Source organism: Adiantum capillus-veneris, chromosome 30 (genome assembly GCF_014529385.1).
Source record: "Adiantum capillus-veneris isolate H3 chromosome 30, ASM1452938v2, whole genome shotgun sequence".
Classification (NCBI taxonomy): domain Eukaryota; kingdom Viridiplantae; phylum Streptophyta; class Polypodiopsida; order Polypodiales; family Pteridaceae; genus Adiantum; species Adiantum capillus-veneris.
Genome location: NC_140960.1, coordinates 36,771,688 through 36,843,776, shown reverse-complemented (window position 1 = coordinate 36,843,776; position 72,089 = coordinate 36,771,688). Strand labels below are relative to the sequence as shown.

The window sequence follows — 72,089 nt, the reverse complement described above, 5'->3', positions numbered from 1 at the left end:
AGGGCTATGTATTCCACACATTTGGAAGGTCAAAACCAGAGGCTATCTAATGAAGAAGACCTTTCTAGTGTCGTCGAACCCATGGTAGCAAGGGTGACTAGCCAAACTAGAGCCACCCAAGCTCAAATCCAACAAACAAACAAGCAAGTAGTGGATACCATACTCAAAAGAGTGGATGACACTTTTGCCCACATGTTGAATAGTGCTTGATCAACATGGGATGCTTGGGAGAAGATGGAAAGACTCTTTGCCATGCCATCTTGATTGTCTTGTCGTGTTGTCACTCACAAAGAGTTCTATGGGAGGAGCATAAGGGTAAGAACTCTATGCTTGTTCTCCTGTGTACCCTCTCTAGCCATGGCCATGTATGTCTATATAGTCACCCCTTTGCCATTTGGAAGGGACCTACCTAATACCACACTCGTATAGATCATGGAAGTAACTACAAAACCCCGAGCTCATCTCCCTTTGTTCTCTTCAGTTTTAGATAGATGGACAATTCCTCAATCAAAGGAAACCCCAGCTATTCTCTATTGCCGAGAAGAAATTTGGAACACACATTTGGAATACACCTTGAGACGAGACCCATCACGGAGAGCAACACCATAATATCAATACAGTTGCAACAAGAAGAATTGAATTTTTCCTAGGGAAATCACACAACCACCCCCAATGCATGAAGCATGGCCCTCTGCTCATGTTTCATAAGAAAAGGAATGTCCTGGTTACATGACAATCAGGATTCACAACACACCAACGTTGAGCATAATCTCTGACTTCATATGTAGCTCACCTGCATACTCCAAGATCACTTCTTTTCTTTGGTTTCTTGAATGACCCAGGCAACTACCGATACACAAGAACCAAAAATGCTACCTAGAACATGCTCTTTTGCAATTTAAGTTATCCCATAAAAGAACAAGTTCCATAATTTTCGGTTCAAAAAATAGCTGGCACAACATTGGACAGACTATCAAGAATATTTACCCGCGACGCCCGAGTATAATGAGTCCCACAGAAAGTTCTGGAAATTGAACTCTGGCAATGTTTCTCTGCAAGAATCTGTTATGCCCTCCAGCCAGGGTTTGGACATGCAAGTTAGCGTACAGCTTGCAGAACCCGTCACCTTACATTGTTGGAAAGGGACCAAGCCGGAAGAGCTGCTAGGAGTGTTAGTGTCCACAGGCCGAAGCTGATGTTCACTGGGATGAAGGGCAATCCAACCTCCCCCTCATGAACCCTCCGAGCTGCTCTTTCGCAAAGATCTCTTGCCAGGTTATCTCGAAACTTTCCAACCATACGTCTAGCAACCCGTCACCTTACATTGTTGGAAAGGGACCAAGCCGGAAGAGCTGCTAGGAGTGTTAGTGTCCACAGGCCGAAGCTGATGTTCACTGGGATGAAGGGCAATCCAACCTCCCCCTCATGAACCCTCCGAGCTGCTCTTTCGCAAAGATCTCTTGCCAGGTTATCTCGAAACTTTCCAACCATACGTCTAGCATCCTAGCAACAACTGTCATAAATGATCAGAGTTGGCAATGTCAATTCATTATTTGGGCACTATGAGGAACATCAGCAGCATCAATCTAGCCAAGAGGTCATTCCATTTCTAATACCTTTATTTTCCAGTCTTGCAGCTTCAATAACGTCTGCCTGCCTGCTGACAGCTCGGTAAATGCTACTCATAAAGACATAAGACACTGCTGACTTTTCTTCCAAGCGCACTGCATGCTTGAAGGCCAATTCAGCGAGCTGTGCATTTGCCCATTTCTTGCAAGCACCAAGTAAAGAACACCATGCCGGAAAGTAATCAAAAGATGGCATCTTCTCTAGCACCGCCATGGCTTTGTTTATATGCCCTGCACGGCTGAAAAGATCCAGCATACAAGTATAATGTTCCAAACAAGGAACAATACCATACCTTGAGCTCATCATGTTGAAGTAAACTTGACCCGTTTCAGCTGCTCCTATGTTACCACAGGCTTTTAAGATGCTTGTGAATGTCACATCATCTGGATGAATGCCATCATTCTTCATCTGCTCAAAACAAGTAAGCACTTCACTCTCATGCCCCTGTTCACCATATCCTGCAATAAGTGCATTCCATGAAACAACATCTCGAACAGAAAGCTCAGCAAATACTTCTTGAGCCTTGGTCAACACACCACATTTACCATACATATCTACCAATGCATTACCAAGCATAATACTGTTTCTCAATAGCTGCTTTCTGACAATCTCAGCATGTATTTCACCGCCCTTCTCTGCTGCACCTATGCTTCCACATGCTTTTAACATGCATGCAAAGGTTATTATGTCTGGACAGAGACCTTCATGTTTCAAATGTTCATACTGGCTGAGTGCCTCCTCACCAAGGCCATATTGGCAATATGCTGTTATCAGGGCATTCCAAGTGACCAAGTTCCGCACTGGGATCTCGTCAAATACTTCTCGTGCCCTCGCTAGTGCCCCACACTTAGCATACATATCCACCAATGCATTGCCAAGCACAATGCTATCTTCCAGCAAGCCCATCCTCACAATCTCAACATGTAGTTCTTCACCTTTCCTATCCGCTCCTATGCTGCCACAGGCTTTTAAAATGCAAGCCAAAGTCACTTCACTAGGACAAAGGCCCTCACCTTGCATTGACTTAAGACAGTTCAAAGCTCCTTCACCATGCCCATTTTGACAAAAACCCGTGATGAGGGCATTCCACAAAACTATGTTTCGAACTCGAATATCATCAAATACTTGCTGTGCTCTTGCCATTGCAGTACACTTGACATACATGTCAACCAAAGAACTCCCAAGCACAGTGTTGTTTTCTAGCAATCCCTCTTTGATAATCTCTGCATGAATTTTTTTTCCTTCGTCAGCAGCTCCTGTGTTGCTACAGGCTTGCAAGATGCAACCAAATACTGCTGCATCAGGAGGTGGGCCCTCCCTCTTCATTCGCCTGAATAAATTAAGAGCTTCCTCTCCATTCCCATGTTGGCAATACCCTGAGAGTAGAGCACTCCATGATACTACATCACGGGTTGAAAGCTCATTAAAAATTTGCAGTGCTTTCTCAACAGCACCACACTTGGCATACATGTCCACCAAAGCATTCCCCAAATCAGTTCCATTTATGGTCAATTTTTCTTTGACAACCTCAGCATGTACTTCTTCACCCATTTCTGCTGCTCCAATGCTGCCACAGGCTTGCAAGATGCAAGCAAAGGTGACAACATCGGGGGTGATGCCATCCATTTTCATCTGCTCAAAGCAGCTGAGTGCCTTCTGGCCTTGCCCGTATTGATGATATCCTGTGATGAGAGCATTCCATGAGACTACATCACGAAAAGGGAGTTCATCAAACACTTGTTGTGCCTTCCCCATTGCTCCGCATTTCGCATACATATCCACCAATGCATTTCCAAGAACAATGTCATTCTCCAAAAGACCCTTTGAAACAATCTCAGAATGAATAGCTTCCCCTCTCCCTGCTGCTTTAATGCTGCCACAGGCCTTCAAGATGGAAGCCAAAGTAATGGCATCAGGTGAGAGGCCCTCATGTTGCATTTGTTCAAAACAGTTAAATGCTTCTTTGGCGCGTCCATGTTGAGTAAATGCTGAGACCAATGCAGTCCACGAGACAGCATCCCTAACAGGTAGCTGATCAAAAACTTCTTGAGCTTTGCCCAGTGCACCACATTTAGCAAACATATGGATGAGGGTGTTTCCTACAAAAATGTTCTTTTTGAGCAATCCATTTTTACGAATGTCATCATACAATGCAGTGCCTCTGTGGAGGTCCTTCTGCTTTACGCAAGCCTTCAACAAGCTCACAGTGGTAATATCATCTGGTATATGGCTATGGCTGCCAGCTACAATCTGTGAATTTTCATCTTCAATAGGCCATGTATATGGACGAGTACATCGAGCACTGTCCCCCACCAACAAAGAATGCTCTCTACGCTCCATAAGAGTTGATCTCAGCACAAAAATCAAACTCGATCTTTTACCAAACCCCAAAGGTCCTTTTAGAGACATAACACTTCGGACATGGTTTCCTCAGAAACAGGGAATCTGGGGCTGATCTGTGATACAAACTGCAAACGGAAGAATGAAAGAATGAAAGAAAAGCAGCGCAACTTACCTTCATGTCCTTCCTACAAGGATTCCACGTGCAGTTCATGGACGCATACGGGGAACTCGCCATTTTCTGTAATGGTGCTACACCCGGTCATACCTCATGTCGACCAGTTCCGTTGTGAGTTCAAACCTCTGCTGGTAAGGGAAAATTTTAGTGCACTTCATTCCCAAGAAAAAGTAGTGGTCACTCGTGAGACTTTAACACATACCACATACCGTTTTCCTCATCAAATCTTCAGGCAAGTGGCAAGTCTAGGTAGAAAGTACGGTTCTACCATGTGCAAGAGCTCTTGGTATATGAGAAGTGAAGACTTCATATCCTAGTCAGCCTCTCCTTGCAGTCCTTGCATCCAATCACACGTTGTTGAGTTGTCCTTGCAACATCCACATTAGAAGGTCAATATAAACTATTACAATTTAGTTGATATGTGCATCGAATCACGTTCCATATTATCGACACTTACACTGATTGTGATAACAACGCACGTATCCACTCTGCAGATAGCATAAATGCCAACGGTCGACACCTGATGCAAAAAAAATTGGCGATGGCAGAGCCTTCAGAACCACCCAATTAACCACAATGAACAATGAAACGTTTCCTCAACAAGATACATGAACAAATACCTATAGAACTTCAAACAGTAAAGACAACATGAGATTTGAGTAAACTTTGTATTTGATTATTATCAAATTATACAATACAATGAGTGAGCAAATGGTGAAGTACAAAAACCATTTTGTTTTATTAATTAAATGTCCAATTACAAAATGGAATGTGTGTGTTATCCCCAATAAGCAGATATGTGATTAAAGATATGTAAGCGTCCTAATGCTCTACTCCCACAACGATAGCTCTTTTCATTGTAATTGGAGATCTCCAATGGGTAAATTGGTGATGTGAACTCCTTGCATCCAATCATGCTCTCATGGCCTCTTTCTATTGGCTTCATAGGTCAAGGGAGGTGTCGGCCTTCTCTTTGTCGAGCCAAACAGGCTTGCCTAATCCGTGTTTGTGCACTTTGTGAGCATCCAAGTGCTTGTGCTTGCAAAAATCGTGCATCTTTTCCAATGTGTTGGAGAAGTAATGTCTTGTTGTTTTATGGGCATGGTGAGAAAATCAAATATCCAAGAGCGTTTACGTAATTTTGCATAGTTAGTGTGGTTCAGTGCTTGTGGTGTTTGTGCCATATGCTACTAGAAATGATGGCCCCAAAGTAATTTATCCTAAAAAAATGCTAAATGTATGAGGTGTTACAATAGTTGATGCAATAGTTGATGAAAATGCTCAAGCAAGATTGAGGAAGTAGCGGCCTAAAAAGAGTAAAAGGATTTTTCTATTTTGATTAAGGAGAGTGACTTGGGTCCCAAGGAAACAGTAAAAAGAGTAGGTAGCTTTTGTGCATAAGAGGAGAGGGACCTCTCCAACAAAAAAGTATTGACGAATAAACTTTTGAACAAAAGAATTTTTTGAAAAACAACCCCCTAGGAGAAAGGAAAATGATTTTCCACATGGAGTCAATTTTTGCACCGTTTGTGAGATATTAAAGGTTTTTTTTTCTTTTATTTGTTGATCGTCACAGAGAGAAGGAGAAGGAAGAAGAGGAAGAGAAGGAGGGAAGCTCTCATGGAGATCTCTTGAAGAGGAAGACGAAGCGAGGGGTCTCTTTATGCTTGTAGGACTAGGGAGGCTTGGCCAATGACCTCTCTCTCTCTCTCTCTCTCTCTCTCTCTCTCTCTCTCTCTCTCTCTCTCTCTCTCTCGTTTTCTTTCTCACTTGTTGTATCTTTCTAAGAGGTGAAATCGAAGGCTAGGAGGAAGGAAATCAATGTTCCACATGGAGTCAAATTTTGCACCGTTTGTGAGATATTTGAGTCTTTTGTTTCTTCTATTTGTTGATCGTCACAGTGAAAAGGAGAAGGAAGAGGAAGAGAAGGAGGGAAGCACTCATGGAGAGCTCTTGAAGAGGAAGACAAAGCGAGGGGTCTCTTTATGCTTTCAGGACTAGGGAGGCTTCTCTCTCTCTCTCTCTCTTGTTTTCTTTCTCATTCTCAGTTGTTGTATCTGTCTTGTAGATGAAATCGAAGGTATATAACAATTTCTGGAAGCTGATCAGTACAAGGCAAGTTTTGTGATGCTCACGAGAAGAAAATGAAGTTGAGCTCTCTTTCGCGGAACTCAAAAGTGAAGAGGACACGAGAATGCTCTCTCTCTCTCCCCCCCCCCCCCCCCCCCCAAACTCAGAGGTGAAGAAGAAGCGAGTTTTCATTTGATTTTTATTTGGGACGGTTTTTAGCTCTTCTGCACCTATTAAATATTAATGTGTGTCGCCATGTTTGTGCACATATAGAGCCTCTTTTATAGAAACCTTTGCTTATCCACCACAAAATTACATAGGGATTCAAAGGGTTTTTTTGTTTTGGGTGATTATTAAAGATTGATTTGTCCATTTCTTGTAATTATTTTCATTAATTCAATAGATTCATCATTCAAATTGGTGCGAGATGCAGTTTTCTTTTTGTTTCTTCTTCTCCTTGACTTCACAATGAGAGGCATGGTGCCTTCCTGATCTTCCTTGGACAACGGTGCACTCTGATCAGTATCAGAAGAGGACATGCAAAAACTATTGTGAAGGAGCGAAATGACTTGCTTCTTTAATTCTATCGCCATTTCTTCATGATCTAATGGCAAAAGACTTGGGAGCAAAGTTGGTGCACTCAGTGAATGAGAGCTTTCCAATTCTCTTTCATGTGTATGTGATTGATTGCCTAATTTATGCTATAAGAATACCCATATTGATGATCTCACTGAAACACTACAAGAGATCAACTCATTACCGACGCCAAGTTACTGACGTCGTTGGCGGACATCGATATATACATTATTAACACTAGAGGGAGACCCAATTTTTTTAAAAATCAAAACTTAAAATATTGACACATGTTTCAACGCGTATATCGATGCATATTTCGACGTGTATATCGATGTGTATACCAACGCTTATATCGATGCCCACTTGTAAAATAGAACCCAAGGGTTCATTTTTGCATTTTTGCCCCATTTTTTTCTTCTCCTCCTCACTCCTTTCATGTGTTTCTCCTCCAAAGCCGCAGATCTACCGTGTTGGGCCTCACCCGACTTTGGATTTCCACTTACACACCCTCCTCCAACAAAAAGGTATGCTTTTTTTGGGGATTACGTTAGATTGATTGTGTTTTTGTGTGTGTATGTGTGTGTGTGTGTAACATAGTGTGTGTGTGTGTATTTTCTTGCAGGTTTTTCTTCAATCCCCCAAGCTCTTTGTGCTCACATTGGCCAAATGTGAGTGCTCTTTCTCTCTCTTTTTTTAAAAAAAATTGCACACAACACACACACACACACACACACACATAAACACATAAATAAATAGACAAACACATATATTTGCACATAATTATACGCAGTATATGCACACAAAGATATTTTCAAATAAAATGTTAGAATTAATTTAAAAAATAATTTAAATTCATCATTTTTAACAAACTAATATATTGAAAGTTGTTGATAAAAAATATTTAGTCAAAAAAAGAAATTTTGTTGAGTTGTTTTGGTTTAGATTTATTTATAATTAATTGTTTAATATTTATGCAATTTTATTTTAAGTTTACATAGTATTTTTAAATTGTGACCTGTCGTAAGTCAATTTGTTAATTATGTTAGAGACTCATGGTTACCAAATGCAAAGTGGTTGTAAATGTTAGTATTAGGATGCTTTAGATTAGAGATCTAAATAGTTTTAGGTTATAGGATGATAGCATGTTTAGGTGGTACCAAAAAGAAGTACCTTGGACACTCATTTGGGAGGAGATGAAATAGGTGGTGGGTTATTCATTTTCATTTCATATAAAGGAAAGATAAAATCTTTTTGGTTGAGAGGTTAGGCGGGCTGGAAATTCTATTTCACTTTAATACTAATCTTAAAGCAGCAAACTGCATGCGCATTTAAATTCCCTCTCGCCGCCACTCCATTGGGCTCTCTGTAGTGCTGCCTCAATGGGTCCCTCCGCCTCTTGTGCCCATTCTCTCTCTCTCTCTCTCTCTCTCTCTCTCTCTCTCTCTCTCTCTCTCTCTCTCTCTCTCTCTCTCTCCCCGTAGTCTCAGCTGTCGGGCACGTGCAGCAGGCTTGCGGGCTCTCTCTCTCTCTCTCTCTCTCTCTCTCTCTCTCTCTCTCTCTCTCTCTCTCTCTCTCTCTCTCTCTCTCTCTCTCTCTCTCTCTCTGTCTCTCTCTCCGTAGTCTCAGCTGTCGGGCACGTGTAGCAGGCTTGCGGGCTCAGTGCTCTCTCTCTCTCTCTCTCTCTCTCTCTCTCTCTCTCTCTCTCTCTCTCTCTCTCTCTCTCTCTCTCTCTCTCTCAGTCCTCCATAGACGCTGCAGGTGCTTGCGGGCGCAACACAAAGCCATATCAACCAGCTCCTCATTGCCAGCCATATTCGGCTTCAAAAAAACCTCTCTCTCTCTCTCTCTCTATGAGTACTATAGCACTGTTTTGACTATCTTCATTGTCGTGTCAATAGCATCCTTGCATGTTCCACATGGAAATCACATAATACTCATAATGGCAGTACAAACCCCTTTACCTTCCTCCATTATCTGCTACACAGCATATCCAAAGGGGTCTTCTGCCGATTCTACGAAACTACTGGGCAGCAAAGAAGAGGGAACAAAGAAACATGCAAAAAAGGATGGCACGAGCGCGAGAGGATGGTGACATTGATGAGCAGGAGGCAAAGAAAATTTGTAGGGCAATTGCTAAGTGTTGGCGTAATCAAACAAACGGGCTTTCCGAGGGTCGTCAATGGAGCATTCTACAACGACTTCTCAGTCATTCAAAGTTCTCAGTGTGGGTTGAGAATCGGCAGGAGGGAACATGTGGTGCATCCGGTGCATCTCCTCGATTTACCTCAGGTATATCACCCATAACATCTTGAAATTGTGTCACAATGCTTTACTTAGCAATTTTGGGTGCTTGCAAAAGCTTTGAAATGCTTTATAAATGTCTCAAAGTGCATCACTTAGAGCCTGCAAATGCTTGAAAGCGCTAGAAAAGTGCATCTCCGTGTGCATGAAAGCGCCAAAAAGTGCTTCATAATATTTCATAGTGCTTCCAATGTGCACTGAAGTCCTTCATGGTGCTTGAAAGTGCCACAAAGTAGTTTAGAGTGCTTCAGAGTGCTTTCTAAACTCTGAAGTGCTTTGGAGTGCTGCAGAGTGCCATAAAGTGCCTCAGAATGCTCTTACATAGCATTGAAGCGCTTTCAAAGAGCCCTTAAAGTGCACTTCATAGTGCTTTTAAGTGCCCAAAAGTGCTTTAAAGTGTTGCACAGTGCTTCAAAGTGTTTTAAAGTGCTTCAAAGTACTTTAGAGTGCTTGAAAGCGTCAAAAAGCGCTTTACAGTGCTTCAACGTACTTCAAAGTGCCACACAGTTCTATTTCGTGCACTAAAGTGTCCCAAAGTGCTTCATTCCGCTTTAAAAGTGCTTCATAGTGCTTGAAACTGACATAAAGTGTTTCATAGTGCTTGAAAGTGCCATAGAGTGCCTCAGAGTGCTTTGAAGTGCCACAAAGTGCTTGAAAGTGCTTATAAAGTGCCACCAAGTAGTTTAGAGTGCTTCCAAAGTGCACCAATGTAGTTCAAAGTGCACCAAAGTACTGGTAAAGTGATTCAATGTGCTATCAAGTGCCACAAAGTGCCTCAGAGTGCTCTTAAAGTGCACTGAAGTGCTTCAGAGTGCTTTCAAGTGCCCCAAAGTACTTTACAGTGCTGCAGAGTGCTTCAAAGGGCACCAAAGTGCATGACGGGTTGCTTGAAAGTGCCACAAAGTGCTTCATAGTACTTTCAAGTGTCCCAAATTGCTTTAAAGTGCTGCAAAGTGCTTAAAAGTGTCCCAAAGTGCTTTAGAGCGTTCTCCAAGTGCACTGAAGTGCTTCACTAGTGGACACCAACTCCCGCTGCTCAACCAACCCCACCTCATTTTGGTTGAAAAGGTGGAGAAATGACATACATACTTTTTTTGTGGACAAACATGCTTTTGCAGGTGTCTTGTGTGTAGTTCGAGTGGTGGAATAGCGCAATGCATAGCATCGAAAACCAGTTTTTTATCCTTGACAGAACTATGGGAGTCTATATTGTGTCCAAAGCCAACTGATAGTACTTTTCACCGCACCAAATATCTTTTGGGAACATGCACTGATTGCAAGATTGAAAGGCTCTTGTTGTGTCCGTTGAAGAGAGTGATGGTATCTCTAGAATGACTGTCAAGCTTTTTGACAAGGTTCCTACACAAGAAAAGGATGAAGAAGGTCTAGATAGATGTCGAAAAGACCTTGTGGTTCAGCAGCTCAATCCGATGAGTTTCATTTTCGTGCTCCGAGGGATACTAGGAAAGTTCATCAAACACAACTACTTGTACAGGTGGCAAGCTCAACAGTTCAAGGAGTGTTTGGCCAATTTTCCTGACGATGTAGTGGTGTCTATAGTGGATTTTGCAGAGAATTACTCCTTCAAGGTGTAGAACGAGATCCAATCAATGCATTGCTATTCATCTCAGGTCACTATCTTTGTTCACACTTCATACTTATGTGATGCACTTGGTGCTATACAAAAATTCTACATCTCTGATGACTAGACACATGACACTTTGTTTGTGCAACACTGTTTTCTTTGCACAATGAATGACTGAAAAGACACGGCTATAGTGTCAAGCGACATTGGGTGTGGTCGTATAGTGCTGTGTCACAATACAAAGCAAGGCGGCCATTCTATTTTGTTGCACGATTCTTCAACATGACAGGTGTCAAAATGACGCGCAATTTCTTTGCTTCAGGCCATGGAAAGGGTGAACATGACGGGGCTAGTGTAGTGGTCAAAAGAGCCCTCACACAGGAGCAATTGAAATCTGACGGGTGGAAGCTGCATAACGCTTTAAGCGTTGTTGCATTCCTCAATGCAACTCTCAAAAGTCAATGCCCAGAGACATGCAAGAAATTCGATCGTGCTTTTTGAGAGGTCAAGCTCGGTGACGTTGATAGAGTTATAGAGTGGGATTGCAAGCACATGACAGGGTCTCGATCCTGGCACTGTGTCAATGGCTACAGTCAGACGGATATGCACGGACTAAGGTACATATTGCTCTCTTGCTTTTGTGGTGCGTGCATCAAAGGTCAATCGAGGAGATGTGCCAACAAAGATCATGTGCATGGGTGGGTATACTTGCAAATACAACCCACATTTACGGATGAAAGCGATGGAGAAGCGTCGAGTGAGGATGAGGATGAATATGCCCCCATGTATGCTGGCCACCACGATGACGTGAGCGATGCCTTGATGGTTGGCCATAACTTTGCAGTGACTGCAGAGGCAGGTGAAGACTTCTACGTCCTGAAATGCACCAACACAAAGCGCCTGGCCAAAAGAGAGGAAAAGGATCAATGGCACAATATCATTAAGAAAAATTTGTATGTGGTTGGGGGCCTATTCTATGACAAGGTAAATGGATGAGATGATACTTATGTCCTTTTGGATAACAAGCCCACTGCTCTAATCTACTCCCATATGATGCGATGCATCAGGTTTTTCTTGTCCTCGAGGGAAGGTGAGCATAATGTATATGATATGTCAAATGACATATTCGAGCAAATTTATAGCAGCATGCCCTAGAGGAGAACTTGTAAGATTTATCTCTGTAAATTTGACTTTGGCCAGCACTTTTAACAGTAGCTAGCACTTTAATAAAATAAAATAAAATAAAAAGGAGGCAATGAACTAGATTGAAGAGAGTCAGGAAGGATTACATCAAACCTGAGGGGGGGCGATCACCTGACTACTGCCCTCTAAAATTATAGCTAATCATTCTTGCTAAAAAGCTAGCACTTTTCGCAGTAGAGTGATAAAAGACGTCTTTTAAAACACTTGAAAGCACTTTTGAGCACTTGGCTAGGTGACCAGCACTTTACCAGCCCCCTTGGACCACTTTACCAGCCCCCAAAAACACTTAGAAGCACTTCTGAGCACTTTACCAGCCCCCTGTGCCACTTCACCAGCTCTTTGGACCACTTAGGACCACCCGACCAGCACTTTTAAGCACTTTATACTACTTGAAAAGCATTATGAACCACTTGACCACACCCTAAACCACTTGGCCAGCACTTTATACTACTTGACAAGCACTCTGAACCACCTGACCAACACTTTAAACCACTTGACCAACCCCCTGAACCACTTGGACAACACTTTGTTCCACTTAACCACCATTTACCTGACCACCACTTAACCACTTAACCACCATTTACCAGCTCTTTGGACCACTTAGGACCTCCTGACCATCACTTTTAAGCACTTTATACCACTTGACAAGCCCCTTGAACCACTTAACCACCCCTTTGAACCACTTGGCCAGCACTTTATACCACTTGACAAGCACTTTGAACCACCTGACCAGCACTTTGAGCCACTTGACCAAACCCCTGAACCAGTTGGACAACACTTTGTACTACTTGACTACCACTGAACAACCACTTGAACCACTTGACCAGCTCTTTGGACCACCTGACCAGCACTTTATACTACTTGACAAGCATTATGAACCACTTGATCAGCTCTTTGGACCACTTAGGACCACATGACCAGCACTTTAAAGCACTTTATAGTACTTGATAAGCACTATTGACCACTTGACCACTACCCACTTTGAACCACTTAACCAACACTTAACACCCAATCCAGTTGACAGCAGCAGTAACATTTGACTTTCAAAATTCTTCATAGTATATTTAGGTTTAAATACAAGTACAATTTGCTTTACAGGGAGTTAGGTTTTTCAAGGAGTAAAGTCAGTTAGTGAGTTTTGACTGCTTTGGCCATTCTTGCCGACGTGGCCGCTTATAATTGGTTCCTGGACTTGGCATTTTTGATGCAAGACTTTTTTGTTGTGCCTGTACTTTTCCACGTGCCAGATTCCGGTTCAATTGTGCAAGTTCATTCGTCCTGGCATTAAATGGATATTCCCTAACAGTCTTGGCTTTGTCAGGAGTCTCAGCCCACTGTATTATAAATGAGGCAACATCTTCTTTGAGAAAAATTTTCCACTGCCTCTCATTTTGCTTTTCTATCCCAGGCAGAATGACAAAGTTACTGGGATCATTGAAGTACATCTTATAAAGGGAATCATCCAACAATGAAGTGTTAAGACTTATTGAACTTAGGAAAGAGGTGCCAAAAGGTTTCAAGTTTTTTGAAAAATTATTGCTTTGGGGGGTTTCCATATTCCCAACTGCTAACATGGCAGCAGTTCTGTGCCAGCCACCCACTCAGACAATGCTTGGTCTGAGATAGGAACTTGTCCATACCCTTCTCAAGATTGTGGCAGGCGCGGACGACCACAGAAAAGTCTTTGCTATCTAATCGAGTCCAAGCAAAAATAATTCTGCATCGTTCCGTGCATAGTATCATCCCCCTTTAATTTGTCAAAGTACAACGTGTTTAAATCTGGGGGTTCCAGTCCTTTGCACTTATCATGCACACAAGCAAGCACATTGTTGAAGTCTACAATTACTGCCAAATCTCTATGAACTGGGAAGCGAGACATTGGTTCGTAGCAAGGAAGCTAGCAATCAATGTGCTCTACCTCATTAGTGGGCGGTGGGGGTTTTGAGCCAACCACACGAATTTTAACTATAGAGCACAAATGGAGAGAAACTAAGAGAGAATACTTAAATTTATATTGCCGGGAAAAAAGATACAAAGCTGCAATCTAAAAAAGATAGCATGAAAAAAAAATATACAAAGCTTCAAGAAGCTAAAGCTTCTTGCATGCTCTGGTTTTTGGGGGGAGTCTGCCCGTACTCTTTTTAGCGTCCTGGGACAGCTCGTCCTCTATCTGCTTTTTTCTCTTCTTCCGCATCTTTACAACTACAAATTGCAAGGTTGATTCCATTTCAGGATCCTCTGCCTTAGCTACACTGTCCTCCTTATAGGCATCAGTACCTGGGCAGCATATTGTGACCACAATGAACACGGTGACCATGATTCAAACATGGGAGGAGATCGATATACAAAACCGACACATTGGCTTGGTTGCTTGTGGACGGAGTTGTCTCCTTCAGAATGTCTCGATCACGACCCTCAACAATTTTCCCACCTTTAAAGTTCTTGTACTTTAGTAGCATGGTGTCAAGGTCAAAGACCTCGTCCACATCGTGCATGGACGATGTGGAAGCTTCTTTCTCAGCCCACTGGCTCAGCTGAACCAACACACACAATTAGTCTCCACAATAGATTAGCATAAGTTTTGTTGTATAAAATGACCAACCTACTTTCAAGCTTCTCATAAGAATTCCCAAGTGCCCAACATCTTGCTATATGGGTATCTCCCATTTACAGTCTGGTACAACACACTTGGGACAAGTCGTGCTGACCACTAAAAAACAGAACGGATGGTATCCGTGGACAGATGGCAGCTGAAAGACACCGACCGCGTATTTGTCGACAATTCTTGACCACAGGCCACACAATTTTTAGATAATAAAACAGTATCCACACTAAATTTAGACTTGGAAGTTGGAGTGGGCACTAGAAGGGTCCTGCCCTCTCTTTTCATGAACTTGCTGGACCTTCATGAAGGAGGCCTGCCTTCTGAACTCAACAAGCTCCCTGTCCATTTTCTGAACTATTTTTTGTACAAAATAAAAAACAAAGGAAGACTATTGCACAACCAACCATAATGTGGGACATCCAGACCCTAGCAGTAGGCACTTGCAGACCCTCGAAGTAGGCACTTGCAAGCACCTTGGAGCACTTGCTGGAACATTCAAGTACTTGTAGACACTTGCAAGTGCCTACAGGTGCTCTATTTGTCCACTTGCACCACTTTGAAAGACACTTGCTAGCACTTGGAAGCTCTTTTTAGCAATTTGAAGCACTTTCACCCACCTTCAAATGCTTGCAGGGTCTTAAAAGTGGTTAAAAGTGCCTCAAATTGCTCTGAAGTGATTGTAAAATAAACTTTCAAGCACTTTGAAAGCATTTTGATGCAAACTTAAGCACTTTGAAGCACTTTCAAGAACTTGCAAGACTTTGCAAGTGGTTGAAAGTGCTTCAAAGTGCTTTAATATCCCTGCAGGTGGTTCAAAGTGCTTGCAAGTGCATAAAAGTTAGGCAATTTTTAGCACTTACTGGCATTTGTAGGTGTTTAAAAGTGCTTGGAAGTGCTTCCAGTGCTCAATCTGTCCACTTGTAGCAACACTTTGAAAGGCACTTGCTAGCATTTGGAAGCTCTTTTAGCACTTTGAAGCACTTTCAACTACCTACAAACTCCTACAAGTGCTTGCAGGGTGTAAAAATTGCTTCAAAGTGCTTTAAAGTGGTTAAAAGTGCTCTGAAGTGATTACAAAAAGCACTTTTGATCACTTTGAAAGCATTTTGAATCAATTTTAATCACTTTGAATCTTCTTCAAGCACTTGCAAGAGTTTGCGAGTGGTTGAAAGTGCTTCAAAATGCTTTAATGTGCCAAATGGTGGTTCAAAGTGCTTACAATTGCATAAAATTTAGGCACTTTTTAGCACTTGCGTGCATTTTTAGGTGTTTCAGAGTTCTTGGAAGTGCTTGTAGGTGGTTAAGGTGTTTTCAATTGCTAAATAGTCAAGCATTTTTTGCAAGCACTTGCAGGTATTTCCAGATGTTTGCATGTGCTTAAAAGAGCCTGTAGTAGTAGGTGGCTGGAATTACTTGCAAGTGCTTAAAAGGTGAGCACTCTCAACCACTTTTAGCACTTTCTAGCACTTTATACACTTCAAAGATAGAGAAGACTGGAGTACCTGCATGGTTGACACCTCCCCCTTCATCCTTGCAGCATCATTGAATCAAAAGGACTTGGAGAGTACCCTTGTACGGGCTCCGATTTCAACCTCCTTTTTGGCAATCGCAGTTGCGTTTTCTGTTGGAGAGGCTTTCTGTTTCTCCACATCCTCTCTGAGGCTCTCCACCTCTGCAGTGATGGGTGCACAAGCTAAGGAGGTACCTTCGTTGCGCAACCATAAGTCCCGTTTTGCAGCCAGGACTGTCTTTGCAAACTTCACCTTCTCTTTTGCCTTCACTACCTGCTGCTCAAGGTCATCGGCAAGATTATCCACCCATGCCGTGTAGAGGAGATGAAAGGCTGTCCACATGTGATGTAGAGGGTGGCTGGACGCCGCAGGACAGTCCACAACATTCTCTATCAATCCTTCAAATGTGGGGGCTTCCTTCACGTCGTAATAGTACATGAACTTCTGTATTTTTTGATTGAGCCTCCCTTTCTGGCTCTTGACATTCCCTAATACTTTATTCCCAACCAAAGCCCATGAAATTTTATGGCTGTCAGGGTCTGCTTTGGCAGCATCGCAGTATTCATATGCAAACCCCCTGGCAAACCTCGTCATGAGCTGGTTGTTGGAGAGGGCAGCCTGGTAGACCTTCTAATACAGAAGCCTGCATGCATCGTAAAGGTGGTCATGCACCTGGTGGAGGAATATCTTAGTCTTCTTCTGCTCTGGCACCTTGAACACTATTGACCACTGTTCAAGTGGCAGGTCTCCTTGTCTGTTAAATCCTTGGGCAACTTGCCCTCCATGCTCGGTCCATATTCCTCATGCAACTGCAATGCAGAATAGCAAAATGTGGAAAGTAACGGATACTCCACCAATGCAGCAAGCAAAGCCATGGAGAAAAACGATTTACAACTAATGCTGAAAAATAGGATTTTTGGCCATGCATTGCCATGAGACGCATAGACACGACCAAAACGCAATGTAGAACTCACCTTTTCGAGCATATTTTTCAACCAACAACATGCATTTGGAGGGGGAAGTTTTTGGCGATCGTGTTTGTTGCTGGGGTTTGCAACGTCGTGTTGGTTGTAGGGGACTATTGTGTCGTGGTTGTTGAAGGCATCTGCTATGTCGCATGCGTTGGAAGGGTCTGCTGTGTGGTGGGTGGTACAGGGGTTTGCTGTGCTGTGGTGTTTGTTGCAAGGGATGCTTTCTGTACCAACTCGGCGCTCTTAGTCAGGTTTTTGCGCTTCCTGGAGGGAGTGTTCTTCTTGGGAGTCATCTCTGCAGAGGGTGCTACTGCAGCCTTTATGCTTCTGTGCCGAGGGCAATGGGGGCAGAGCTCCACCAGAGCTATGGCAGGGTGAAATGGGTGCAATGGGGGGCAGAGCGTGATGGCTACAACATGCAATGTGGGGAGCATGAGCTATGGGAGCAGAGAAAGCACATAGGTACAGTCGAGATTCCGAGTGACAAGCTAGTTGTGTGAGAGGAAAGTAGAAAGAGGACAAAGGCCATGATGATTGTAAGTTCAAAAAAAGGGGACCCACTTCGCCCCATAATGGATCGCATGCATCTAGATTATAGGTACATAAATTATATTGTATGAAAATTTAGAATTTCTCTCTCCCTCTTTTCCCAAATTTGGAAAACGTTGAATTTCCCTCCAACTAGGTGCTATTGGTGGTACCACCAAAAGGTGCAAAAAGTGGTACCACCTAAACATGCTATCACCCTATAGTGTTACAATTTAATTTGACCATATTTGTTTGTTTAGAACTTGCATTTTAAGTTAGATTATTAGGGTTTGACCATCTTAATCTGTTTAGAACTTTTCATTTATGTTAGATTATTAGGATTTGGAAATCTTAATCTGCTTGGCCATCTTATAGGTTGGTTGTGCAAAGCTGGTTAAAGTTGGCTGCTCTAAATTGGCTTTTAAACACATTGCTTAGTCAATCCATTTTAAGGCCTAGCGGTTTAGGGTTAGCGGCTTTTGATTTGGTCGCTAATAGGGGGACGGTTATGGAGCTCAACGGAGCAAGCTTTTTTTTTTGAGGGCCACCACCACTACCTCCCATTGCCGCCCCTTAGCACCCATCGCCACCACCACTGGTTAGTGGTGCTAGCTTACTGCCACCATGAGCCGCCTCTAATCCTACCACCACCACCCATTGTTGCCCCTCCCCACCATTGGAGTAGCCAAGGACCTCCACTCTCTCTCTCTCTATCTATCTATCTAGTAGAATCTCTCTCTCTCTCTCTCTCTCTCTCTCTCTCTCTCTCTCTCTCACACACACACACACACACACACACACACACACACACACACACACATGATCCCTCCAACCCATCCCCTCTCATGCCCCTCTCTCTCTCTCTCTCTCTCTCTCTCTCTCTCTTTGCCTCCCCCTTGGCTGGCCCCTCCCCCCCTCTCTCTCCCTCTCCCCACCCCCCCCCCCCCCCCCCCCTCTCTCTCTCTCTCTCTCTCTCACACACACACACACACACACACACACACACACACACACACACACACACACATCCCCCCACCTCTCTCTCTATGCTCACACCTCTCTCCAGCCCTTTCCCTTCCCTTCCCCCCCCCCCCCCCCCTCTCTCTCTCTCTCTCTCTCTCTCTCACACACACACACACACACACACACACACACACACACACATGATTGAGCCTATCCCCTTGTCAGTAATACACACTATCGTAGCCATACGGCTCAGCTCCTACTCCCTTCGATGTGAGACAAGACGTTCGGACAATGGAGAAGAATCAATTTGATTGTGCACTTTTTATGCTCACTGCAAGTTTGAGAGTCTGAGTACCACACACTACTAGAGTGCTCAGCTTTTGGTCACATCCAAACTTGCTTCCCTCACATTTTTAGCCATGACTTAGACCTATACACTTTCCTCTCCCATCCACAGTATGGGCTCTCCATTGTGACTCTCATCACCACAATTTTGGAGCATCGAGTATCACTCATCAGCCACACATACTACATCACATGTAACATTGGTCCCATAGGTCATATTTGACCTCCGATGACGATAATAAAATCTCTGTCTCTCTCTCTCTCTCTCTCTCTCTCTCTCACACACACACACACACACACACACACACACACACACACACACACACACACACACACACACACACACATCGGTGACGAGTCTGATGATTGAGTGGAACAATGCCTTGAGCTTGTTAATGCAAGCTTTGAGATTGCGATTCTCTTCCATGACACAACTGAGGGCCGTTTGGAGGTGTTCAATGAGCCAAGCTTGCTTCGAGCTGCCACGACAACCGCAAAGCTCGATCGTGTCCTCACAAGGTTTTGGGGTTGTAGTCTTCTCTTCGGTTGTCATATCGCCCACGATGGGATTGGAACACCGACTAAAGTGTGTGAGTGTGTAGACTAGTGTAAACCTAAAAGATAATGTATGTGGCGGCCGCGTTGGCTAGGGTCAAGTGTGAGGCACATTGAGGTTGAGCAAGGCTGAGCAGCAAGACTGAACTACGATGCTCAATTGTGAGGCTGAGTAAGGTAGAGCAGCGAGGCGCTAGAGGTAGAGTTGTAAGAATGTACTGCAAGGCAGAGCTAGACGAGCAAAGAGTGAATGCATGTGGGCTTGCAACAGACACAACTAAGATCTAACGCCACCCCACAAGGCAGCCCTTCATGCTTGAGGGAGGCCAACAATGGAGAGGAGGGTGCTTGCTAGGGCACAGAGAGAGAGAGAGAGAGGGAGGGAGGGAGGGAAGGGAAGGGAAGGGCCGGTGGAAAGAAAAGAGGGAGAGGGGGGGAGGGATTGTGAGAGGGAGAGAGGGGGAGGGATTGTGTGTGAGAGAGAGGGGGAGAGCATTGCCTTTTTTTTTCATATAAAGAGGAAAAAAGGAATGAAAAGGAGTTTAAGTCCAAATAAAAAAAGGCTCTCCCAAGCAAAGCAATATCGCTATTGCTTTGCGTGGAGAGCCTCTTTTGTTTTGACTTAAACTCCTTTTCATTCCTTTTTTCCTCTTTATATGAAAAAAAAAGCCAATGCTCCCTCCCCCTCTCCCTCTCACAATCCCTCCCCCCCCTCTCTCCCCGCTCGCCCTCTCCAACCTCCCTATCAGAGTTAAAAAAACCCGGGATATAGTGTTTTCAGCCGGCAAAAATTGTAAAATCTAGATTATATGTTGAGAGGTCCTTGAAGAAAACTGAGAAATTCGCAAGTTTAAGTGTAAATACTGGCAAAACCTTCAATTTTTGACCTAAAAATCGAAAGAATTTCAAGTTTGCTCTTATTTTCTTCAGTTAGGAAAAATGTATTTCTCTAGCGCTTTCCCTCTCTCTCTCTCTCTCTCTCTCTCTCTCTCTCTCTCTCTCTCTCGCCCCATCTCCTCTTCTCTCCCCCCCTCCCGCAAATCCTCTTCTCTCTATCTCTCTCTCCCTCCCGATCACCTCCTCTCTCTCTCTCTCTCTCTCTCTCTCTCTCTCTCTCTCTCCCCCCCCCCCCCCCCCACCATTTTCTTCTCTTTTGTCCTACAGTAAGAGAGATAGGAAAGAGAGAGAGAGAGAGAGAGAGAGAGAGAGAGAGAGAGAAGAAGAAGAAGAAGAAGAGAATTTTAACGTCGTAGGAAACTATCCCAAGAGACCTTAAAGATCTATCCAATGAGGAGAGTTGGGGGGGGGAGAGAGAGAGAGAGAGAGGATGGGGAGAGAAAGAGAAGGGGGAAGAAGGAGAAGGAGAGGGGCAGGCGGAGAGGAGAGAGAGAGGGGGGGAAACGGGTTAGAGAGAGAGATAGGGGGACCGAGAGAGGAAAATGGGAGGGGCGAGAGAGAGAGAGAGAGAGAGAGAGAGAGAGAGAGAGAGAGAGAGAGAGGTTATATAGTGATAGGGAAATAGAGAGAAAGAAGAGGAGAATCTTGAGGAAGAAGGGCAATTGCTGGAGGAGGGAGGGCGGCTAGAGGAGTAGATAGAGAGAGGAGGTGGAGGAGGAAGCTGAGGAGGAGGAGCAAGGGAAGAGGAGGAAGAACATGGGCGGAAAGAGGAGGAAGGGGAGGTAGGGAGGGAGGTCCTCCCAAAAAAAAAAAAGCTCGCTCCAAAGCTCGCTTGAAGACCTAACTCTGCTAATAGTTGGCGGTCCATGCATGTTTGATTGATTAGGGTTTTCCATGTAAATCCATTTAAGTTTGGCCGTTTTAAATTGGGTTAAGGTGGCGTTTGGCCATTTCAATCTACTTAGGGCTAGTTGCTTAGGTTTGCGGATTTTGGTTTGGCCGCTAGGAGTGGTCCTTGTAAAGTTGCTTAGGGCTGGCTGTGTAAAGACACTCTAAACCGACCGCTTTAGTTTGGCCATTTCAGTCCGCTTAAATCTAACTACTTGGAGTTTGCAGCTTATGGTTTGGCAATTTCAATTTGCTTAGGGTTGGTCGTGTAAAGGCACTTATGGTTGGCCGATCTTAATCGACTTCGGGTCGTATAGATTTGTCCATTTCAGTCCACATAGGGCTAGCCACTTAGGGATAACAACTTTTAGTTTCCATGCTAATAGTTGGCTATGTTTAATGGCTTAGGGTTGGCCATGTTTGGCCGCTTAGGATTATCTGCTTAGGGTTGGCCGTGTTTTAGTCCGCTTAGGGCTAGTTGCTCAAGGTTAGCGGCGTTTGGTTTGGCTGCTAGGAGTTTTAGACTTTTAGAGGGTTGGCGGATTTTGGTTTGGCCGCTCTAAATTGGCTTAGGGTTTGACCACTTTAAACTAACTTAGTGTTAGAAGCGGCTTTAAATTCACTTAGCTGATCAACGAACCGACCTAGTTAGGTTTTGGTTTGGCTGCTTGGAGTTTTCGGTTAGAGTGTTAGAGCGTTAGGGTTTGTCCTTTACATGCATTGTCATGTACACGTGGGTGTGTACTTATGTCGCACCCATGCGTATAGGCATTGACCTATAAAGATGATCGTATAACCTAGTGATCTTCGTGTACCTCTAGATGAAGGTATGCGAGGATCAGGCATGGTTAGAGAATGTGAGGTAGTTTACATTGTGACAATGTATAAACTATACCGGGGCTAACGGCTTTTGGTTTGGCTGCTTAGGGTCGGCGATGCTTGGTCGCTTAGGAGTAGCTGCTTATGGTTGGCGGATTTTGGTTGGCCACTCTAAAATGGCTTAGGTTTTGAATTCTCTAAACTAACTTTATGTTAGCGACATTAAATCAACTTAGCTGATCCAAAAACCGACGTGTTGCAGTGGGAAATTGATGAAAACCTAGAGGAGAAGCATCCTTTGATTAAAAAACCGACTTTTGATTTGGTCTCTCTAAATCACGATTGGCTTAGTGTTTGGCAGTTTTAGTGCACTTAGAGTTAGCAAACCATTTGTTCAAACTTATGTGTTAAATGTTATACATTGTAATAACAAACCACACTCACTATTACTTATTAGTTTGTTGTGTAATCTTTAGATTAATTATGGATGATAGTATGGCATGCCCTTGTATGCTATGTAAGCATCAAATCTTTTGAAAATGAAAGATCTGCGATCAGCATATACACACCAATGTTTTTTCCCTTGTAGAGAAACTACAAGATTTGTGTTATCAATCTCATGGTTAGGAGAAAATAGGACAACCCCACTCTTAGATATTGCTCCAATTTCATCACGGACTCAACAAAGGAGGTGAATATTAAATGAACCGCCACCGATGGATTTTGCCCCACCAACAGTCGATGCAACATTCCAAGAAGTTGAGATGGAAGAAAAGTTGGATTCCTTATTTGACATGGACCCCATCATTGAAAGCAAAGGTGGAGAAAGCATTCAAGGTAACTTTACATCTCAACCTCAATCATCCCGTCCACATCGATGACATGAGAACGATGAAGAGGAAGGGAAGATGATGAGAAATCTTGCTCGCATGCCGCTTTATAAAATGGCGCCAAAATTTTTGTTCTTCGTACATCTTTGTTGGCAATGCTTAACCTACAATATATTAATGGATGGTTTATGGCGCAAGTGTCGTAAACTTTTTTAGGTAAATATATGACATTCTAAGTTATCTTCAACACAAAGTTCTTGTTTAAATTGTTTAAGTGGTCTTGATAGATTTCTCAATAAGTAGATTTTGCTAGAAAGCAATCACATTCCCCCTACCCGACCTAACGCCAAATAGTTTCTTACAAACTTGGGGATGGATTATAATAGAATTCATGCATGTCCTAATGATTCTATACTCTTTCAAAATGAGTATGAGAATTTGAAATTGTGTCCCAAATGTGGATCAAATAAGTATAGAGAGGACAAACAAGGAAAATTTCCCCTTGCAAAGATTCTACGACACTTTCTAATCATTCCAAGAATAAAAAGCATGTTCAGGTGCAAGTCAATAGCATCTTTGTGACATCAAAATACTAGATCCACAAATGATGTGATGTAGGTGCCTGCTGATTCTCTTCCATGGAAGCACATAAAGGAAAGATTGCTTACATTTAAAGAAGAACCCCGTTGTGCCTGTTTTGGTTTGGAAATGGATGAAGTGAACCCACTTGGATTGTGGAGTTCCTCATGGAGCACATGGCGTGATTGCGTGGTGAACTATAATCTTCCGCCGTGATTAGCTATCAAGAAGGGCCATCTACTATTGTCACTGATTGTTCCAAGGAAGTAAAAGGTAAAGCATGGCCGTTTATTTGCCACCACTTATACTAGAGCTTCAAATCTTGTGGACAAAGATTGATGTGATTGACATGTCCCAACTGATCGATCGACTCTGCTAAACTTTTGCCTCACAAACGGGATTGAATTGGCCCGGTATTACTGTTGTGAATTTCTTATGTGTGTGTGTGTGTGTGTGTGGAGTATCATGCTTGAGTTCCAAACTCTCTTGTTAGGGTTTCTTCCCATGTCATATTGGTTTTAGATTTGTTTCAACGCATTGTGCTTGACCTTAGGTGTTACCATATATGTGGTAGTGATCAACACACTTAGGATCGTCACGAGCTTCTTTTACTCACTAAGAGCTAGTTTTATTGTGCATTATATGTACGTCCATCATTCTAGGGCTAACATATTTTTCTATTGGTGCACTAAGCAATATACTCTTTGTTGTGTGCCTTGAGCTTCTTCATCTTCTCCAAGATGTGTGTGCAACCCTACAACCCTAATTGCAACAATTGGTATTAGAGTAGGCTGCATCCTCCGAGGCATAACTGTCGGTGTTGCCAGTACACCCCTTTTCACTTTCTCTAATTTGGGTGAGCTTTGGTGAACGTCAGCGTCAAAATTTTTATTCGGGCTCATTGTGGCCTCTATTTCACTATAGGCAGTACTGCGAAGGAATCTCAAAGCTCGTGTGATATTTTCCGAGCAATCCATAAAACGAGCGAGACAGAGAAAGACACACTATACAAAACAAAAACCAAACAGGATTTCTTAGGTGACTTCAAGCACAACAACAAAATATTGCACCTGTTTTTAATGGTAAACCGACCACAAATTTTTGAACGATAAAACCCTTGAACAAGGGTTGGGTAGAATGTTGCCTTTGATGGGTTAGAACACTTGGAACCATTACAATGACATGTTGATATTTATCTCCTTGGAAATTGTTGCCCTCAAATATTGGAAGATCAATGCTACGACAACCACCGGATATAAATCTCCTATTTCTACCACCTTACACATAGGACCTCTTAGAGCTTGTTAACAATTTGGGTGTTTATACATTAAGCGGCACATATGACACATTGGTGCAAGTATAACATGGTTGCAATATGTCATAGTTCCATTGATTCCATAAAAAGGGTGATGAAAAAATATTCCCCAATCTCAAATCCTCCCCCTCTCCCCCCCCCCCCCCCCCCCCAATAGAAAGGTTAAACCAAGAGCTTTACACTAAAAAAGTAAGGTTGTTATTAACAATTTTCTTAGGACAACTTTGCCCACGTTCAAGTTCTCTTTCACTCACCCATTTTGATTAAAAAAAAGAAACCTAGGTTTAGTATAGTTCCACCTAGAAATTTTGAAATTTATCTTCAAAATTCAAAGTAGAAGGTGAGAAAACCTACAAATTTTAGAGAAATTTAGTGTAAAAACCTTCTCATAAATTTTGCATGTTTATATGAGCACTGCGCGGAGTTCCTAGACTGCTTAGGATTCTTAGTCCGCTGACTTGTTCGTCATGCCTCGACCCACATTACTAACCCAACATGCGATGCCCTTATGCTGAACACACCTCTTAGAGACATGGTGTATGATTATCATTGTAGTATTTTGTATTGCTTTTCCTAAGGTGGCCTAGGCCTCCATTTTTGTCCGTACTGTATCTGTTGTTTAGGAGTTGTTCGTCCATCAATGCCTCGTAGCAATTCAAATGGATGGTAGTCCAACATTGCATTTGTCTGCCTGTAGAATGATGTGGCCCAGGCCTCAGTCCTTAGCACCCCACATGCTAACCCCCTTCAAGGGGTGACTAGGAGGTTGGCTGTGCTACAACCAACAACATTGTGCCATGTTGAGACAAATGTGTTGCCTAGGAAAGGTAAATATCAAGGTCCCTATTCATTGACAAATTTGGTTTTGAAGGGGCTGGTCAAGGAAACTAACACTAGCTGAGGCAAGAAGGTCATCAAGTTCAATCGTTGCTATAAACAAAACCCTTCAAAAAAATGTGAACTCTTTCACACACAGGAATAGACTCTTTAAGAGAGTTTTCAGCAGATCATCTCTCTCTCTCTCTCTCTCTAAAAACTCTCTGAAAGAGCCCGCATCGATGCGGACGCTAAAAGAGTTTTTTTAAGAGAGATTGAGAGAGAGAGAGAGAGAGAGAGAGAGAGAGAGAGAGAGAGGGAATTATGGAAGGGAAGAGGCTGAGGATTGTGCATGGGTGAAGAGAAAGTGATATCAGCTAGAGATTTCTCAAGCTGAGTCCTTAGGAGTGTTTGAGAAAAATCATTTTCTCAACCATACATCCAAGAGGAAACTTTAAAAAATTGAGCTAATATTTACAATTTTCTATAAATCTAGGCAGGATTTGGTTGCCATAGTAAAAAGAGTGCATAGAGGGGATTTGGTTTCCATGGGGAAAAAAACACCATTGATATGCTGGAATAGGATTTTTTGGCAACTTACATTTTAACTAAACCAAGTGAGAACTATCACACCACTTGCATACAAAAGAGTTTCTAAATCATCTTAGAAAGGGGTCTAGTTGGTGATGACATTCTGTAGAAAGAAGAAGACAAAAGTGGAAACAAATGCTAAAGCTTCACAACATCGCCATTATTGCACAAAGCACTTCGGTGCATGCCATGTTCTACATTATCGAGCCATAACAGTAAGTCCTCATAAGATTAACAATCCTATAGCATTTTCCCACAGTACAACTAATAAACTCTATGGAATGATCTATGGCTTGGATCATGTAGCCCATGCCCAGAGAGAGAGAGAGAGAGAGAGAGAGAGAGAGAGAGAGAGAGAGAGAGAGAGAGAGAGAGAGAGAGAGAGAGAGAGAGAGAGAGCACCTTCCACAGGAAGCTTGTCAAGTTTGTAGATTCAAGATCCACTATATTCACAGATACTACAACAGCGAAACGACGTCAAGTGGAGAGGGAGAAAAATTGGTGTTCTGACGGTGTGGCACAAAAGGCCCTTACTAGCATGAGTACTTGAATTAACAATGCTGGGAGGCATCACATCAGAGAGCAAGTGGAGTAGCAATAGTAGCATCATCATCAATTACCAACAAGATCAGTAGCTAGCAGCCGATCGACGCACATCATTGCGATAACAAATCGAGCGATTGAGGAGGTGGGGCCAGAGGGAGGGCAGCGTGAAGAATCAAGAACAAGGTATTAGTTGTTGGACCAAGCAAGGGAGTCCAGAATCGATGGTGGGGATGGTCAGAGGTAGCGATGGAGACCTTTGGAGAGGCACAGAGGAAGTGAGAATTATTGACGGTGCAACTGCTTTCTCAGTAGACGGCCAGTTGCAAGACCGTGAGTTAATGTTGGTGATGAAGAAACTGCTTGAAACCCTTGGTGATGGCGAACAGAATCCGATTGGAGGTGGGCACTGAGAGTTGCTGAGGGTGGTTCAAAGAGGATAGAAGTTTTGCAAGGGAGTTTTCCATTGCTAGCTGGTCATCGCCTCCGCACCTAAGTGACTAGCTAAGCCTAGCGGCGACTTCACCCTTAGAGTTTGGATCCTCTGCTGCTTTGCACGCTTGCATTCACCACAAGGTGGGCATTGTTTGGTCGTTACTAGGTGGCCAAGTCTGCTAGCCTCAAAACTGACTGTGTGATCATCTAACTTTGTTGCAAAGATGGTAGGTCTTGTACGATGGTAGAGCGGTACCTTTCTACCTCGGGAGGCACATATATTTGACAAAATATAAGTTTGGATTTATGATACTCTAGAACTATAGATTGCAACAATTGACAGGGCATATGATTGCCTTTTTCTCAATATCGGGTTTCAATGTACGAATTTGTCCAACATCAAGGAAGAATGGATCTTATGGCAATCCGCATTGCAAAAACAACAAGGTGAGGGATCACGAGGGCCTGCCAACTTAAGAAAAATGGCCCTCACTCAATTCTCTCCAGCTCCGCTACTGCCACTGTCAATTGATGACGACTTTAATGTAACCATTCTGTGATGAAAATCCGGAGTGCTCACAATTTTGGACCCTTTCTTGTGCTTTACGAGGGGAATCAAAGATTGAACAACATCTGTCATAAGAAGACGATAATCTGCCTCAGGCTGAACGCACATTGCGGCTATGGCAGCTACCTGCACAACATTTTTTGTCATTCAAAATCCTTCTGTTTCTGCTTTACTATTTTCTATCCAAAATCACCCATGTCAACACCTACAAGCGCAAATAGCAAGCAAACCTGAATTAGGTCCTTTACTGCAAATTGTCCCTCCATGACCGGATCCACCATCTCCACAAGCTTGTCCCTATCTGTGAGTCGAGGAAGAGCCTGGAAGCAATGTCACCTTAGAAACGTGTTGCAAGTATAGAATGCTCATTCACCCATTTGAAGCTTACCCAAGATACAAGAACACCCTGCCCGGGTGGCCTTTTCATGTCAACTGGGACGCGTCCTGTGAGAAGTTCCAGTAAAACCACGCCATAGCTATATACATCGGACTTCGTTGTCAAATGCCCCGTTAGTGCATACCTTCAGAGACATTGGAGCACATCAAGAAACTCTGAAAGAGCTCAAAAGACCTACAAAGCCTATACATAATTTCTCTTCATTCTTACTCTGGGGCAACATAGCCGTGGGTTCCCAAAACACGAGTTGAAACCAACCCTCCAACCTTGTCAGATCCAAGCTTAGCTAAATCGAAGTTGGACACTTTGGAATTGAAATGGGAATCCAGAAGTATGTTGCTGCTTTTGAAATCGCGATGTATTATCGGAGGACTCACGCACTCATGGAGGTACTCAAGACCCTTTGCAGAGTCTAGAGCTATTCTAATGCGAGTTTCCTAGTTGAGAATTGGAGGATTGCCAGATGTTCCTGCACCATTTAACGATAAGTTGAGAGCAAAACATGGAAAATTGAAGTATGTTTGTTAAAACATGTCGGGAGCTAACACAGCATGAGCCTCAGATTGGCTCCATTAGTGAACACACTCTCCGCGCTTTTCGTTTCTTGTGAAGGACATAAGTTCAAGAAAACACGAGGGCCCATACCATTTGAATACAAGTGTTCTTGAAGGTTTCCATTCGGCATGTACTCATAGACCAGTAATCGGTGATCTTGATCGGCGCAATAACCAAGCAAACCAACAAGTTATGGAGAATGAAGGCGGCTGAGCATGTCAACCTGTCCCACAATTAGGAAAGGTCACCACTTAGGTAAATTTCACAAAATCACTTTTTGATAAGTGCTAAGACTGCAATTTTGCTCATACAGAATATCTTCCATCTTCCATAAACCTATAGCTAGCTTCACATAGAATGCCAGCATCCAACATATGCCCACTCACACCCACATGAACCATACTCCACATGTAGACAGACATGTTTTACATCGAATACAAGAATATGCACCTCTATGAGAAACTCATGATCGCCTTGCTTGCTTGACCGATCTAGCTGCTTGATGGCAGCTTGTCGCCCGTCTCGAAGCACTCCTCGGAAAACAGATCCAAATCCACCATGACCGACTACATTACCCTGATTGAAATTACAGGTAGCTCCCTGTAATTGTTTGAAGGTAAACACCTGAGACTCTCTGCTCCAAGCTTACAGTTGAGACGGTGGTAGAATCTGGCAATTGCACATTCTTGCTCTTGAACCCTGCTCAGAAGAGAATTACATAATCAGGAAGGCAATCTTGATATAAACCAAATAGGCATCGCATAACAACAAAGAAACTAGTATCAAAGTGCGTTCTCTATCTTTGTTAATGCATGAAATGGAAACACACACACAAAAAGCTTGGTACCATATGGTAACGTACACACACAATTAACCTATTACATAGTTAAGAGCCTACACTAAACACAAGCATATTAGTGTATGCTTGTGAATAAAATTATTGAAAAAACAGAAAAATGGTTTGGATGCTAGAAAGTTTGCCTAAGCGAGTGTTTTCTCAATAATTTTATACACAATTTGCGATTAGCATTGCACTAATGGGTTAAGAGATAGGGCTGTGCATGCAACATCTCAAAAGTGTAGAGTTACGACAGCCAGTGCTTACATTAAAATTGAAAAACCATTTTCAGGTAAAGCACACATACCCTGTGGCGCAATTCACTGTTGAGTCTAATCAATTGCAGCCAGTCACTCTGCGCAGAGAAAGAGCTCGAGAACCTCATGTTCAAACTCTGCAGCCGTACTGACGCGGACAGCCTCGCAAACAGCAGCTCCATCCAGTGCTTCTCCATCGACTGTCGAACCTTGGACGCAGTCGCCAAGTACAGTGGACTGGCTCTAAGCCTTTAAGGCTCTGTAAAATTTCACACGCAATTGGCCTCCACGTGGACGCCATAGGCAGTAGCACGCCCAAACGGACCCAACGCTAAGGCCAATGCTTTAGCAGGCCAAAAAGAGGATGCAAGCTTTTTGATGAAGTGACTTTGACTCTCGCTAGTTGAAAAGGACAAGATTAAAGAAGAATTGTAAGTGAAAGTTGAAAGAGAGACAATGTAACACAAAACTTTTCTCCACTTGAAGCAACTGAAACACTGAAACACACTTATTACAGGATCCAAAGCTAATAAGTGGGAAGAAAACTTGAACATGTAGCTCTAGGCACCCCAAGACAATGTGGCTTTTCATCTTCCAAATGAGAAGGGCTAGTAGCAGAATGTGATGTGCTTGAGATGGAAACAAGAAAAAACTAGGGCATGACCATGAGCGAGTCCAAAACTCAAACAAGACCAAAGAAAACAAAATGAAGCTCCACCCAACTATCTCCTCAAATGGGATCCCGCCGTTCCGCCGCCCGTACGTCGCCCCATATTTAATATACAACACCTTTCCATGTCTGCATCCTTTACACTAGGACTATTCCAAGACTTTATTCACATAGGCTCCTAGCCTCTTGTCTCTTGGCCATAGGACATACTAGTACGGACAGTCGCCTTCGGCGGCGCCTCTCTCCTTTTCTCTCTTCCTCTTTATCGTGTGCACAGGGGCTTCTCTCAATTTTGAAGTTTAACCTTCATGTTGTAGATTTCGACACGTATAAAGGGCTCCCCCTTCCGCTATCTTATATTAGTTTAGATTCTTGACATGACACCCCCTTGAAGAAGACATTTTGAGCTTGAAAACAAAGCATAAAATCGTTTAGCAAGAACTAATGTTTTCCCATGTGGAAACCTTCCTACCTCTATCCGTATTCTCATAGCATAGCATACTCAATTTGAAACCTTATGATCACAATCAAACTAACAACATAAGAATCAATAGAGATACTTCCCTTTGGCTATGTGAGATCTTACGCAAACTTAAGAGCCTATTCCCTTACGTGATGCTCTATATTCAAAAACCTTGATGGCTTGTATTCCTTAAGCAATTTCTTCCTAGAACATGTAATGCTTACCTTTGATTTCTACTGACAAAGATAAGTAATATGCAGTTTCTTCTCACAGAATCAAAGTCATATTGATGTAGATTGTTCATTTGATTGCTCAGCTCATGGATTCCCTTGTAGCAGATAGAAAAAGTTTGGCATATTGTGTCTAAGCGTATGGATACACTTACTCTCCAAATGTCTAGTAAGTCCCACAATGTCTCTATTCTCATCAAGAGGACAAGCCACCATGTGTAGAGTATTTTGGCACACGACCATGTGTGCGACAGGGATCCCTGCAACCTGACTCCGCACTCTTTGAATGTTTCTCTCTACTTAGTCATGCATGTTGGATATTCCTTAGAAGTCATTCATCTCTTATGTGAAACTAGAAAGGGAAATCTCACAATGCACAATACCCAAATGGACACCCCCAATCTTGAAGGATCTTTGCCCACATGGCCTCATAATCCTTCAAATTTGAGTGTCCAACAACGTGATCCTATATATGACTAGTACGGTCGACCGCCTTCGGCAGCCTTTCTCTCTCCCCCTCTCTCCCTCGTTATCACGTGCGAAGGGGCTTTTTTTAGTTTTAGACTTTAGCTTTGAGGTCGTAGATTGGGACACGTGTAAAGGGCTCCCCCTTCCGCCATATTATGTTAGTAGATGAAAGCTAACTCAAGTGCACTTTATCTGAAGTGTCATTAATATATACTTGGCATGGACTTTGACCATGCACACTTTATCTATAGTGTCATTAATGTTTATATAGTAGAACCTGGTATGAACTTTGACTAAGTATCACAAGAAGATTTAGAAATTTTCTCATGTAGGATAACCGAGTCTTTCTCAATGTTTTCATACAATTCCTAACATCATGAGCTTATGCTCGAGAGGCACCGCATACCTAGCTAGATACGATTGGGGGCAAGGGACTGCCGGCCCCGGTACCTAGCTAGGTACATTGGAGGCAGGGGACCGTCGACCCCTCCATCGGGGCCGGTAGTCCCCTGCCCCCAATTGTACCTAGCCAGGTATGTGGCGCCTCCCTCACAGAAGCTCATGATGTTGAGGTAAGTCACAATGTGGGGAATATTGTGAGAATTTGTCCAAAACTTCTTGTGTATTTACGCTCAAAAGTTACACGGTACCCACTCATAGAGGTTGCAATCAGATTATTCATTAAAAGGACACAAAAAATTTCCATGATAAAAATCTTGGCAATGGAAGCATGAGTTGCACTACCCATGTAGCAAATTTCCTTTGAAAAGGAATTCCATGATAAAAACTTGACAATAAAAGCATGAGTGGCACTATCCATATAGCATACCATTTATGCTTGCTTGGAAAAATTGGCATCCCACACCTCCAAAAGTGCATCAAACCATAATTACCTTGATACAATCCCTCTCCCATCCAATTATCTCATACAATCTTGGTATCAAACAAATAATACCTTCATACAATCCCTCTCCCAGCCAATTATCTCATATAATCTTGGTATTTGTACCAAGATAAAATCCCTTGATAATACCTCGACATCCCTCTTGCATCCAATTGGCTCGTATTAATCTTGGTATCCATACCATCAGAAATGCATAAAAATGGATTGCAAGGGAAAATCGCAACCATGATTATAGTCGATTTATGCAAAACTCATAATTCACGACAATATTTAAAAGGTCGCTAGGGTAAAGGGGCCATTTAAGAACCGGGTACCTCTACAGAGACCCATCGCCCCCCAATGTTAAGACATGCTTGCTCTAGATGAGAGAAAACAACAAGCCTTTAATTCTCTGTTCAACGTAGTTGAAAGTGAATCAAGTCCGTCAGATCCTAATTTGACCTTGATGGCTGCGATGACACTAAATATCCCCCTTGAGTGGTTTCGCTTTGGTGGTCAAATTTTTTACATACGAATAACTTTGTTACTATCTTGCGTGGCCTGTTGTTCTTTATTCGCAATGGTGCTTCTACTGCAGATAGCGGTTGCAATGCTCTTTCGATTGCACCCCTTCAATTGACCTAGATTGAAGTATATTGCATGCAGTCCGTCACTCACCTTAGGTGGCACTAACGTGGCCCCTTTACCCTAAGAGTGTTAGCATGCTAGCTAACCTTACTCGTTACTGTGAAGTATAGCATCTTGAATATGCAAAAGAAAACAAATGTATTGCCTCGTGGTGAAATTGTATACCATGATGTATATAAAACTCAAGGAACCCACGTGTCCAAATGTAAGAAATGCACCTAAGCATTCCAAGATAACATATACATCCCAAGAGGCTAAGTGAATCATACCTCGCTTCTTAAAGTAATAATATACAAACAAGATCCTAGCATGGGGATCTATTAACATAAACCCTAGGCTTTTGTAGGGTAAGATTAACATAAAATACCATGTAATGTATCCCTATGTGTGTGGCAAACCCTCCTTAAGAGACCTTAGGGCTGACAAATATCTTCTATGCCAGTGAATCCCATTGTAAGGTTCGTATGAAATATTCATGTTGGTATCTTTGCATGTGAAACTAATCATACAATAAGAAAGCTAAAGGACTTTGCTTCAACAACAAGATCTTTGTTAAACATTTGTAGCATTTTTAGTTGCTATGGTATCAAATTAAAGCTAAGGAAATCACCACCACATGAGACTAGTGATAAAACAAAAGAGTATTCATTACAAGAGGCTTAAAGAACAACACACATGTTGCATTCAAAGGACATCTGATGGTAGGATCAGCTCCTAGACAAACTTGATGTCTATAAAATTTTGGTGAGAAATTTTAAGCATGGAATCTAAAATCCACTTATACTCCTTTTCATGGAGTGATCTAGTATCCGAACGTATTGGAGAAGAATGCCTCCATTTAGATTGTAAGCTAGAGCAACTATGGGTGCAAGTAATTGTGCTCTTGCGGTCCCAAATTTTTGTATAATATCACTCTAAAACAAGTTAGAAACTACCAACATGGAAGCTACTACCGGGTAGTTTTCTTGGTACTATGCCCCTAAAAGACATCAAAAAACATTTCCTCTAAAAGGTTATTTCAAAACATCACCTAAAATCTATAATCCCTAAAAGTCTTGTAGCAAAGCAAAACTCAAAACCCACTCCCCACATATAGCCTTCAGGTTCAATGGAGAAACCCTTCGTTGAAGGCTACATTGGGCTTGATGGGACAGAACACCCTATCGATTCCCCTAGTTTGATTTTTGAAAGTTAGCTAGGAACCTAACTTACATCTCTAGAGTTATTCAAGGCTAGGAATCTAGTTATTACTCACAAGGATGCACCTTGTTTAATTAAAGAAAACGACCCAAATGCCCCTGAAATTTTTCGAAATCCCCAAGATACACTCAAATTTTAAAAAATCCCAAAATACCCCTTATATGAGGAAAATTCCAACAAAAATTCCAAAAGACACTTAAAATTTATCAAATTGCCAACATACCCCTCATCAATCTCACAAACATCTTGCAAGACATGGTGTTTTTTTATGACTCATCCAAGGGAAACTGGTCGTCCATCACTAGAAGATGATAGAATAGATGTTTGATGGTATTGTGGGCTCTCGATATTAAATAGTGCATTACTTTTAGACACAAATGCCACTATCGATGAGCTTATTGGTGAAAATTATGTAAGATTGTAGCAATCCATCCAAAATTGGTATAAGGATATTTTGGGAATTCTTAAAATTTAAAGGGTATTTTGGGAATCATCATAAACTAGTCTTGCTTGGTGGCCCTTGCTGTACATAATCTGATAGATTTTGGAGCGCAGTTGGTTACTTGGTTGTGATTGTTGTCGCCTCGGGTTTTGTTGTTGAACATGCATAAGCAAATGAGTAGAACCAATTGATAGGAACTAATAATAGCTCAGCTTGGGACTTGATGAGCATTGGGAAGAAGAAAATTGTGTCCCATAGCCTCCCTATACAACAAAGGGCTACCAAAGAGGGTAATTGAATAGAGCAAAAGGGTTCCAACTTAACCTACTCCTTAACCTACTTTGGTAGTTGTTTGCAGATTTCCATTCAACCTAATAATATCGACCATTTAGTCTCTAGACCGTGGACCCACCTTTGAGACACCCATCTTATTTTCAATCGAGCGTAGTCAATGTTCCTTTATTTTCTTGTAGAACATGAGAGAGAGAGAGAGAGAGAGAGAGAGAGAGAGAGAGAGAGAGAGAGAGAGAGAGAGAGAGAGTTACATGTTCTAACATGTGGCTAAACTAAAGTTAAGGAAGCTTTGACAAACTCAAAGAATACAGAAAGCATCAACAAACTATAAAAATTGAAATGCAGTACCTGATAATCGTGTACGTTTTTTTTCCAATTGTGCAACCCGAAGGACAATGTTTGAGTCAAGCTACATAAAAGCAAAGTGAATAGTTAAACATTTTTTCTTGCACTTAGGCACAAAGTGAAAATGCTAATTATACAGAGCACGTCATGCAAAAGTGCCATACAAAAGTGTGGTGGAGAGTTGGCACTGTGGTGTCTCCAGAAATTATAAGAAACAAAAGTTGTGCCCTGCCCCGTACCGGTTACGTGTTGTGCGAAGCAAACACATAGGCATGGGGAATTGGATGCAGATAATGGACCTTGTAGTGTTGTCAAGCTGGAGTCCTGGTTGTGTAGTTGAATCCTCCACTGTTGTAATTGTATGTCCTTTTTGTCACATACAAAACAACAAAAATCACTTCCTTCATCACGTGAGTGTCCTCAATAGCAATGTATAGTGGCGCTTTGGGATTATGCTATGCAGAGCATCCTCTATCTTTCTTTCAAAAAAGTTTTTAGGCCGACCAAGTAAATATAGAGAGCCTCAACTTGCCCCTCCACGTGACTCACTCTTGTGGCAACGATGAATGTGAAAACTTTTTATATTTCCCTGCTATAAGCCAACCATCGGTGCTGCAAAATGTTGTCCCGTTAGCTCCTTTCCAGGAAAACTTGTATACCTTTGTACATGTTGAGGGTGGCAATGCTTCTCAACAAATCAAGACAATGGTAAGAGACCATCAACGATCGCCTTCTCTTCCTCGAGCAGGGATGCATGCTTTTGCATGAACTGGTGGATGGAGACAACCATCGATGAAATTCCATATGCAGCCTCTCCAAGCTAGAGACAAATACAAAGAAATATCTCTTCCAGGCATATTAGTATTGGTAGCAGCTGATGGAAATGGTTGAGGGATGATGTGTTTAAATTCTGGTTGTGATCACGGGAATGGCTTCTACAAGCCTAAGTCTTTTCAAGCGGGGTGCCTCCACACTGGACATCTTTTCAAGCGGGGTGCCTCCACGCTGGACATATGCAAAGGTGTCTCCAATTTCTTCATGACAATCATTCCAATCTCAAATGAAAATGCAGGTTCTCTGGATACATGGCTACCAGAAGACAACAACATGCATTTGCCTTCGATCAAGTTCGTGTATGAAATCTTTAGATTGCTGAAAATGTATTCTACTTCTGACTATGAACATTTGATTGTTGTCATCCTAATGGTTCAATCCTGAACTGCATTGTGGCCCCCCTCCTAGTCCTCATTGCATGTGCGGCTAGGATTGACATACAGATTGGGCCTAAAACCCATACAGGTTGAGGTCTTATCGTAGCAAACACTATAGTCTTGCTTTTAGGGGGAAGAAGCTAAGACCAACATGACTACTATAGGTGTTGAATTTCTCAAAAGACCCAATGTCTCTTCCAAATTGACTCTTGTCCTTAGTGGTGATCAAGTCTCTGAATTCAACACTCACTGCTCTACAGATCTTGTAACTAACTTCAAGTCGACTTGCTTGAAAGTCAAGCTGAAAGGATTGTGAAAGTGTGAAGGAGGCTCTATCAACGCTCGATGTTCGGTTCATCCTTGGTCGCTACCTCTTCTCAATATCCGATGTAGATATGCAGTCAGGAAAAGACTGGCAATTGGAGACGTGTGTATCCATATGGTAATGGACATTGTGGTTCTTGCATTGAAATTTAGGCATCCAATTCTTGTCTTCATAGTCGTTCTATTGAGCTAATTCCTGGTCAATACCGAGATGCCCTCGTTGTCCTCAGCATGACCTCCATTAGAATCAAGAGACACAGACAAGAAGTGGATGTAGGGTAGTGAGCTAGCCAAAGGCAAAACGTGTGTGCACTTGGGACTCGTGAGGTGTATTGATCCTCCCACAATCATAGAACTCTATTGGCCGATCACCATGCACTGCTTGCCATTCCACGCATCTCCTCCTTTAAACTGACTGGAATGGGATTGTGGATGGGGATTGTGTGCCTTGAATACCTTGATTAGCTCTGGTATAAATGAAATGAACTTTGGCACATGCAGAGGTGATCCTGTCATCCTAGTGACGAACACCATTGATGTGGGATATAAAGTTATAGCTAGGTGCTGGTACTGTTGATTCTCGCCATCTCCTCTTACTTTTCTCACCACTTGCATCTCCCATCTCTACTCCACCTCATCAAAACGCATTAGGCCAACAAGGCCTTTTTTACTTACTGAGAAGATGAAGACATGAGCACTCTAGATTCCAGCTACACAATCATCTACAATGGCTTGATAGAAGGAGGTTGTTGAAGGGCAAGGACACTAGGATACAGAAGAGAGAAGTAGTGCAGGGAGAAAACATCAAGGTGAATCTGGCCGCACCCCATATAAATCTTGAATTGAATTCTACACTATTTATATTTCCATGGTATGCTTTTGGACAACCCCATATTTCTCCTTAAGCAAGCTTTGAACCAATTGCTCAGCCTCAAGGAGTTCTGCTTGGTATATAACCTGTTAGTGTTGCATGTGGATCTTGCAGTCCCAACTCTGATCAATCTTGTATTCACTAAACTATAATTCCAATTTGATGAGCTTCTTATTCATGATTTTCATTCAAGGCATTCACCTGCAATGATTTGTATACTTTCAATGCTAATATATCACCAAACCTCTAATTTATGAGATCAGGCCTTCAGGTATATTCCCATATCAATCTACTTGAAATATATGGTGAGTCGAATCACACGACCCTTATCATGGAAATTTTTTTGGGCAGGGCATTGTCCCAATGTTGTCAATAGCATTTTTTATTCATGGGCATGCCAACCCTTCTAGCCTTGGAAGCGGGCCGCCTATCCAACATTTCTTTCTCCTTCTCGGCTGCGGCTACATTTATGTGGGTTGTTATGTCCGACCATTTTCCTTATTTGGCATCACAGATTGAGCTCTTGACATGCAGTTTTGACTAATTACACTATGAAAATGTCTAATTGTTTACCGCGGCCTTTTACCACGTTTTGTAGAGAGAAGGTCCAAGGTCAGTTGGAGCGAGAAGATAGAGGAGGGTGGGTTTTTTTTTTGCATTTCAAATATTACCGCGACTATTATCGCAAAATTTACCTCTAATATTGTCGCTACTATTATCGCGTTTATTCCCAAAGTGCAATTTAGCACCTAAACATTCAAATTTTGGCTTATATTTACGAGTCATCTTCCAAACGATCCCTACAAGAAGCATCATCCAATTCTAAGCCCATAGCTCCTAAATCAATAAAGAGAGAAACAAAATTGTCATTTTATACATTGGCTTCATCATCTTTGAATTCGTCATCCTCCATCTCATCATCTTCATCATCATGCCAATCATCCTCGCTAAGACTTGCGGCCGCAAGACTTGATTCATCAATCTCCATCTCCTCTGTCTCCCCCTCATCCAAAGTAGGAGGTGGAAGAGGGTTGAAGATGGTCTCCACTTCATTAGTGGAAAAAATGGTTCTCCCCCAAGGTGTTACGAGAATTACGAAGCAAAGTTTTGGTTGGTGGATTGCTGGGATATAAATGACCTATAGAAGAGAAGCTCAAAGTGTGTAACATTGATATAATTAATGTTACAAGCAAATAAGAATAAAAAAGGTAGTCACTCACCCACTCACAATTGCGTGGCAAAACTAAATTGTCATACCTCCCTATGTGATGCACACTAGAGTCCACCATGTAGAGGCCATTCTCTTGTCGTATAGACACATTTGCAAACCACTTGCACTCGAAGATGAAGGTATGAAAGGTTCTAAAATTAACCTTTAGTATCCTTTCAATAGTTCCAGAGTACCTTGCTTCATCACCATCTATGTCAAAGTTTCCCATGATACCACAATCCATGGTGGTTCTAGGCTCCTCAATGTGGGGAGTATGAAAGTGACCCTTTGACCACATAGAGTTAAAGGAAAGGCACTACAAAATAGGAAAATATCTTTTATCAATTACAAAGATAAAATCAAGAACAAATTATACAATATGGTTTAGGTATATAAGTACTCTACCTTTGGTACGCAGCCTCATGCATACTCCCATTCTTTGTCGGCGATGTCTTCTCTACGTGCTTTTGCTTTGGTTATTCTCTCATGAATCCACTCCGCACTAATGAGATCTGGGAAACATGCAAGATGTCTACGCACTGGGGGTGCCCTCCTTCCTCCATATACTTGTTTCCATGCTTCTCTCTCTTGCAAACGCCTTGCGTTTGCCAATGTCCACAAGTCCACCCACTTGGTCATAACCTTTGCATTGAGAATACAAAAGTTATTGACCACTCTGGATAGATTCATATCCATGTTAAATAATTTTCCCTTTCCACTTGGCAAGTGTAAAGTCATCCTTGCATCCTCCTCCTCTGACCACATGCGAGGCATTGAAGGATCAACTTGTGCCAAATACTCTGAGATGTAAATGAATGACTCTTACACTATCCACGCTTCGGCCATACATGCCTTTGGTTGAGACCGTAGCCGTACCAAATCTTTGAGAGTCTTTAAAAACCTTTCTAAAAAGAATATCCATCGTGCATGCACTAATCCACATATAGTGATCTCCTCCATCGCGTGAACCAAGAGGTGGATTTGGCTAAGAAGGACCGATCGAGGAAATGCATCCTTAATGACACACACAGTTTCTGCCGCAAGGGTTTGAGCAGCAGGGATAGTATATATTTCAATTCCCTTGGATCTCACAAATCTGCAAGAAAACACACAAGAATACACTAAGTGACAGTTGAGGTTATTGTGTGCTTTCAAAAAGTGTAGTTGAGTGGAGTCTTGTGGTGTACCTTACCAGCTCTCCAAGGTTTAAAATAGCATTCCTAACTTTCTTGTCCCGACATATACACATACTCACTGGGAGAATGAACTACAATGTAAATTAGAGGAAGGGAAAGTGAGAAAGTCATACACAGAAATCATATGTGTCGTAAAAAATAAACAATAGAGAGAATAGAGAAAGAGACATTACCTAATGCATCTTGTGCCAATCATGGGACTTCAACCCATACAATTGAACACTTCCATCTTTCTTCACTTTTGTGAAATCTCCCTTTAGCGACCTCATGTATCTAGTCGTTGTGTGAATAGACGCAATGGTACCCTTCACTTTGTCTAATTCTTCTTTGGCTAGCATCTATGGTGCTTTAGGAAGCACAATCTTCCCATTAGGGGCATAGCGTGGAGTAGCAAAGGTGGGGAGACGTTTCAAGACCCTCAAATCCTCCCATGCCCCCAATGAGTCCTTCTTGCCAATAATGTGGTCCCACTGGGTGTGGGCTACATTTTTGAATCTGTGCATGGGATCCAAGAGGTGTTGTATTTTTAACTCCTTCCAATATGGAAGCCTTAAAAATATGGAATACCTTTGATATACCTTTTGGTGGAGTACTTGGAAAAAGATTGTTGTTGTAGTGCTCTTCACAAATGGTTGCCCAATTTTCCATTGTGATCTTTAGAGGTGTCTTCCTATTTGTGGGAGCCTTGTGCTTGCTATGACCTTGGGGTAAGAAATGATGGTTTTTTGGATAGATTACCTTGCCCAAGGCATCCAACCTCTTTGTCACCAATGATGGCCCACAAGTAGGACATGCATTGTGGCCCAATGTGGAAAACCTTGCATACATATTATATCGTTAGAGAGAAGCTTCAAAATAAAGGGAGAGAGAATAGAGAGAGGAGAAAAAGGGAGATACCATAAATCTCTCCAAGTCGATGATAGTCATGCATAGTTTACGTAAGGATTCTCCTCACAATGGCTTCTCTCTCCCCCATTTCAAGTGAGACATCTACAACAGGGATGCCTCTCCATAACTTCTCCAACTCCTTGATGAGGGCTCGAGGTAGACGTCAATATTTGACACTTTGTACTTCCCTGGCACAAGAAAGAAAAGAAGTATATTGCCCTTCTTGGTTGTCTCCATGGTGGAATATTGTAGTTGACGATCACCATAGTCCAAGTGCTCCATGAAGTAGACTTAGTGCTGAAGTGCTCCAACCGAATTCGCATGCAAGTTAAGGACTTCCAACGATGCCCGGAGCATCGAGTACTTTGCACTACCGTAAAGAGGTGTTCGGGAACTCATCAACAATCTGTCTTCAATTGCCGCTACCCATCAAGTGCATGGCTGGCAATCCTCCTCGCACACGTCGCGTTCATGAGCCAGTAACTCATCACACATTTCGAACATGTGCCCATACTCTACCTTAAAGTGCGACTGAGATGCCAGAGGAGGAGCTATGGAAGTAGAGCTAGTGGGAGGATCACCATGCGATGTGCTCCAATAGCTCTTGTCTCTGTCGTTCGGCCTTGCACACCGGTACACCACCACCGAACACAGACCAATGGGGCACCTCCTCAAGCTAGGGGTGAGTGGCACTCTCATCTCTCTGAGCGCTTTTTGGAAGATGCCAAAGCCCTTCGTTCTCCGCGTGCTCCAATGCAATGCACCTCAAGCAAGGGATTGCCCTTTTGCACTTGGCGCAAGGACAAGGGAGTTTGTCCTTGAGCCACCGATCACGTTCAGGGCCATTCGGAGGGCCATGATCATCCCAGTTGACGTCCTACACACGCGCGGAATAGAGAGGAGATTTTATTCAAAAATTTTATATTTAGCCATATGTGTCCTAAAAAAAAATAATTAATTAGAGAAAATAGTGTCAATTATATATTTCAATAAGTAAAGAAATGACTAAAAATTTAAAGAAAATAAAGTGCAATGGGTGCTATAATTTTTTTTAAAAATAAAGTGCAATCAATAATTTCATTAAATGGTTTAATTTTTTAATTGCAAATGTTACAAAAAGATTAAAATTGCACTTAAAAAACTTTTAAGTCTTACAAATAAAAGTACTTATAAAAAAATCAAAAGGCTAAAAATGACATTATATTGGATGCTCAACCTCATTGGCAACCAACTCTTCAATGCACGGTAAATACCTAATATCCTCCCCCTCCTTTCCCTATTATTTTCTACCGTCACACACACACACACACACACACACACACACACACACACACACACACACACAATAATGAAAATAGATTGCACATGCCTCGTCCATTTGTAGGGATTTACGACTAGTATGCAAAGTAGAGCCTTCTTTTCTCCATGCGATCATTGTGAACACGCGATTATAATGCTTGTTGTTGGTGTGCGATTAGTTCGCAGGTGACGGTGTGCGATTGGTTGTTTGCTTGGTGTATGATTAGGAGAGAGAGAGAGAGAGGGAGAGAGAGGGAGAGAGAGATTATGAATGATTTAATGGTTATTGTTAAATAAATCTTAATGTAGAGAGAGAGAGAGAAATGTTAATGTTAGAGTAGTGTCAAAATAGTGTAAGTTAGAGAAAGAGAGAAAGAGAAAGAGAGAGAAAGAGAGAGAGAGAGGGATAGAGAGAAAGAGATAGAGAGCCTTAGAGAGGAAGGGAAAGAGAGAATAGATAGATTTTATTATCGTCCTCGGAGGTCAAATATGACTTGTGGGACCAAAGTTACATGTGATGTAGTATGTGTATGGCTGATGAGTGACTCTCGATGCTCCAAAATTGTGGTGATGAGAGTCGCAATGGAGAGCCCACACTGTGGCTGGAAGAGGAAAGTGTGTAGGTCTAAGTTATGGCTGAAAATGTGAGAGAAGCAAGTTCGGATGTGACCAAAAGCTGAGCACTCTAGTAGTGTGTGGTACTCAGACTCTCGAACTTGCAGTGAGCATAATGTGCGCATTCGATTCGACTCTTCTCCATTTCCCCAATGCCCTATCTCACATTGAAGGAAATGGGAGCTAAGCCGAATGACTGCGATAGTGCGTATCGCCAACAAGGGGATAGGCTCAAGCATGTAAGTGTGAGTACGGTTTCCTCTTTCAGCAAAGAACATGGTTTTGTAGTTGGGGGCAATATGGGTGGTGTAATGTATGAAGCGTGACCCAGGGGATTTCTCTCAAGACGTAATATATTGGTGTTGTAAAAAAGCTTCATTCACTTGGGAGTCAATTGAAGCATCATGCAGCAAGTGTAATGCATCCCATCTCCCAAACCACTTCTTTATGTCTTGCATCCATCCCGTGCTATGGCATCGACAAAAACCCACTTGTCCCTTTGCACGCTTGTCATTCTCTTCAGCCCAATCACTCAATTTCATCTCCATTATGCACCCAAACAACTTTGCCATAAGAGACCCAATCATTATAGTTAGGTAGTTGTTTACATTCTTTACATCTCCTCCTTTATGCAAAGGCTTAACCCAATTAGTACTCCAATCATAAGGCATACCATGTTGAAGTGCAAGGTTGAACATATCACACATCCACTCATGGGTAAAATCTCCAGTTCATTTGATCATCTCCGGCTTGATACCTTGAAGATCTCCTGCTTTGCGAGTGGCCAACTTTTCAAGCCCACTGCATACATCCTCAATAGTAAAAAAAAGAGGGCATACATGGGAGTGAACCATAAAATGGTATTTTTTCAGCATTTTCTTGCTCATATAATTGCCTACAATGTGTGTACATATCCACAAGACTCAAGTTACCAAAATTCTCAACCTGCTTGCCCCTCAAGTTTGTCCAAAATCTTCCACATGCATGTGCCTTTTCTTGGACTTGAAAAAGTTGTTGCTTTACTTCCTATCTTCTTCTCTTTTTTGAATCAATGCCTTGTATGTATGCAAATGACTTTGATAGTTGTCTTTGTCCATGGTTGCATCAAGCTTTATCAAGGACTTTCGAGCATCTTGACATTGTTTATGAAACCACCTTTTGCGTGATCTATCTTTATTGATACCATGGAGATGCTTTATGGCAAAGCATTCTTCGGCACAAGAACAAATAACTTTCTTGAAAGCTTCCCATTCAGTTTCCAATGGTGCATCATATTGAAGCTTTGTCATCCATAATTTTTGCTCAACCATTTCAATGTACATTGGAGCACGTTTGAAATTCATACATAGTGATAATTTCTCTTTCCTTTGGCTGAGATTATCATTAGAAAAATTTTGGACTCAAATTTGGTCCTTTTAGCGCTAGAGAGAGAATGCAACGCGATCAATGGATGGTGGGCTACCGTAACGGTAGCTCGGATTTTCCTTGTTTTTGTCTCAAATTTTTGCATTTTCAAAAACCAGTTTTTAGTTGCATAAAAAACCTTAACAATAATATGCGTTGTGATTTTCTCGAATCTTCCTTGTCAAGACCGAATATAGGACAAATGTACCATAACTCACACTCAATGCAGTTGTGCGCACTTTTTGATAGGAGAGACTTCATAGTATTCCCGCTCATCCTCATTCATTTACGCTTAACTAACTATCTGCTTGCATTTGACCGTATTGTGTTTGCATTCAGAAACACTCCTCCTCTCATATATGTGATGTGCATCTTGCCATACATAGATGAATCACTAATGGAGAACAGAAGACCTCGACTACCATCCGCAAGTATTAAGTCTGTCAAAATTTTCAATAGCTTCGATTTGGACAATGGTCGATGGCTTTCAACCACCATTACAGTTGGAAGTTGGGTTCTCTTGTAGATGAAGAAGAGAAAGCGCACGGGCAATGAGTTTGTGAACAATTATAAAAGTAGGGGAAAAAACTTTCGCTTGTCAATACAAACGTACAAAACAGTCAAAGAGGTTCTCATTGGACACACATAGATGCACTCAGAGTTGCATCTACAAACAACGCCGACAAGATTTCCAACAAACCGACCAAATTGTAAGTTTACTTAATTTTAAGTTTTCTTACATCCACAATGGTCACTCGTGTATTGTGTGTTTAACTTGCCAGTTGTTGCAGATATTTATCCTTCCGACAAAGAAGACTGATAGCCGGTGGATTGCATTATTGGCATTTTTGATGCATTCCATGCAACTGAGGGAGAGCTACTTTATAACATCAACATGCAAAGAGTGTTGGCTGAAAGGGTTTTTTTTTTCTTTGATCACTTTTATAATGCTCCGAGTTCTACGCTTGGCTTTGGTACTCTAGAATATCTCCCGGTTCCTTCAAAGGACAGTCCAAAGTTGCCAGTCCCTTCATCTGAAACCTTTGAGTGTTTCAAACTAAAGATCCATCAGGAAAAGTTACAAAAGTTCTTAAGACCAAATATTGATAGTCGGTTGGTATGTGTTTCAATCTTCATGCCCATGCATGTGTTCATCGATTTTTTCCATGATGAAGAGATTAGGAAGACAATAACTATGCTACTTTGCAAGACAGAGAATGCCTCAATTTTTTAGATGAATCTTGGGATGTCCATTATTTTGATGGCGTCTTATACAAGGTAAATAAGAAGTCTATTGTGTGTAAGTGCATGATAGCTTCTCAAAATTTCATAGCTTCCTTCCACTACATAAGGTGGCATCAAGTGAATAGTCATCTGGTAGCTTTGGACCAAGGTTTGATTGATGACCTTAACAATCCTTTGAGAATGCTTGAGGTATGGTGTGGACCTGATCTGCTAACTGTTCTTAACATTTGAGGCAATGTGACACTACGACAAGTGCGTGAGGATTTGGAGAATGAAGTTGACCTCAACTTGCCTCCAAAATTTCTTTTCCAATGAAACATGCGAGTAGTATGTTTTGTATGTAAACATTAATGCTGCGTTAATTATTTCCCTGCTGGTTATCATCACAAAATATAGGTATGATCTAATTGTTCGTTTAACTGTCGTGCAGGTGCCTTAGAGAAAGGAGAAGAAGACATTGTGCGCAGAGATAAAGGATGACCGACTGTTTCTAGTGCAATGCAACCCTTGATTGAAGAAAGCAACTCACACAATATATCACATTGCTCTGTATTGCGAATATTATAGAAAGTTGTTGACACCAAGCTTGCAATCTACATTCATGCAAAAATGCATTATTAAGGAGTTTCTTGCAAATAAAGTCTGAGAACAATTATCTTTTTTCAAGATCAACTCAAGTTGTCTTTACATTGCGTTTAATAATGTACACTATAATAATGTCCAATTAAACCTTAGTAGCTCTCATTTACAATTGAGGGGAGCTCCCCCTGGCTTGATTATCATGATTAGGATGCAAAGGCTCATGAGACGGTCTGGGGGATTGTGCAGTGGCCTCGTCTTCCTCAGTAAAATTGGGTATTACAAAAAGACTAGAGGTCGAGTGACCAGAAACACGAGGGGAGGCAGGTTCGAACGCTTGGTCTGTCGTTGGTTGAGGTGCTGCTTTGTACCTCCGAGGTGAAGGCCGAGGTTGTGGTTGTGGTGGTGGCACGACAAATGCATCGGCGACTCCTTCAGGACGAGTCTCCACAAGATTGATCATATTCTGGATGATCATCATCCTGAATGCTTCCACATGCAAGTTTGAATAATCTGCCAGGTTCCTTGCCTGCAGATGAATTCCATAGCTTTTATATATAATTGAAAGAAATTATGTGTGCAAGGATTACAAAAGCAAAACGTTGCACTTTCACTTCTATGCTCCTCAGCATACATGCATTCTAGAAGAAGCTCTGCATTTGCAACAACTCTCCATCCACAAGAATGCACAGTCGTCTTGCTTTAGAACCTTGCAACTCAAAATCAACATATCTTACCATGAAACAACAAGCTTCTAACAGACCTATAATACATAGCATATGGTGACCACACGTTGCATCGAAAGTGCAGAATCAAGAAACAAGTAACTACGTACCTTCGGACATTCCCATGAAAACCATGCGCAGAGGGTAGCAACACTTGCGCTCAATGTTTAAGCCTACAAGGATCCAATGTGAAGTGATTGCACAAAAAAAAAGGAATTAGTTTGCTATTCGTAGTATACAAAATATTGAAGACTAACGGTATAAAAAATACTTACTTTTCGTTGTAAGCTAAAAGTAAAACTTTTGCTGTGTCCATGTTCACTCGTTGAAACCAATCAACGACTTCAATCAGGGAAATGTCCTTCGAGGTAAGCACCTCTAACAGATGTGCATCCAAAATGGCTACCTTGGATTGTAGATTCCATGCAAGGTTCGAAACCAGCATGCTGCGAATTGAGAAAATAAATTGATGAGGATCTCTAATAAGCCAAAATCAAATAAATACCTCTGCAAAAATAATTTAATATACCAGAGACCGAAGTTGATAATTTGGTTCGTAAGCTCCCTCCCACTATTTCGAAAAACACCTATCTCATGAGGGCCAAAACGGAAGTACAAAATTTGGCCCCATACAAGAAGTGCTACATCGAAAGCTGGGCCGAGGAAACGTAGGGTGTCATTGTTAGCTTGGTCAATTGCTAATAACATCTCCCTTTCATTTAGGAGGCTCTTCCACAAATGCCTCTTGGGTCCGATCCACATTCAAACGTGTGCCGTATGTGTGCTGTGTGTGGTGCTCACATCCATCACCTTCACTTTGGTTATTGGAGGGATTGCCAAAATGTTGTCCATTCTCCTGTCTAGATGGACCGGTGCAAGTGTCTTGTTGTACCTAAATCGTAACAGCCTTAGAGAATTGATATCCTGGGATATCAATGTAAAATGTGTCATTGTAGGTCCCACGCAACTCCATTCCACTCCCGCTTTGCCAGAGCACCGTCGATGCACTTCTTCTAGCGGCGCACGTTGATGCTCGTCTCAAGGCAGTGAGCACCGAGAGAGACGAAGCGGCGGGAGATCTTGTGGCTTCACTTGTTTTGGTAGTTGGTGGGGGTGGGGGGGGGGGGGAGTCCCCTATTTCTGAGTGTGCCATCCCTGATGTAGAGGACAAGGATACTCACGCACCCATGCTAGATACGCATGGACGTTGCTACAGGGTAAAATATGGCAGGGAGGTGGACTTCGATACGTCACAGGGCAGGGCATTTTGATGACATCTTCAAATTATTATACATTTGACGTATAAGAATAGTTTTGTAAAGTTTAGAGACCAGCTTTCCGATCATGCATGATACATTGAGGATACGTTGCATGCTAGATTTCCAAATGCCCCTGATCAACATTTTTCACAACAGTGGTTGGAGGGCTACATCAAAACATTTTTGAAAAACAAGCAGTCCAGTGTACGGCGCACAACGACCAACCATGTTAGAGATCCAGATAGGAGCTATAGTGGTGGAAACATGGCAGATGCGGAGTGGGAGTGGGCAATGCAAGAAAAGAGAGATCAAGCTGCAACGGGCTCAAACAACGGGAAGCTTGGGCTAGACAAACTCCCATGCACTATGGCTCGGGAGACAAAGCAACATGGAATGACAAATATGTAAGATCGGTTAAATTACAACCTATATCGGTGATTATAAAGATTATAGTTGATGATTTGTTATTGTTATTACTAACTTAGGAAAATATCACTCTTAGTCGACCAACCAGAGAGATGGTCAAGTTTCGGGAGCGGCATACAGAATTTGAAACTTGGCGATGGTTGTTTAAGAACAACCACATCTCTCGCGAGCAATTCAATGAAGCGGTTGGATCACTACAAGCGGTAAGTTTAAACAAATAATTTTGTATCAATTGTTTTGAGCTATTAATATTTGTTTAATTTGGTTTGGGTTATGTAGAGTCAAGATGATCAAACGTACGTGCCTGTGGACGACGACGATGAGGAGGAGGATTAGATAGAAAAATATTTGTCCAAACTTTCATAAATTTCCCAATGTGGCACAATGTATATACAACTATTTTCATTTTATTTGTAACATTTTTAAATAGTTGATCTTTTGCACATTAACTTGTCAAGGTAAAGTAAATTCAAATTCAAATTTTTGTCTTTTTTGTATACTCTTTCAAAAAACAATTGATGTTTCATTGTTTTATGCAGGTAAAAAATAAAGGTGCTCATTTGGACCACCCAATTGAGGGTGGCTCAAATGAGCACCTTTATTTTTTAATAGGCGTTTAGCGATAATATACGTGGTAATAGCGGCAATGCATGCGATAATAGTCACGGGTGTATACCCACGACTATTACCGCGTATATTAATGCTTAACAATTACCACACTTTTTGCCGTTTGTATTGCCACATATACAATATTTTAGCTTTCTATTTTCCTTTATTTTTCTGCGGCAATGCTAGAGGTTGTGGAATGCTCCTCTTATAGTGTTATGGGCGGCGATAGAGGTCCAACAACATTGACAAGCCCTTGATTAGTGGTGGCATGATGTCCAGTGTTGAGATGTAGCCATGGATGACACAACAACTCGTCCAATGTGAGCCTTGCATTGGGGTCCTTGGAGAGGATTCAAGTAAGGAGGTCCTTTGCTGAGGATGAGAGGCCAAAGGTATCTAGTCCAAGTGGTTGCAGAGGATGGATGGCATAGACGGGAGCATCAGGAGGAGGTGATGCATGCCAAAAGGTAGAGTAGATGTGAGAAGCACGTGCACAACTACTCCTAGGATCCAAATATCTCCGAGGTGGTCATAACAGCCCTTAATAACTTGAGGGTCCTGGTAGCATGAGGTTCCAACGTAATCACAAAGAGTCTCTCCAAGAGTTAGGGTTGCTGCCAAGCCAAAATCCGCAAGGACTACCTTTTGCACACTACTGTCGTTGATACTGCAGAAGAGAATGTTGCTTGGTTTGATGTCACGATAGATGATATCACGGGCATGGCAACGTGCAAGGGTTCAAGCAAGGTTGGCGACAATGTGAGCAGCCTCATGATTGTAAAGCTTGAAGAGGGGAGGGCGACAGTCTTTCTAGCTTGGCGAGGAGATCACCATCATCGTAGAAGGCAGTGAGGAGATGGAAGCACTTGTCATCGCCCTCGAAGGTGAACACGAGGAGGATGATGCCGGGTATGTCCTTCAAGTACTAGAGCACTTGGGACTCACATCGGAGTTGGGTGTCTGTAAAGTGCTCCACAACGTTGAGCTTTCTTTTTCTTGCATAGGCCGAGAGATCATGATCTCATCCGTCAGAGAAGATTCCTCCATCTGATGCAGCTAATGTCTATAAAAATCTCCCCACCTCTCTTTTGATCTTCTACATGCTCGTCTTTTGCGATTCTGTCTTCCCCATCGCTTTCTCCGTGCACGCTCCACCCTCAAATAAGGGAGCCAAATAGGGATTTGCTTCACTTTGTGTATGCAAGCCAACATGGCATGGGGATGGTGTGGGAGTGTTTGAAGAGGAAGGGCAACATATGGAATCGGATAGCAACAACGAGTGTGTCAGGATTGTGGGTGGAAGAGACAAAGATAGAGACATCAATGGCGCTATTTTGGGCATTGCAAGGGAGGTTGTAAGGCACATGAAATGATGCAGCAACAATGCTCAATAGCGTGGAGATGTTGGCGAGGGCGGACAAGAACGATCCTCATGGTTTGTCCTTGGAGAAGCCATCAAAGATCCTGCTAGGGGGGTGATTCGTTGGCCGATACACTTACTCTTAGAGCCCATGCGGCTGTTGTTCCTCTTCCAGTTGAGGGCCTTGGAGGCCTGCTGATAAGTGTGGAGCCTGATTTAACCCTTGTAATTTTTTGTATTAAAAATGCACATTTGTAAGGCCCCCGTTATGAGAAGAAGCCATCGTGCGTGAAGAAAAATCACTCGTCGGAAATCAAAATTTACACGCCCAGTCTCGAGATGATGAAGCTTGCGAAATTGTCGGCAAAGGTACATTTTGTGTCAAAACTGCTAACGGAAATGAATGTAAGCTTAAAGATGTTAAGCATGTTCCTTCTCTTCGCAAAAAATTGATCTCTACAAGACAATTGGACGATGAAGGTCACAACATTGCATTCAGAAGCAAACGATGGAAGATCTCAAAGGGATCTTTGGTGGTTGCCAAGGGAGAAAAGGTCAATACACTTTACTCGTGTACTATTAGCACACAATCTTCAACTTGTGCAATAGCTACGGAAGTCGACAGTGCGGTGTGGCACTATTGGCTTGGGCATATGAGTGCCAAAGAAATGCAACTGCTTCAAACAAATAAGCTTCTACCAGGTTTGAAAGAAGTGGACTTAGAGTTCTGTGAAGATTGTGTTTATGGTAAACAAAAGAGGGTAAAATTTCAAAAATCTAAAAATGAAAGAAAAAATAAAAAACTTGAGTTGGTTCATCCTGACGTTTGGGGTCCTGCAAGTACACCATCACTTGGTGGCTCATTGTACTATGTAACATTCATAGACGATGCGACTAGGAAAACATGGGTTTATGTAATGAAGAATAAATCCAATGTGTTTTCCATATTTCAAAGGTAGAAAGCCTTTGTGGAGAATGAAACAGGTACAAAGGTTAAATGCCTCAGATCCGACAAAGGAGGCGAATATTACAGCCAAGCTTTTGAAAGCTTTTGTGCTAGCAATGGCATTCGGAGGCAAAAGACAATCCCAAGGACACCTCAACAAAATGGGATTTTAGAAAGGATGAATAGGACAATCATGGAGCGAGCACGAAGCATGCGGCTACATGCAGGCCTACCGCTTGAGATTTGGGCAGAAGTTGTAAGTACGTCTGTGTACTTAATCAACCGGTCACCCTCACGGCATTGGATGGGGGAGTTCTAGAAGAGGGATGGACAAGTAAACCGTTGAATTATACATTTTTCAAAGTGTTTGGGTGTGAAGCTTTCATGCACATAGATATAAGCCTAAAATCAAAGCTAGATGCAAAGTCCAGAAAGTTTTTCTTCATTGGCTATAGAGAAGGTGACTTTGGGTATCGCCTATGGAATCCTGAAGATGGTAAAATATTTAGGAATAGGGATGTAATTGTTAACGAACAAAATATGTACAAAGATTACTTGGAAAGAAAACAAACAAAAGAAATAGGTGATGAGTACATGGAGCTTGAGGACGGTGAAGACTCAAGGACGACAAACGGTGACAATGTGCAACAACGTCAACCAAATGAGGAGCCTTGACCTATTCTTCGAAGATCCACAAGAGCAACTAGACCCCCAGAAAGGTGCGTTCCTTCCTTCAACCATATCTTGATCTAAGATTCTGGAGAGCCAGAATCATACGAAGAAGCTATGCATCACGAATCCAAAGAAGAATGGATGAAGAGCATGCAAGTGGAGATGGACTCACTACATCGCAACCTAAAATGGAATTTGGTTGAGTTTCCTAAAGGTAAGCGAACACTTCAAAACAAATGGGTGTACATTGATTAAAAGGCAGTGGGAACAATCCGATTAAGCTTGGCGTCAACGGTGGCCTTCAACGTTTCGGAGATGAAGACCACGGAAGACTTGAGGAAGTCACTTGACGATTTCTATGAGAAACCATCGGCATCTAATAAGGTATTTCTCATGAAACACTTATTCAATCTAAAGATGGCAGAGAATGGTTCAGTTGCAGAACACCTAAATGACTTTAACACAAACATACGTCAACTTCGAATTTCCTCCTCTAAGTCACCGTGAGAGAATGCCGTATTTACATCCATTTGCTCAAGATTTAGATCATGAGTAGCCACAAGGCTTAAGACAAGCTTAATTGAGTTCATTTTTACGACAGGAGAAAATATTTCATTGAAGTATTCACCTTTCTTTTGAGAAAACCCTTTTATCACAAGCCTAGATTTGTACCTTTTCTTCCCACCTTCTTCTTCCTTTAGCTTGTACACCCATTTGTTTTGAAGTGCCCGCTTACCTTTAGGCAACTCAACCAAATCCCATGTTTGGTTGCGATGTAGTGAGTCCATCTCCACTTGCATGCTCTTCATCCGTTCTTCTTTGGATTCGTGTTGCATAGCTTCTTCGTATGATTTTGGCTCTCCAGAATTTGAGATCAAGATATGGTTGAAGGAAGGAACGCACCTTTCTGGGGGTCTAGTTGCTCTTGTGGATCTTCGGGGAATAGGTTGAGGCTCCTCATTTGGTTGACGTTGCTGCACGTTGTCACCATTTGCAGTCCTTGAGTCTTCACCGTCCTCAAGCTACATGTACTCATCACCTATTTCTTTTGTTTGTTTTCTTTTCAAGTAATCTTTATACATATTTTGTTCGTTAAAAATTACATCCCTACTCCTAAATATTTTACCATCTTCAGGATTCCATAGGCGATACCCAAAGTCACCTTCTCCATAGCCAATGAAGAAACACTTTTTGGACTTTGCATTTAGCTTTGATCTTAGGCTTCTATCTATATGCATGAAAGCCTCACACCCAAACACTTTGAGGAATGCATAATTCATCGGTTTACGTGTCCATGCCTCTTCTAGAACTCCCCCATCCAATGTCGTTGAGGGTGACCGGTTGATTAAGTACACAGACGTACTTACAGCTTCCGCCCAAAGCTCAAGTGGTAGGCTTGCATGTAGCCGCATGCTTCGTGCTCGCTCCATGATTGTCCTATTCATCGTTTCTGAAATCCCATTTTGTTGAGGTGTCCTTTGGGTTGTGTTTTGCCTCCAAATGCCATTGCTAGCACAAAAGCTTTCAAAAGCTTGGCTGCAATATTTGCCTCCATTGTCGGATCTGAGGCATTTAACCTTTGTACCTGTTTCATTCTCCACAAAAGCTTTTCACCTTTGAAATATGAAAAACACATTGGATTTAATCTTCATTACATAAACCCATGTTTTCCTAGTCGAATCGTCTATGAATGTTACATAGTACAATGAGCCACCAAGTGATGGTGTACTTGCAGGACCCCAAACGTCAGAATGAACTAACTCAAGTTTTTTATTTTTTCTTTCATTTCTATATTTTTGAAATTTTACCCTCTTTTGTTTACCATAAACACAATCTTCACAGAACTCTAAGTCCACTTCTTTCAAACCTGGTAGAAGCTTCTTTGTTTGAAGGATTTGCATTCCTTTGGCACTCATATGCCCAAGCCAATAGTGCCACACCGCACTGTCAACTTTCGTAGCTATTGCACAAGTTGAAGATTGCGTGGTAACAGTACACAAGTAAAGTGTATCGAACTTTTCTCCCTTGGCAACCACCAAAGATCCCTTTGAGATCTTCCACTGTTTGCTTCTGAATGCAATGTTGTGACCTTCTTCGTCCAATTGTCCTGTAGAGATCAAATTTTTGCGAAGAGAAGAAACATACCTAACATCTTTAAGCTTCCATTCATTTTCATTAGCAGTTTGCCGACAATTTCACAAGCTTCATCATCTCCCAAGTATACATACCCAAAATTACCTTTGGTGTAATGTTGAAAATACTGCTTGTGTGATGTTGCATGGAATGAAGCCCCGGAATCTACTATCCAAGAATTAGACACATTGTCTAATGAGAGAATTAGAGCATCTTGCTCTACTTTACCTTCCACATTGGCCTCTGATGTTGGTTTGTTATCTTGAAACTCCGACTCCTTCTTCTTCTTGGACCAGCAATCCTTCTTGACGTGGCTCTTCTTGCCGCAATTTCAACATTCAAGAACTGGCTTTGTGCGTGATTTGCTCCGCCTTGATTTAAAAACAAATCTTTGCAACCGATATAAACACTGCTCCTTTTTACTAGTCAACACAGCTGCCACGTGGTTGCTTGTGGGCTCAAAGAGTCGAAAAAGGACCTTTGGCTCACCCACTAATAAATAAAGGAGTATTTTTCTCCTTTTTTGTAACATTTTAATTTTATGGTTAAGGACTAGCGATGGGCACACTTCTGGAGTTCGAACCACACGTGGTCGCAACAACAGGTTTATGCCATTACACGCATCAGCAACCAAAGCAGGTTCTACCTTTCCACAGGGCCAGTACAGGCCATGCGTCCATCATGGAAAGACTTCGGCTATTCAAAGCTTCACCCACGTCGTGCAAGCAACAGCCCTTTAGTCCTGGGCTGTGAAACGGCGCATTGGGTCCAAGAGAAGAGGATGGCAGCCCTTCTATAGTCATCTATGGAGCGGGGAGATGTATTTGCAGCAAAGGAAGTATGGAGCCCGCAGAGAATTTGCTAGTGCCCCTTTAGCTACCTTCAATGCATCTGCCAAGCAAAAGGAAAAAAGGAATTATCTCCTTTGAATTGCCGGAGCAAATAGTTCTCCTTTGCCATTCTTAGAAGCATTTTCCAAACAAAAGAGAAGACAGACTTGAAATGGGATTGTGGGGTTCAAGACCTCCCAATGTCTCAAAATGACGTTGGCCTGGTAGCCCTCTTAAAAGCATATGCCAAACAAAAGAAATTATACAAAGGCATTGAAATACACGATGACATCCTCAAAAAGGGTTTACTCCACACTAATGTCTTTATAGGAAACAGCTTAATCAGCTTTTATGCCAAGTGTGGTGATCTTGCCAGTGCAAAGCAAGTGTTTGATGACCTTCCAAAAAGGGACATTATTTCTTGGAATGCACTGGTCACAGGATATGCCCAACATGGGCATGGTAAGGAAGCACTTAATTGTTTTGAGGAGATGCAAGATGAAGGCCTCTCTCCTGATGGGGTGACGCTGGCTAGCATCCTCAAAGCTTGCGGCAGCTTAGGAGCGCTTGAGAAGGGGAAAGATGTACACATTGAAATCACCACAAAGAGATTGTTGCAAAAAGATACAGTACTTGGTAATGCTTTGGTCGACATGTATGCCAAATGTGGTGCACTTGCAAAAGCACAAGAAGTTTTTGACGAGCTACCAAATCAAAATGTAATATCTTGGAATGCACTAATTGGAGGATATTGCCAGCATGGACAAGGTGAAGAAGCAATCACATGTTTTGAAAAAATGAAACATGGAGGCTATCCTCCAGATGCAGTGACCTTCACGTGTGTTGTAAATGCCTGTGGCAGCACAGGAGCAGCTGAAAAGGGTGAAGAAGTGTATGCTGAGATTGTGGAAAGAAAGCTGCTTGAAACCAATACTGTCCTTGGTAGTGCATTGGTGGACATGTATGCCAAATTTGGTAAACTTGTTAAGGCTCAACAAATATTTGACAAGCTTCCAGTTCGAAGCGTAATTTCATGGACTGCCCTGATCTTAGGTTATTGTGAACACGATCATGGTGAGAAAGCTCTTACTTGCTTCGAACAGATGAAACATGAGGGTTTTGTCCCAGATGCAATAACATATTCATGTATTTTGAAAGCCTGTGGCACCACGAGAACAGGCAATAAGGGCAAGGAAATACATGCTGAGACGGGCAGGATGGGGCTGGTAAAAGGTTTGATTGTAGGTAATGCATTGGTGGATATGTATGCAAAAGGTGGTGCTCTTGCTCATTCGCAGGAGGTGTTTGACGATCTTGAAATTAGAGACGTTGTCTCATGGAATGCATTGGTATCAGGATATTGCCAGTATGAGCATGTCAAGGAAGCAATTTGTTGTTACGAAAGGATGAGTTGTGAGGGACTAACACCAGATGCGGTCACATTCTCTTGCATCCTCAAGGCATGTGGCATCAGTGGGGCACTTGACAAGGGAGAAGAAGTTCATGCTAAAATTGTCACTCAACGGTTGCTCATGAATGGTGTTGTGCTTGGTAATGCATTGATAGACATGTATGCTAAATGTGGTCAAATTGTAAAAGCATGGGAAGTCTTTGAAAGCCTCTCAATGCATGATGTAGTCTCGTGGAACGCACTACTTGCGGGGTTTTGTGAAAATGAGCTAAGTGAAGAGGCGCTTCAGTTGTTCAGACAGATGAAGTCTGAGGGATTCTCTCCCGATGATGTAAGCTTTTCCTGCACCCTAAAAATCTGTGGCAGCATAGGAGCTACTGAGAAAGGCAGAGAGGTACATGCTGAGGTTGTTAAACAGGGGTGGGTGTTGGGAGGCAGTAGCGTGCTCGGAAATGTGTTGGTGGATATGTACGCCAAGTGCGGTGCGCTTGGAAAAGCGCAACAAGTTTTTGAGGAGCTTCGCGTAAGGGATACAATCTCTTGGAACTCTCTGATTACAGGATTTTGCCAACATGGGCATGGCGAGGAGGCACATCTCTGTTATGAGCGGATGAAACATGAGGGCATCTCTCCAGATGCAACAACATTTGCATGCATTCTTAAAAGCTGTTCCAGCATAGGAGCTGCTGAGAAGGGTCAAATGTACTTTGAGTTTATGACCCGAAGATATGGGATGGTCTTAAATTTAGAGCATTACACTTGTATGGTGGATCTCTTTGCTCGTGCAGGGCTCATCGACAAAGCAATAGCAATGATCAAGAAGATGCCATCTTTCGACTACCTTCCAGCTTGGTCTGCCTTACTGACTGCGTGTCAGAAGTGGGCAAATGTGAAGCTTGGAAGGCTGGCGTTCGAGAATGCTGTGCGACTGGATGAAAAGGCTGCTGTAGCTTATGTTTCTATGAGTGAAATATCTGCTGCTTGCCTGCAAGAATATAAGGGGAAGATCAAACAAAGCTCAGAGGGGTAAAAACAGCACCAAGGAATCTATTAATGGATTCATTCTAATGAAGATACTTGTCTACTCTACCAAGCATCAACTTCAGCATTGAAATGGGGCACCCTTCAAGGCTTTGTTCTCCTTTGGCCTTTTCCGGTCTGGTGTGCAGCACGTTTCTTAATGTTGTCAGAAATTAATGAGCCTTATAATTAGCTTTATATCCCTTTGGTTCAATGAGCAACATGTCATAGGCATAGAGCACAATGATTAAAAAAATACACCATTTACATGCTTGACATACATAATATTTTATTCTAAAAACCATGTGCAGCCAAGTAAGCACAAATCTTTCCATACCAAGTATATGGAGCTTGCTTCAAATCATACAAAGCAACCCATATTGTTTTTCAACCCTATCCTTTAGCCACAAGTCTATCCTTGAATTGACAGGCTTCTGTTCTAGCTTGAAAGCCCACTTAGTACTAACGACCTTTTTGTGAGGAGGTAAGTTACACAAAGACCATGCCCCATTCTTCACAATAAAAACATACTCATTGCACCGTAGTCAATGTTTTTTCAAATTTTTTTGCTTCATCAAGTGACAAAAATGCTTCCTCACAATAGATTTAAACATAGGGCATTTTGGACCCGAATAAGTCTGACTAGACAAAGGTGTACCTAATTTACTGTCACACAATGTTGGCACTAGCCATATATGTATATCTCTAGCTTGTTTATTTTGAGCATTATCCTCATCTTGTTACATCTTGTAAAAGTTGTGTGAAAAATTGGTTAATCTGTAACGTCATTTGAAACGTGCATAAGTTGCACATGTGGCTCATGAGGACTTTCATTTGTACTCCCACCGTTAAACATAGGTAACAACATATCATATACATTTTATGAGCTGATTAATGGTCTCCTTAGTACATGGTAACAAGGTCTGAATTGTATCTTCTATATATACAACATCGAAATTAATTAACTATACATTGGCAATTTATCCCATGACTCGCTTGAAATGCATAATATTCTTTAGAAATATGCTCTCTCCCTCGATAAATTCAAGAGTTTTTATAGTACAATTAGATACTTTGTCGGCCATACACAATTAACTTCGAGTTTCACCTTAAACAAATATACCCATGCTTGCAAGTAATCAACAATAAAAGTAATCAATTTAAAAATCTTGAAATACAAATGATTTCCAAAAGATGGAGTATGCATCACACCACAAACGTTACTCTGGACAAGCTGTTATTCGTGGATAGCATGCATATACATTCTTAGGATACTTAGAATGTTGCGTTTTTTCCAAAATAAAACCTTTATATACATGTTTCATTGGTGCCTCAAAAGGGGGAAACAAAGCAATCATTTCAGATTTTTGCAAACATAACAAGCTAACAAAATTCAGACGACCAAATGTGCTAACAAAGTTTTCCATTTGAACATTCAAGACTTCTCTTCTACATACACAAAAACTACATCCCATCCATGATTCACGTTATGCAAAACCCAACCAAATGACAATTCTTATATCTAAACAAGTCTCACCATTCATCATAGAGCATAAAACCTTTTGTTATTCCTTTAAAACCATTCTATGATTTTTGACTCCTTGTGTGCCTAATCATTCATCATTGTTGCAAGTATCTACTAGACATTTCATTATTTCTTATACACATATATTCCCGTGTCTAAGCTACAAGAAAATCTTGGATGAAAAAACTAAAATATCAATGCCACCAAAAATATTGTTCCATGCAATATGGGCCTTATGATAATTGTTAGATCGTGATTCATACATATATAGCGTTCATGACTGTTATGCTTGTAAGGAATAAGAATCAAGGTAATGTTTTTAAAAAAAATACCCCTAAGTATTTCAACAAGGATCCCTTTATAAAGGTCAAATCATGGTTTTCAATATGTAAACTCTTATGCATAACTTTCTTGAATCTTTGGAAGGGCCATTGTCTAGTGCAAGGTGATATTTCTATGAATTCTTTCCATCGTGGACCTTATGCAATGATTTTGCACAACCTACATATTCTTCATTCCCCTATTCTTACATCTATCAGGGTGCCTCGTGCAGCTATACCAACCAAACCAATCACGATTTTAGATCCTACTTGTAGATCATGCACATGTGAAGTATAAAGCATGTAAAATTTGCTTCACAGTTTTATGGAGAAGATTTTTTGTTACTCCCATCCTTGATAATCCTTTTGTAGACCATATTGAATACCATGACAACTATACTATGCCTTATTCTCTATGGCTGTTTTTTTTTGTTTTGAGAAGGGGGGGGATTCACTCTTTTTCACATAGTTAAAATGTGATGTGGTTTTTTGAATATTAGTTTTGATAGTAAACTCATGTGGCACTTATCATAAATGTGTGTATCATAATCTATTTTGTAATTGCTACAGATAGGTGAAGAAGAAAAAGAAATATGATTTGCATTTTTTATCTATTTTCTTGAAAGAGAAATAGGGAGCATCTTGTTTGTGTATGTGTATGCAATCTATGCAAGAGAAACATCTTGGAAAAGCACATAAATCCCTCTTTTTGAATGCTCCAAGTCAGTGAGAGATAGATTAAGGTGCACATGCTACCATGTTATATTTCCAAATTTTTGTATGCCATGGTATTTAAGAACGTGTTTACATTTTTAAAGTGTGCCTCAATGACACTAAAAAAGAAAAATTACAAACGTAAATAAATGGAGAGCCTAGTTTGCACAATGCCTCAAACACATAATCAAAGGCGACCAACCCTTTCTCTATTTGTATTAAACACTTTGAGTGCTGACAATGGACATTGTTGATTGCCAATAATGCTAAAATTAGTGACATGAAGAACTTGGCCATGCTAATCACAGACTTTGGTGTTCTCAAAAGTGTTGTGCCTTGTCTACCTATGTAAGAGAGATACGGTTAATGTCAAGACCTTCAACCAAGTATTTTTGGCATGTATATACTACATGTTCTTGCTTGCTTTTGGTGATATTGTTGTGAACGAGAGTCTTTTAGCATGCTACCAAAAGTCATTAATCCCAAGCTCTATCCAAACGCCAATCATTTTCTTTTTTACTACTTTGAGCTACCATGTAAACATCTCACGTTTTTTCGAAAGGATTTTCTTCAAGAGTAGGGGAAAACGTTTCCCTCAGTTAGGGTATGTTGACCGAAGTTTAAGACCCCTTTTGACCAAAGGGACAATATCTCTAGATATTCTTGTTGTGCAAGCATACAACATTAAGATGCTTGACCTTTGTTGTGATCAAATACAAGGATTTAATGTAGGTTTATTAGATTATTAGATTATTAGATTATTAGATTATTAGGAAAAAATTGTTGATCTTATGTTGAGATTTTCCATTGATGTTTTGAGAACAAAAACTCCTCTTTAAGGGGGAGTAATGTCAGTAAATGCATCCTAATAGCTACGAGTCTATGGGAATAGGGACTAGGGAGCTTCTATTCATGGAGTTGCAGGTACTATAGAGATTCTTAAAATAGAGGCATGGCTGTCTATTAATGGTGATTGGGTGGAGTTATTTGGTGCGATTTAAGATGTGGGACGTTGAAAGGGGGAAAAAAGGGAAACACACCCAACAACACACACAGACGCTTCTCTATAGTCCAAATGGAATCACAAAACCCCAATCCTCTCAAAAAACAACATCGAACAACCAAAATTCATTGCAATCACTCGTCCACACACACTCAAGCACACAATCACAAACAAAAGCATAACTTATTGCATCCCAATCATCGTAATCACTTCTTGATTCTCAACCACACACATAACACCTCTCTCCCTCTCTCTCTTTGCACAAACACCAATTGGCTTGGGGGATTCACACATAGCTACACATGCCGACATCGTTGCACAAGAGAAGAGAAGAGAAGAAGGGATGGGGAGACAACAACAGAGAGGATGCGATCAAAGCTTGTTTCTTTCTCAAGTGATTGGTTATGGTGGAGCGTACACACAAAGGCTCTCTCAGAGCTCTCTTTCCTTCTCTATTCTTCCTGTAGCCTGAAAAAGCAGCAAGTTAAAAAAATTGAAATATCTTCCAAACGATGATGAATTAGTGATATTGAATTAGCCTTTGTGCATGAGAGCAAAAATGTCCAAAAGAACCATTTTCTTTAGCCCCAAATCTTTTTTTAAGAAAAAAATGTGTTTTACAAAAGAAAAAACAAAATAGGACTTTTCGGCCCTCCTCATGCAAGAAAGTTAAGTCACTCACCCACTTTCTTTTCCACCACTCACCACATGGCCTTCTCGACTTGCCTTGCATGTCCTAAGAGGCTTTTCACATGGAGAACCTTCTTTAAAGCATTGAATCTCTACCTTGGTCCACATAGCCCCATAAGCTATACACATCATGAACTCTTTTGTCCTCACTGGGTCTTCATATATGCTTTGACATTTTGGCACACATCTATAAACACCCTTGACACTTCTCTCCACGCCTTTTGGTATCGACACTTTTTGGCTACACCAACGTGGTCCAAGATCATCTCCCTCACAAATACGGTTGGAATCTTCACGTCCAAATTGACACAAAAATATCTCAATGTAGTTTGTATGACACAAAGCAATACCTCCATCAAATTGCTTAAACTTATATATGCCTAAAATGATGCATAAGCTCCAAATATCACATTTCAAAAAGATGAGCCTTAAAACTAGCCGTATATCCCTTCTTTGGTTCAATGAGCAACATGTATTAGCATATAGCACACTGATAAAACATACATCATCTACACACTTGACATACCATTTATTCTCAGCTAAGCTATTCCAAAAACCATGTGCAGTCAAATATGCACAAATCTTTCCATACCAAGTGCATGGAGCTTGCTTCAAATCATACATAAGTTAGCACATATTGTTTTTCAACCCTACCCTTTTGCCATAAGTCTATCCTTAAATTGAACAAACTTATATTCTAGCTTGAAAGACCGCTTGTACTAACGACCATTTTGCGAGGAGGTAAGTCACACAAAGACCATGCTCCATTCTTCACAAGAAAATCATACTTAGATTGCACTGCAATCATATTTTTTTTCCAATTTTTTTGCTTCATCAAGTGACAAAAATTCTTCCTCATGATAGATCTATTCATAGCCAAAACATAACAATTAGATGTGTAGAGGCATCTTGAGGGCCTAAACAAGTATGCCTAGACAAAGGTGCACCTACTTTACTCTCATGCAATGTTTCCACCAACCATATAGGTATACATCTAACGTGTTCATTTTTAATACTATCCTCATCTGTTACATCTTGTAGAAGTTGTGTGAAAAATTGATTGATTTGTGAAACCTACATAAGGTACACATGTGTCTCATTAGAACTTACATTTGTACTCCCTTCATTAACCATAGGTAACAACACATCATATACATTTTGTGAGTTCATAATTGTCTCCTTAGTACATCCTTACAAGGGTGGAGTTGTATTTTCTTTATATACATCTAAATTCATTAAGTATACATTGACAATTTATCCTCTGACTCACATAAATGCATTAAATATTTTAGACATATACTCTCTTCCTCAATCAAATTAAAGAGTGCACATAGTACAATTAGATACTTTGTTGGCCATAAACAAAAATTGTTGGAGCAAAAGGAAACTTTGAATTTTGACTTAAATAAATATACCCATGCATGCTTAGAGTAATCAACAATAAAAGTTCTGAAATGCAAATGATTTTCAAAAGATCGAGTATGCATCACATCACTAACATCACTATGGACAAGTTGCTGTTCATGGGTAGCATGTGAGGGCCGCATTTCAAAAATTTTCATGTCACTTTGTCTTTCGCATAAGAACCCCTTTGACACATTCTCACTCTATCAAACATGTATTAGTAGATGATTTGTTTTCACTTTTATGCATGTTATTACATTCTTATATGTAAATAAATAAATAAATCTATTATGGACTACAAGAGAGGCCGTTATTAGTTGAGTTTTCTCTTATCTTATTTTATTATAATTTTGTCATATTTTTATTTCATAGTGTATATAAACTATATCACTCTATTGGATTTATAATTATGTGTGTATTAGTTTCCATCATGCACTATTATTATATTATCAATAATACCTCCACTAAATTCTTACAAATCTTAGTTAATGATGCATGCCACACTTTTTTGCACATGGGTAGCTCACTTTTGGAAGCATAAGGAAGATCAACCCATGGAAACCACCAAGAAGACTTTGGGGGCCGTGTGAATGGACACCCATTTTTGGGCAATCTTTGGGGCATATCTCCTCTCCAATGTTGAGGATGAGTTCAAAAGAAGAGTCAAAGGTTATGAGCTCAACTTTTTGGCAATATTTATTTAATATTTTTTGGAGTTATGAGTAGCGAGATATGGCCAAGGTGGTGGACCCTAGTTTTCCCTCGTCATGCTGACACAACTTATTTCCAACTTTACCCTCTCCTCCACATTTACCAACACATTATTAAAGTTATAGCATCTCAAGTGAATGAACAATGTGATCGCAATATTTATTTTGGCTTTAGGTATTTATTTTACTTATTTGTCAAATCTTGGGTAGAAAAATTTGATAAGATGAGTATATAGGAACCGCCTTGCCCCCATTGTAAATAAATAATTCATTGTTGAATTAGTGGGTTCAAGAATCTCTCTCTCTCTCTCTCTCTCTCTCTCTCTCTCCCCCCCCCCCGCGTGTATTCTCCCCATTTCTCTACGCTTTTGTATTTGAGTTTGACATGGTATCAGAGCGCAAGGCTCGACAAACTTGTGAGGAACTGGTTGTGGAGAAGAGGAGTAGCAAAGGAGCGCATGCTGCATATCCCCCCCTGCAATTGGCTTTTTTCACTACTCGTTGCATTCTAAAGTTCAAAAGTAGGAATGTTAAAGTCTATGTAGAGTTCTTGCAGGAGAGGGGGGGGGGGGGGGGGGGTTCACTACATATAGATCTTGTATAGTACGTGCATTCAAGAGGTATTTATAAAACCCCTTGTTCTACATTTTTTGAGGTAAAAAGAGACCCCTTATGTACCACCTTTTGCAATAAAAAGACCCCTTATGTAGCAAAATTTTCACTTTTTTAATTTAAAACATCCTTATATTTTTTGTAATTTCATAAGAGAAATTAATCCTTTTTGTTGAATTCACATGCTATTCTACATATTTTTGAGTGAACCCTCCGAGGTGTAGTTTTGAAACACTGGCTCTATGGAGGATACCCTAGTTGCGTTTTTGGTGACAATGTGAGTGGCAACCCCCTAGGCTTTGCGTTTTTCACTGTAGAAATTTCAGAAACACTAAAGAAGCGGTGAAGAAGGGCAAACCCAGCAACATTTTGGAATGTTGCAGGCAAAGGAAGCTTAGTGTCACAATGAAAACGGGGGGACATCTTTGGGATTTTGGTAACATTTTGAAACGCCTACAATGATGACACTATCAATGGGGACATGCATTTTTTTTCTCTCAATGATCTTGGTGGCATTCTAAAATGCGTGCAGTAGCAGGGCCCAACACTGACAATGGGTGGTGCTCCCAAGCAGTGACTTTTGACCAAGTTTGTGAGCATATTGAAACGCTATGCAAGGCAACAGTTGGACTCCCTCAAAGGCTACATTGTGGTTGGTGTTTTGAAACGCTAGTGCAAAGAGAGCAAGTTGTTTTGCTTGCTTCAAAGACAGTGTGGTGAGATAATCGAGAAAATTTTAGCCTTGTCTTCGCCATCGGCAAAGGTGAACCATGATGAAAATTCTGCCTCAAATGACCAACACCAACTAAAGGCTATGGAAAGTGCATCAACCAACACCTAGTTAGTAGCCTTTGCTTGAGCAAAATTCTCAAGGAAGCTGTTGATTTGTCTGGCTTGGCAATCAAAACCAAAAGCAAATGCACAAGTTTGCTAGAGGACAAAGGCAAAGGCAAGCTTGGAAATGATGGCAAGACCAATGCTTATTTAGCTGCCTTGGTAACACAAGGTCTGAGAGCCATTGTTATAAATGCGAGAAGATGATTTATTTGTCTTGGGAATGCAAAGCCAAAGACAAAAAGCACAAACTCACAAGAGACAAAGGCAAAGGAAGTCTAGATAGGGATAATGATGATAAAGATCTAACTCAAGAGATCGGCATGGCACACCTGGTGGAGGCCACAATCACCACGATGCCAAATTTCTAGTCAGGTGGTGGTTGCCACAACTAGCTTCAGCCAGGGAGACGCTTGTGAGCAATAGAGAGGGGCAAACAATGCTCCCTATGAATGATTTGGATCCATCTGTTGAATTCAAGTTATCAGTGTTTGAACCCATGGGTCGAAGTTCAAGGGACATGCATCTAGCAAGGAACCAACACGACATATAAAAACACTATGGATGAGTGCACCAATGCATTGTTGTTGGACACATTATGGACATGATGTGTTTCAAAGTTCATTGTCTATGAATGCTTGGATGTGATGTGTTCACAATTTACGAATGGGGATTCTTCGACATAGTGTGGTCTACAGTTCAATTTTTCAATGAGGCAAATGATGCTCAAGATGACATTCTTCTCAGGTAAAATAATTGTTGATAGCATAACCGAGGTGTATTTCGTAGTAGACGTACTACTCGGGTGTCCATGGTAGCCTCCTCATCGACTTGGTCTTCCTACATATGTCCACTATGAGCTACAGAGAGGGTGTTAAGGTTATAACATCTCAAGTGAATGGCCAAATGTTATTCCAACATTTGTTTTGGCCTTAGGTATTTATTTTACTTATTTGTCAAATCTTGGGTTGGGCAATTTGCTAAGGTGAGTATATACGCACCACCTTGCACCCATTGTAAATCACTAATTCATTGCCCAGTTGGTTGGTTCTAACTCTCTCTCTCTCTCTCTCTCTCTCTCTCTCTCTCCCCCACCCCACCCCATTGCTCTACGCTTTCGCATGGTCGACACTTACACCCGTTTCCCCTCCTTTTTCTTCTCTAATAAGTTGGCCTTCTATCCCAAATCTTGTGTCTTCTTATTTCTTTGTCCTTGGACTTTCTTGTTTCAATAATCAGGCAGACAAAATGGGAGCCACAATCACATGCACCACCCATCCCAATCAACAAGATAGGTCACACTTACCAATTCTAAATTACAAAATTCTCATCCTCCTTCACCATATAAGGAGCCACTTGGTAGAGTTTTTGAAACACACACACTCACTTGTCGACATGTTGAAGGCTCACTAGCTAATGCCATGCACTTGGGTAGGGATGTCACCGTCACCTCTTGTTGATGAGGATACTCACACCATAAATCACCTACACACCCACCACATCTTTGCACCATGACTACCATCAAGTCAAGCACCTTAGAGTTATCTAATGCATCACAATCTTCATCTCATTAGAATGGATCAAGGCAACCCTTCTCACCACCCATCACATCATCATTAGCATGGTATCTATACTCCGTTGCTGATTCACTCACAATTCTAACTTCATGGATTTCATGCACCATATGGCATTTCAAAGAGATCTTGCTTGGGATATTAGTGCTACACCAATGTCTATCTCTTGTAATTGTTTTCCTTGAATAAATTTCAAACTTTCCACCTCATTCTCTCTTGAAGTGTGTTCATGGCATCTTCCACAAGCTAGAATTTCTATAAGCTAACATTGTGAGCGGGATGGAAAACACAGAATGCCTCTATAACGACCCGACACACACTCTTGGAAAGACACACACACACACACACACACACACACACACACACACACACACACACACACACACACACACACACACACACACACACAATGGGGCACCACTCGGCTTACACAACACACTTGGCCGAGACAGGGAACACACCTCTGGAGTGAGAGGAGAGAGACTATCCACTTGCCCACTCCACACAGACACACACACACCCAAAAAACTTAGCTCAAAAGAGGAGAAATTTTGATGTTTAGATACAATTGAGCTTGGGCCAACACCAATGGGGCAAATAGCTCACACAATATGGGTAAAAGATACTAGATACAATCACAAATTGGAGCAGAAGCTTCGCTTATAGGAGAAACTTACACAGCCAAAACAACAGAAAAATAGTGAGGAATTTGGCAAAATGGACAGCGCCATCACGTCCGGAACGGCCCAAAACCCCAGTCTACAATGTCAAAGTGCTCAAATCCGACCTCGGATGAGCAGTTTACGGCCAAAACAAGCTCCAAAAACCCCAAAAACACACTTGCGGCTGTTCCTCCTCTCTTCTCCACATTTTTTCTGGTCTTCTCTCAGTTTTTTCAGTTCCCACACTTAGCTTTATTAGTTGGGCACCCTTGGCCTTTTAGATGACATCAAACGGACCCCGAACAGGCCAAAAACTGACCTCACAGTGCATAGTTGTCACCTTTTTGCATCATCCGCACACCTGACACTCATTTCTTTTCAATAATGCATCCCGCCACCACGTGAAGTGGCCCCAAAAAGTGGTCCTCATGATGACCTTTCTGCATATGTATCACAAGAAAACACCCACGTCGTGTCCGTACTTCTCCGCGTGCAAATAGTGACCCCATTCGACCTCTTGACGCCACTAGATGCCATCTGACGCACCTGCTTACCTCATGTCGTCGGCCCGCGGATAGCTTCCTCGAGAAGTTTTACGTGCTACCAACTCCTCATTATTGTAGAAAAAACACACTGGTACTGGTAATAGTGAAAATCGATGCACTATGTACATGGTGTCCTACCTGTACACATGTGGGCCCCACGTAACCACCTGGCTCTGGAAAATGGGCAATACTTTATTTGATGCACCATGCATGGGTATGAACATATGCGCAATCCCTTGCTCCAAAAAACTCCTGACAACGTCGCTTAAATGTGTATATGCCATTCCACACCCCCCCCCCCCCCCCCCCCCCCCCCCCCCTCTGTCTATGGGCACCATGGGTTGCAAGAGGTTCCCAAAGGGAGGAAAAGATCAAGACCAGAGGAGAGTCTAGCAAGAAACTGGATAAGCCCCACCGTAGGATTGACATTGTGGATTTTTCTCTAGGTGAGAGCTCTAAGACATATGATTTGGTTCACGATGTCTTTGTGTAGGGCCCAAAGATCACGTGGCCTTAATTTATCTTCCAACTTCATCTTGAAGAGGTTCCCACACCCTCATCAATCACGTTCAAGAAGATCAAGGCAAAGAAATCGTTGGTGTCCACATCCTTGCAAGACTTCCGTCACACAAATCATGAGTCTGTCCCAAATGAAGAAGTCCCTTGTATTTTCTACTTTGATCATCGCATTGGTGCTATGGTATCGATAGGTTTTCACATTTTCCCATTCTTTTATGCACCACCACATCCACTTGCACCCACTCTACCTGTACCATGGCTTCAACCACCAACTCCACTAACACCAAAAGCCAACCTTTGAAGCCTTAAGAAGCTTTTCCACGAAAGAGGGTCATCTCTCTCTCTCTCTCTCTCTCTCTCTCTCTCTCTCTCTCTCTCTCTCTCTCTCTCTCGCAAACAGAGGCATCAATAAGAAAGCACCTTGCCACCTCCGTGGTCACCACATCATTTTCTTTATTCTCGCATGGAAGAACCCTCCAAAACTCTCCACCACTCTCATGAACAAAGGCAAAACTAATGATTGCCAATCAAGAGTAAACTGGTGGGGTTCAAGCACCTCTAGCATCAACCACATCAGCCGCACAAAGGAGTCAACCACAAGAAGTAGTTGCAAACTAGCAAGAGCTTCTAAATTGGATCACCAATCAACTAGAGAATCTATCAAATCATTTTGTATAACAAGGGCGTGCATACGGTAAAATTCCAGAGCAAGGGAGATGACAACAAAGGCAAAACCAAGTGTAATACTACTATAACTATAGAGAGGAGGGTCATGGTATTTATTACTACCCTCATCCAAGGAGGTAGGCTTTCAACAAAGGTCCCAGACAACAAAAAATTTGACCACCACAAGGGTGAGGCCACCCCCACATCAAAGCGCAACATATTTACAACATCTACATCGATGGTGGTGCACAAATCTCTGTGATGGTCGAGCAAATGATGCATCATTTGGGTGTAGAGGTAAACAGACTAGCACCCTGCGAAGCTAAGATGGAAAACAATGTCAAGGCTATATGTTTTGGCATTGTAAATGCAATTAGGGTAAAAGCATTTGACACAGAAGTGGATATAGATATCTTTGTCATGCCACACAAAGGGGAGGGCTACTCAATCATTTTAAGGAGGCCATGGCTTACGGCTATGAAGGCTCAAGAAAGATCAAGGCATGAGCATAATCCAAATGAAAGATGCCAATGGTAAACAAATACTCTATGACATGAGATAGAGCAACAATGTGACATGGATCTAGAGACCTTGGATAATGAGTTTTCAAGTGACTTTTTAGCCACTTTAGAGAAAAAGTCTACAACGATGGAAGATAATGACAACATTGAAGTGAAGGGCATCATTCTCAAACAACCTAAGAAGATGGAGCAGCCTAACACATCATCATCAAGCGAAGGGGAGCCATTAGATATGCAATGTTTGGTAGAGGAAAGTAAGCTATATCAGATTCTCTCTAATGAGTTGTGTGGCAAAGAGTGTGAATATTATCTTTCAATGCTAACTAATTTTACTACATTGTTCATTGATGAATATGACAAAATCATGGGCATCACAGTGGTCCAACACCACATCAAGTTAAAAGAAGGTAGCAAGCCTATAGTGAAAAAGCTCAAGCAACTGGGTGTAATCCAATAAAATGCCCTTCTCAAGGAGGCGAGGAGACTACTAGAAGTAGGATTCATCTATCGCATTGAAGATTCAAAGTGGGTCTCTCAAGTGATAGTCACATAAAAAAAGAATGGTGATTGGAATGTTTGTGTTGATCACAAGCCTCTTAATGCAGCCACAAAGAGGGATCACTACCCTCTTCCTTTGCAAGATAAAATTCTCAATGAGGTAGCTAGATATGAGTGCTACACAGTATGAGATGGCTACTCATGCTATTTTCAAATCAAAATTTTCAAAGAAGATCAAAAAAAGAAAACATTCATCACATCATGGGGCTGATTTGCCTAAAGAGTCATGCCTTTTTGGCTCACTAATGCCCCGGCCTTCTTTCCATGCTATGCAACATATGTGTTTCAACCTTCCTTTGGAAAGTCTATAAGGGTATTTATTGATGATTTTGTTTATATAGCTCTCATATATTGCACTTGGAAAAGGTCCATGAATGATTGGATAGGCTACAATCACTAAGTGGGCAACTAAATGTGGATAAATGTCACATTAAGTTGGCTATGTTGTTTCAATAAGAGGTATTGAGGCCAACCCTAGCAAGGTTCAAGCATTGGTTTCCTTGCCATCACCTACCACAACAAAGAATATGGTCTCTTTTCTACAAAAGGTGAAGTATTTGAGTAGATTAATATATCTACTCTCTCAATTGGTACTCCCTCTACAACAAGTCCCACACCAATAAATTCACCTAGAGTGAAGAAAACGAGAATCAGTTCAATGAGGTAAAACAAATCTTGATCTCACTTTTCACCATTGCACCTCCAAAGTGGGATAAACCATTTTATGTCAACCCTAGTGTGGGCAATGCCAACACACTTGGGGCCGTGTTAATGTAGAAGGACCCTCACACTTCTTTTATCTGTCCTATTTACTTCTCTAGTCGCATGATAAAGCCACATCAGAGAAAGGATGCATGAAAGCAAAGCACATGGTGCTTGCATAATGGTTTCTAATACTTAGTTCCACTCAACTACTGCCTAGACCATTTGTCATTTTAACCATGAAAGAAGTGTTTCCCTATGTATTACAGAACATGGATGTCTCTTCTAAGATTTCCAAATGGCTCATGAGGTTGTAAGAGTTTGATTACACAATCCAATTGGAGAGCTCTTCCAGAGCTAGTCTAGGTGGAATTCTCACTCATCGTCACTTTGAAAAAAGATAAAAAATAAGTCAGTTGATAAGGAAATAGCACCGGTATTGGAGGTTCCAAGAATAGAGGGAGCTCACTCTCTGTACTTTGACGTAGCTTACAAATGCACGAGACAAACAAGGCTAAAATAGGATTTGTTGTCTTTAACACTAAACTTTTCTCTAAAGGAGAAGTGATAGAAGTTGTCCACTCTAATAATGAGGCCGGATATGCGGCCTTAACTCTTGGGCTTGAGTCAAAAATGGTATTCAACATCTCAATGTTTTTGGCGATGCAATGTTGTTAATGAAGGAGGTAAATGGTACTTGGGCTTGCAAGAATCAGGGTCTTTTGGATCACTTAATTAATGCAAAAGCTCTATTAAGTTAGTTTAAAGAAGTAGAATTGAATCATGTCCATAGAGTAGAAAACTAAGAAGTAGATGCTCTTGCTAGTAATCAAGTTCAAGATGTTGTAGTAGGTATCATTAAACTACAACTACCTTTGTTTCAAGGAAGCGACAATATGTCGATATTATGGAATTCCTAGAAAAAGGGGAATGTCCAAGAGATCTTACCAAAGGCAAAAAAAA

At 41.6% G+C, this 72,089-nt stretch overlaps 3 protein-coding genes and 2 pseudogenes across 4 annotated transcripts in view; 1 reads left to right on the top strand and 4 right to left on the bottom strand.

Annotated features, from left to right (window-relative positions):
* Positions 1 to 1,520, bottom strand: part of LOC147417808 (uncharacterized) — a 6,042-nt gene extending 4,522 nt beyond the window's left edge. The window contains exons 1-3 of one of the 2 annotated variants that reach the window (XM_086506498.1): positions 1,417 to 1,520; positions 1,127 to 1,303; positions 988 to 1,062 (exon numbers count right to left, since the gene is read on the bottom strand). In XM_086506498.1, coding sequence (XP_086362624.1) covers positions 988 to 1,062; positions 1,127 to 1,303; positions 1,417 to 1,520 — 356 coding nt within the window. The other variant, XR_015187235.1, reaches the window with a different exon arrangement.
* On the bottom strand, positions 1,299 to 4,303 carry LOC147417807 (pentatricopeptide repeat-containing protein At2g33680-like). The gene has a single exon (XM_086506497.1). The coding sequence runs from the start codon at positions 4,036 to 4,038 to the stop codon at positions 1,582 to 1,584; it is 2,457 nt and encodes an 818-aa protein (XP_086362623.1). The 5' UTR covers positions 4,039 to 4,303; the 3' UTR covers positions 1,299 to 1,581.
* A 23,266-nt stretch (positions 4,304 to 27,569) lies between these two features.
* LOC147417806 (putative serine/threonine-protein kinase PBL23) lies at positions 27,570 to 28,963 on the bottom strand (annotated as a pseudogene).
* Positions 28,964 to 49,547: 20,584 nt separating this feature from the next.
* Positions 49,548 to 50,708, bottom strand: LOC147417805 (calcium-dependent protein kinase SK5-like; annotated as a pseudogene).
* A 4,149-nt stretch (positions 50,709 to 54,857) lies between these two features.
* On the top strand, positions 54,858 to 57,619 carry LOC147417804 (pentatricopeptide repeat-containing protein At3g09040, mitochondrial-like). The gene has a single exon (XM_086507397.1). It carries the CDS (start codon positions 55,337 to 55,339, stop codon positions 57,575 to 57,577), a length of 2,241 nt encoding a protein of 746 aa, XP_086363523.1. The 5' UTR covers positions 54,858 to 55,336; the 3' UTR covers positions 57,578 to 57,619.
* The last annotated feature ends 14,470 nt before the right edge of the window (positions 57,620 to 72,089 follow it).

Bases quoted from the DNA above. Each gene is read 5' to 3' on its own strand.
- LOC147417804 (XM_086507397.1), top strand. From the start codon at position 55,337: ATGTCTCAAAATGACGTTGGCCTGGTAGCCCTCTTAAAAGCATATGCC.
- LOC147417807 (XM_086506497.1), bottom strand. From the start codon at position 4,038: ATGTCTCTAAAAGGACCTTTGGGGTTTGGTAAAAGATCGAGTTTGATT.